Source organism: Arvicanthis niloticus, chromosome 8 (assembly GCF_011762505.2).
Source record: "Arvicanthis niloticus isolate mArvNil1 chromosome 8, mArvNil1.pat.X, whole genome shotgun sequence".
Classification (NCBI taxonomy): Eukaryota; Metazoa; Chordata; class Mammalia; order Rodentia; family Muridae; genus Arvicanthis; species Arvicanthis niloticus.
This window is the reverse complement of record NC_047665.1, coordinates 38,498,450-38,570,123: the sequence shown is the minus strand read 5'-3', so window position 1 is coordinate 38,570,123 and position 71,674 is coordinate 38,498,450. Positions and strand designations below refer to the sequence as shown.

Sequence of the window (71,674 nt, the reverse complement as noted above, 5' to 3'; positions counted from 1 at the left end):
GATCCTGGACAGATTTCTCTTCTGTTCCACAATTTGAAATAAGATTATCGACAGTTGGTTTTTGTTTTTGTTTTTTTCTGAAAGAATGAAGCAGCAGGCATGCTTTGCTAGCCATCAGGAACAAGGGACCAAGGACAGTGACCATTAGGGTACAGCTAGGGGAAGAAGAGGGAGAGAAGCTCTGGGTTGGGGTTTGGAGACACAGTCTGCAGATTTACCTCCACACCTCAGCTGAGGAATCTTCCAAACCTATACAAGTAAGGAAACAGCAGTGTCTGGACACACGGCTCATTTGCAGGCTTCTCTGCTTGCTGAAATGCTGGAAGACACATAGTCCTGTCCAGAGAAGGACACTGGGTCTGGAGATGAACAATTTGCTCTCTTCCCTCTCGAAGCTGTAATGGCGAGAACATACTCAGTTGTTCTTTTCCACAGGAGAATTTCCTCCTGCAGCCCGGGCCTAAATGTCAACTTGGTCTGGAAACACCCTGGCAGAGTACCACAGCGATAGAGCCCAGCTCTGGAGCAGGAGACTATAACCAGAAGCCCAGTCTAAACTCAAGGCTGTGGAGGTCAGGGAGGTTAGATATCTGGAGTGTTAACAGATGAGTTACTGTGCAGACTGGGCAGTGAGGGGGGAGTTAGGGCAGAGAAGAGCTCACTATTTGACACTCAACCTCTGCTTCCATATTCGGGCCTTGTCACTTCCCCACTCTGACACCCTGTGAAAAACACTCAATCTACCTGAGCCTACATTGCATCTGGAAAGAGCAGATGTGCACAAGACCTTTTGCTGCCAAAGTTCAACTGCACTACATGGAATAAACTCAACAAATCTTTTAGAGTACTTAAGGGCATATGTAACTAGAAATCACAGGATATTTTGTGAATTTAAAGGGACTGTGTCCACTTGTGTAGAGTATTAGTCCTGGTTTTCTGGAGTAACAGAACTTGTAGAATGAAACTATAGAGAAAGAAAGTGGATTTATTTTACAGGTTGTGGTCCAGTCAAAGAGTACAGTAGCTGAATCTACAAGGCTGGATGTCTCTGCTGGATTTCAGTGTATATCAGAACCCTGAAAAGTAGTCTCTGATGCCAGTGAAGAAATGGACTTGCTAGCAAAACAAGAGCAAGCAAGAAAAGACCAAAATCCCCTTCTTTTATATCCTTTATGTAGACCACAGCAAAAGGTGGATCTTCCCACCTGATCTGAATTAAACCTAAGATCTTCACCTAAGATCTGAATTAAACTAAATTAAATTAATTAAAGATCTGAGTCTTACGGACTCAAAGATCCAGATCAGAAGTCCACTTCAAATAATATAGCTAAACAAAAACTTCCCAGGTTTTCCTAGCCATTTGGGAGTTTTAGTTAATTTCAGACACAATCAACCTGACAACAAAGGCTAGCCATCACATGCAGATGCTGACAGAAGCAGGGATACAACAGAATGGTGTGGATGAAGAATGAGTTGAAGACTATTTACTTGCTCATTCAGTCAATGAACAGATAACCTCCTGTGTTATTTTGGACAGAGAAGAGCGAAAAGAAAAGACTCACAAGGGAAGAGTGCCATAGGAGTGAAACATGAGGTCAGGGAGGGCACAGGGCAGCTGCAAGTGAACCTGCTCCCTCAGCTCAGAGGGTCTGGTTTAGATGAATCCCAGAGGGATGTGGACGCCATCATTCTGGATGTGAAATGCTTCAGATGCAGCACTAGCTGCTAGGGAGCAAAATCCAAGTGAAGCTTTGTTCTCTAAAAGCTGCAAGTGGATACAGGGTGCTTGGAGACAAAGACGTTTCTAATGTGAAGTTGTGGATGGAAGAGGCAGTCTCAGTACAGCTGCAGGTCTGTCAAACTTCTGACCAGAAGAAGATCCTGAGGTCCAACCTCAGAGAGGCCAAGGAGACCTCCTTTTCCATCCAAGGTCTATTAGTTGCTTGTGTAGCAGGCTGACAGTGGGTAAAAAGAAAGGACTAAAGAGAACTTTAAAGCACATTTGAAACAACAACAAAAAATCATAACCACCGATGGTTAGTGATCACATTGAAATCAATTGCCAGTGTTTTGACCAGATGGGTAATGAGAAGATTTAGGCCACAATAGACACTGCAAGTAAACGTCTGCTCTTACTCCCTATCATGTGATGGAGGAAACAGGACCAGTCCCTTCTCAGCTTGGTATTCTGAATGTGCCTGGCTGCAATTAAGGCACAACAGAGGGTATGAATTCATTCGCTCTATTTATTTCTCTAACAAATTAATCCTAGCAATTTCCATTGTGCCATGATTGCTACTGTTGTAGTGTTTCAAAAGTAAATGAAATTCAGAAATGTTGAGAGCTGACTTGATCAACTGAGGCTTTCCCTTCTACCATAATGTATGGAGGAGAAACCTATCTCCTTCTCAAAACCACCTCAGCACCTCCATGTTCAATGACAAAAGTCATTCAGCAATCTGCCTTAACCATCAGATTACCAGGAGTAACCAATGGCCTTGGGAATAGCCTGTGATGTTTGAAGGTTTCCATGGGGCCCCTTAGGCCAATGTTTCAACAAGATGTAGCCCATTCCTGGCCCCGGAGGTGTCATTAGATATCTACTTATAGCATCCTCTCGTATTCTTGGTGACTCCATTTAGATTCCTTTCATATATCTTTTAGGAAGCTTCTACAGTAGTAAGTTTCTCTGTGGTTATTCCAATGGCTCTTGCTGTTAGTTGTCCCTCCCTATACTCCCTCCTTTACCCTTGTCTTCCACCCAGCTACCTATTTAATCCTCTTATTCTAGTTTCCTCTTTGTCCTGCCATAACAACTACATTCTGTTTCCCCTTCCTAGAGAGACCCTCTCTTTCACCTCTGTCCTTTACTAATACCTAAGCTCTGTGTTTTTTTTTTTCAAATTATAACTCACATATCAAAAGCTTAAAAGCAACACCCACCTATAAGAGAGAGATAACATACAGTATTACTCATTTGCATCTGGGTTATCTCACTCAGGATAATTTTTTCTACCTCCATTTATTTAGCTGCAAATTTCAGAATATCATTTCTCTTAACAGCTGGATAATAGTCCACTGTATAAATGGACCACATTTTCATTATTCATTCATCAGTCAGTAGATATCGAGGCTGTTTCTGATTTCTGAATATTATGAATAAAACAGCAGTGAACATGAATGAGCTAGTATCTCGATAGTAAAATGTAGAGTCCTTTCGATATATGCCTCTGAGTGGTACAGATGGGGCTTATTAGCCTGTTTCTTTGTTTGTTTGTTTGTTTGAGACAAGTTCTCTCCGTACAGTCCTGGTTATCCTAGAACTCACAATATAGACTACCAGACTCCTCTCAAACTCACAGAGGTCTGCCTGCGTCTGCCTCCCAAGTTCTGGGATTAAAGGCGTGCACCGTCACGCCAGTTTTAGGTGGATTTTGAGGCAAATCTATTTCTAGCTTCCTGAGGAAGCACCACACGAATTTCCATGGTGGCTTCACATTTGTACTCCTGCTAACCATAAGTAAGTGCTCCCCTTTCCCCACATCCTCATCCCATGTGCTGTCATTTGCTTTATTGATCTTGACCATTCTTATTCAAGTAAGATAAAATCTCAAAGTAGTTTTGATTTGTACTTCCCTGATGGCTAACAGTGTTAATTATTCTTAGTTTCTCACCATTTATATTTCATCTTTTGAGAGCTCTCTGCTTAGTACTGTAGCTATTTTTAATTTTGTCATTCTCTTAATGTTCAGTTTTTTAGTGCTTTATGTGCCTATGAGATTTATAATTTGTAAACAATTTTCCCCATCCTGTAGCCTACTGCTTTGCCAGAGGTCGATGTCCTTTACTGTACAGAGGTATTTAGCTTCATGAGGTTCCATTATACAAATCTTATTGCCTGTGCTATCAGTGTACTGTTCTGAAAGACCTTTCCCAAGCCAATGAATTTAAACCTATTCCCTACCCTGTCTTCTGTCAGATCCTGGGTATCTGGTCTTGTGTTGACATTTTTTATCCATTGGAAGTTTTTTGTTTGGTTAGTTTTGTTTGTTTTTGTTCAGGATGATAGATGTGGATCTATGTTTATTCTTGTATATGCAGCTGTCCAGTTTGCAAGCAATCAGGATGCAGATGCAGTCAGACTTCTGTCTCTTTTCCAGTTTGTTTTGCTTCTTTGTCAACAATCAGTTGTCCATAGGTATGTGAACTTATGCATGAGTCTTCAGTTTGATTCCATTGATCAACACATCTGGTTTTATGTAGACAGCATGCTATTTTTATTACCACAGGGCCATAATACAACTTGAAATCTGAGGCAGTGATATCTTCAACCGTTCTTTTTATCATTCAGGATTGCTTTAATATCCTGAGGGTTTTTTTAATTTCCATATGAACTTGAATTTTTTTCAATTTCTATGAAGAATTGTGTTGGAATTTTGATGGAGATTGTATTGAATCTGTACATTGCTTTTGGCAAGGTGCCCATTTTCACAATATCAATTCTAGCAATCCACTAGCATGGGAGGTTTTTCCATCCTCTAGTGTCTTCTTCAATTTCTTTCTTCAGTGTCTTAAAGATTTTATTGCTACATCCCAGGATGTTTTCTGAGGACACGGTGAAAGGAGCTGTTTCCCTGACTTCTTGCTCCATTGTATGTAGGAAGGCTACTAATTTTCATGTGTTAAGCTTGTATCATGAAACTTTGCTGAAAATTTTATCAGCTCTAGAAGTTTGCTGGTGCAGTCTTTAGGAACTTTTATGAATAAAATGTCATCTGCAAATAAAGATACTTTGACTCCTTCCTTTCCTGTTTGTATCCCCTTCGTTTTTTTTTTTTTTTTTTTTTTTTTTTATGTTCTTATAAGACTTTAAGTACTATATTCTATAGATTGGAAAAAATAAACATCCTTGCTTTGTTCCTGATATTAGTGTAAATGCTTTGAATTTCTCTCTGTCTTACTTTGGCTGTGTGCTAGCTGTAAATTGCTCCTGTGACACTGAGACACGTCCATTGCATTCTTACTCTCCAGGACTTTTGTGATAAAGAGGTGCTGAATGTTGTCAAAGGCCCTTTCTACGTCTAATGAGAGGATTGGATTTCTTGTCTTTTAGACTGTTTGTGAGTGGATTATGTTTATTGATTTACATATTTGAACCAACCCTGCAACTCTGGGATGAAGCCAATTTGATCATGGTAAAAAAAAAAAAAAAAACAAACAAAAAAAAAAAAAAAAACAAAAAAAAACAAAAACAAAAAAAAAAACCTTTTTGATATGTTCTTAGATTTATTTTGCAAGTATTTTATTTAAAATTTTTGTGTCTATGTTCATAAATGATAGTTATCTATAATTTTTTGGGTCTTTGCATAATTTTGGTATGAGATAATAGTAGCTTTGTAAAAAGAATTAGAAAGTGTTCCTTCAGTTACTATTTTGTGAAATAATTTGAGTTAGTATTATTCATTCTTCTTTGAAGGTTTGGTAGAATTCTGCGCTGAATCCATCTAGCTCAGGCCTTTTATGGGGCGGGAGGGAGACAGGACTTCTATTTTAATAGAGGTTATGGGATGGATATGGTTAAATTGTTTATTGATCTTAACTTTGATAGGTAGGTCTTACATAAAAAGTATGCATCCATTTTGTGTACATTTTTTCAATTTGGTGTAATATAGATTTTCAAATTATGTTCTCATGATTCTCAGTTTCCACACTGTCTGCTGTAATATTCCCTTCTTGTTTCTACTTTGGTTAACATGGATCTTCTCTTTGTATTTTATCTAACTTGACTAAAAGTTTGTGAATCAGGTTAATTTTCTTAAAGAAACAATTTATCTCATCGGTTCTTTTAATTGTTTTTATATGTTCGTGTGTGTGTTTGTTTGTTTCTATATCATTTATGTCCTGAGTTTGATTAATTTCTTACTGTCTATTCTTATTTGGGTGTTATTTCCTCTTGTTGTTCTAGAGCATTCAGGTGTATCACTAAGTTACTGCTGTGAGATCACTGTGTGTGTGTGTGTGTGTGTGTGTGTGTGTAAGAAATGCTTAGTGCTATGAACTTGCCTTTTAGAACCACCTTCCTTGTGTCCAGTATGTGTGTGTATGTTGTATTTTTATTTTTATTCAATTGTGAAAAGAGATTTCTTTCTTGGTTTCTGACCCATTTCTTGACCCATTTTTCATTTAATAGTGAGTCATTCAGTTTCCATGAGTCCATATACTTTTTTTTCCTCTTGACATTCAGCTTTAACCCACAGTGGTCAGAAAAGAAGCCGACTGTTATTTCAATTTTCTTTTATCTGTTGAGTCTTTCTTTCTGTCCTGGTATGTGGCCAGTTTTGGAGCAAGTCCTATAAGAGGATGAAAAAAAAGTATGTTCTTCAGTATTTAATTGGAGTGATCTGTAGATATCTGCTAGGTCCAATTGACTTATGATGTTATTTAACTGCAGTATTTCTGTGTTTAGTTTTTGTCTAGTGACCTACCTATTGAGGAAAGTGGAGAATGGAAGCCACCCACTATCACTGTGTGTTATATGTGATTTTAGCTGTAGTAGTATTTCTAATATGAACTTGGGTGCCCTTGTGTTTGGTGTATAACTGTTTACAATTGCAATATTCTCTTGATAGATTTTTCCTTTAAAGACTATGTAGTGTCCTTCCCTATTTCTTCTGGTCAGTTTTGATTAGAAGTCTATTTTGTCTGATATTAAAATAAGTTCACCTGCTTGCTTCTTGGGACCACTTACTTGGAATATCTTTTTCCATCTTTTTGCCATGAGATGCTGTCTATCCATGATGATGAGATTTATTTCTTACATTCAGTAGAAAGATGGATTCTGTTTTCTAATCTGTTAGTCTGTTATCAATGCTTTCTGATAATTATTGTGTGAGGTTTTCCCCCTCTCCTTTGGTTTACTGTTTGCCCTTTATTATTTGTTTCCTGTGTCTATTTGAATGTGGCTCATCTCATCAGAGTGAAGTTTTCCCTCTAATGTTTTCTGTAGAGCTGGATTGGTAGATAGGAATTATTTACATTTGTTTTGTTGTGGAATGTTGTTCTTTCCTCGTTAGTTGTGATTGACAGTTTTGCTGGGTATAGTAGTCTGGGCTGTTGGAGATGAAAGAGTTCTAGGATACCTGCCTAGGAAAGCTGTTAACAGGAAATGGAACCAGCCTATGAGAAAGAAGTGTGTTGAAGTCAACAAGGCTAAAAGGAATTGCAGATCTGAAGAACACTTTGACATCAAACATAGAGTTGCCCAGCTGGTTTTTCATCTTGTTTTGGTCCAGTATTTCTTCCCTGTGCTCCCTTTTAGAACAGTAATGTATATCCTGGGTCATTGTATGTAGGAATTACGTGATCTGCTTTTTCATTTTAATTTTACAGGGAATTATAATTAAGAGATTGCATGAATCTCAGAAGAGACTTTGAACTTTGGACTTTAAAGGAAGTTTGAGACTGCTATAGACTATAGGGACTTTTGAAGTTGAGCTTAATGAATTTCAGCATATGGCATGGCTACTAGCCTATAGTGGTGAGGGAGTAGGATGTGGTGGTTTGAACAGCAATGGCTCCCACAGACTATGGGTTTGAATGCTTGGTTCATAGGAAATGACACTATCAAGAGATGTGGCCTTGTTGGAGAAAGTGTGTCACCATCGGGATGGATTTGTATGCTCAAGCTATGCCCAGTAAGACACATTGTCTTCCTCCTATTGCATGTGAATCAAGATATAGAATTCTCCAGCATCATGTCTGCCTGCACAGTCATGCTTCTTTTCATGAAGATAACAGACTAAACGTCTGAAACTGTAAGTCAGCTTCAATTAGATGTTTTCCTTAATAAGAATTGCCGTAATCATGGTGTCTCTTTACAGCAATAAAACCTAAGACATTGAAGAAAAAAAAAAAGCATGGGGTGGGGGTGGGGTTTCTGTGTGTCATTGGTTAACACAAAGGAATCAAGATATTTGCATGCAGTTCCACAAATAGCCATAAGGAGGCAGCAGATGTCTCGAGATATTAGTAAATTATTTACATTAGTTTGTCAAAGTTAAATTAGACTTACATCTATATATCTTACATGGCTTACTTATCCTTTTCAATTAGGCTTACAAAATGCCATATCACCCATTATAGAAGAATTGATAAGTTTTCATGACCAATTTCATGACTAATAATTTTCTTACTAGCTCTCTAGTACTCTACATTATGATCTGTGGGTGCTGGGAATCAAAGTCAGGTCCTCTGGAAGATCAGCTAGAGCTTTAACAGAACAATTTCTTTAGAAAATGAGAAGAGAGCCACAGAGCCTGCCCCTCACATGGCCAGAGTAGTGGAATCAAGGTGTTCTGAAACATTCAGTGTCTTTTTGAGACACTCGTGCCTTCACATTTGCAGCAGGATTAATCCTAATAACCAAGATACAAAACCAAGCCACTGTCTATCAATGGACAGATGACAACACAGCAGACTCACATGGAACGTTAGCTACTCCGCCCTTTCTAAAGAGGCTCTGTCACTTGCAGTCACTGGAATGAAGAAGCTGGAGACATGGTGTTAAGTGAGGTAGATCAGCCACAGAGGGACAAATTCCACAGGACTTCACTTACAGTGTGCAATCTGACTGTTCACTTGGCAGTAATACAATAGAGTGTGGTCACCAACGGCTAGGGAGGGACAGCCACCTTAGTTACTTTGAGTTTTAGCTACCCCATGATAACATACATATACAAAGAATATCATCCTCCCCCGCCCCATCCCCCCTCCCCCCACCCCCCCGTCATTTACTAAGCAAGTTTTGAATGTCTTTGGAGAAGAGAAAGTAGGAAACCGCACAGTTATGGGGTGTTTCCGTGGTGTAGTGGTCATCACGCTCGCCTAACACGCGAGAGGTCCCCGGTTCGAAACCGGGCGGAAACAATGTTTTTCTCACTTTCTCTTGTGGTTTCAGATTCTCAGCTCATTCCCTACACTTTGGGGCAGTTAGGACAATCTCAGCTCCACGGCTTCAGCCTTCACTATCATGCTTTCCTGCTCAATAGCTATATCAGATACCTGTGTGAAGACCAGTGGAGACACTTAACATAAAAAAAAAAAAAAAAGTACAAAAGAAAAAAAACTCTTCTTTCATGTTGGGGGATTAGCTCAAATGGTAGAGCGCTCGCTTAGCATGTGAGAGGTAGTGGGATCGATGCCCACATCCTCCAGTTATTATGTTACAGAGAGGCTCATAATCTTACCTCATTTATTTAAATTGGGGAATAAAAATTAACCTTCTTAGTCTTAGGTTTTCCTCAGACACTCTAAGCATAAACTAGAGTTTTTTACATCCACATCACGTATTGGACAAACGTTTCTAAGCGTCTCCAATTTGTCCTTTCACTCGCCAGACATTAAGTCAGAACCTCTTCTGTGTAACTAGGTTTAGGCTTTCCCTCTGAAACCATTCTGTGCTGTTTGTTCTCTTTCCTGCCTCTCTGGAATCTTTCTTTTTCTCCATCTCTTTGCTCACTCAACCGTGCTATGGGAGGGTTGTTTTGTGCCTCACGGGAGCTTCCCATAGCACAGCACTGCCTGGAGTTCAGCATTTCATGGACGAAACTCCACTCGGCCTGAGTGGGATGTGGCTTCCTCCCCACTAGTCTCGGTTTTCCATTTCTAAACTCTGTTGAAAGTTGGAGGGCGGGGTGGGGAGAATCTTTCCTTAACAAGTTGCTGTGACTATTTGAGCTACCTTTCCAGTTTCTCTCAAAAGCTCTCAAGAGGTTATAAGGTTCTCCTTGAGGTGTCTCCGGGTGATCAGGCTCTTCCAACCTCATTCCTTGACTGAGTTGTACGTGCGCCGGATTCCCCTGAGGTGCACCGCTGCGTCTCAACACAGGAATTCTTACTCTTCTCCCTCCCAAGAGCTCTCTCCGTTCTGCGCGCCGCCCAAGTCACATTTATTCATCTAATCCTTCTTTGTAGCAGGATCTCGCCTCTCCACTATGATTTTTGTCTTTGCTTTGGTTGCTTTCCTTGCGTTGGTCTCCGTTAGTGTGGATCTGTAACTTCTGGATCACACTTGGACAAGGATACAGTGCACATCTTGAATACCAAAGTGATAGAAAGGGGTCCTGTGTATGTTTCCGTAGTGTAGTGGTTATCACGCTCGCCTCACACGCGAGAGGTCCCCGGTTCGAAACCGGGCGGAAACAGCACTCCCTACTTCTTTGTAGTTTTCAGATTTTTCAACAGAGCAAGCACCCATCTGAAAGGATGGGCACTCACTGTGCGGTGTCCCCCTCTGGGCCCCAGATTAGTCACAGAATACTCAAACACCTTTTCAAGCACAGACAAAGAAATCCATTCTTTGCAAGGCAAAGAAACAAGGCGGCTGAATCTGAAACAGGCAGAAACCGCAGCAAATAGCAAGTGCCAATTTTAATCTTAAAATGGATTCTGTTTTCTAATCTGTTAGTCTGTTATCAATGATTTCTGATAATTCTTGCGCCTTGAGTTTTTTTCCCCTATCCTTTGATTTACAGTTTGTCCTTTATTATTTGTTTCCTGTGTCTATTTGGATGTGGCTCATCTCATCAGAGTGAAATTTGTCCTGTAATGTTTTCTGTAGAGTTGAATTGGTAGACAGAAATTATTTATTTTTTTATGTGTGTGTGGAATGTTGTTCTTTCCTTGTTGGTTGTGACTGACAGTTTTGCTGGGTATAGTAGTCTGGGCTGGCATTTGTAGTCTCTCTAGCATTACATATCATCTGTCCAGGCCCAACTGGCTTTGACAGTGTCCACAGAGAAATCAGGTGATATTCTAAGGAGCATGCCTTTATTTTAAACATTGTTTCTTTATTCAACATATTTAAAGTTTTGAATAAATTATGAGTCTGGGGGATTTCTTTTCTGGTCCTGACTATTGGGTATACTGTGACCTACTTCTACTTGGACAGGCACCTCTTTCTTTAGATCTGAAAATTTTTTTCTATGATTTTGTTTAAAAAAAAAAAAAACTTTGTCAGCCTTTGATCAGATGTCCTGGATTTTTTTAACTAGATGTTTTTAGTATTAACATTTTCTTTGACTAAGCAATTTATTCTACCTTGTTTTAAAATTCTCTCTTGATTCTCTCGTAAACTGTTGATACGGCTTACCTTTTTTAATTTCCAGTTTTAGTTCAGTTTGGATTTTCTTTAGTGATTCTATTTCTACTTTCTTGTCTTAAAATGTTGTTCTTATCTCGTTGTCTTAGGGTTTCTATTGCTGTAAAGAGACACCATGGCCATGACAACTCTTATAAAGGAAAGTAGTTAGAGGTGGGTTGCAGTTCAGAGGTTTTGTTCATTATCAGGATGAGGGGAAGCATGGGAACACTCAGGCAGACGTGGTGCTGGAGGAGCTGAGAGTTCTACTTTTGGATCAGCAAGCAGCAGCAAGAAAAAAGTGTGGGGATTCAGCCTGGCTTGTGCTTCTGACACCTCAAAGCCCACCTTCAGTGACACATTTCCTCCAATAAGGCCACACCTACTCCAACAAGGACACACGTCCTACTCCTTTCAAATAATGCCACTCCTTATGAGCTTTTAGGGGTCGCTTCCATTCAAACTACCACATTCATTCAATTGTGTTTTTACACTTTACAGTTAGGCATTTTTCTTATCTTTTTAAAGGTGAATGTCCTTAAATTCATTCATAATTACTCTTTCAAAGTTCTTGTATTATGCTCTTTTGCATATATTGTATTTCTCAAGGTCTATTGCAATAGGGTTACTGGCTTCTCAGGAAGGCTTATTGTCTTGCCTGTTCATCTGGTAGAGAACTTAAAATACTTGAGGTGTTTCTTGGTGTAGATATGTGTTCCTGTCCTTATTGGGTGGGTATTCTGTTCTTTGGTTACTGTCACTCACTCTGGTTCTTTGGCAAGTGTGGTGGCTGTGGGGTTCCTGGTAGAGAGGGCTCCTATAGCTTGCTGGGTGACACAAAGGAATGGAGATGGGCTCTGAGGAAAGAATCGGAGGGGCAGTGGGAAGAGCTAGTGGACCCGGCTTGACCCGGTCCCCACTGGGTGGCGGCGGGGTGGGAGGAGGGGCTACGGCATGCAAGATGCTACAGGACTAAGGGTAGGTCTGGAGAGATCAGAATGGAGGGCAGGAAGGATAGTGAAATAGCCCAGCTTTGTCCCAACTCAGTGTGACTTCTGGAGGTTCATGGTAGAAAGCATTTCTGATCGATAACTGACACAAAGGAATGGAGTGAGCTTTGAGGAAGGCTCAGAGGGGGCTGTGGGAAAGAGCTAAGGGGATCCTAGAGCCCCACCAAGCGGCCAAGTCCCCAGGGATGAAGGTGGGGTAAGGAGGACAGGCTCCTGGGTTTCAGCTCAGTATGGTCACTGGGAATCCCTGGTAAAAAGGGTTTCTGTGTGTCATTGGCTGACACAAAGGAAGGCAAAGCTGAGTGGATCCACAGGAAAGTCTAGTGGTTCTTACGTGTATGGGTATTTACATGCAGTGTCCAGTAGAGGCCAGAAGAGGGCAATAGATGCCGTAGTACTGAAGCTGAACTGGTTTACGAGCTCCCCTGTGGTGCTAGAATTCAAAGTCAGGGCCTCTGAAAGAGCAGCTGGTGCTCTAGCTTAACGGTTTCTTTAGAAATTGAAAACAGAGCCACAGAGCCTTCCCTCCACTGGGCACGTGGCCACAGTAATGGAATTAAGGTGTTCTGAGACATTTGCTTGGTTACCATAACGGATCACTGTCTTCTGAGACACTCTCTCCTTCACATTCACTGAAGCATAACGCATTCACTGAAGGATAATTCCCAGAAGGATTAGTCCCAGTCTCTTCAGAATTCCTCCATCTACATCGCGCATACATTGATCTGTGCATTTAAACAATGCTTCTAAGCATTTACAAAAGTCTGAACCTTTTCTGTGAGACCATCTTAGAGCCCCCTCTTCCCCTTAAACTGAGCTGCTCTGCCCGCCATTCTGGAATGTTCCCCATACTCGTTCATCTTTTACACATTCCACCGCCATGGTAGGAGGTTTTTCTTCGCCTCACTGGCAGGGAGCTACCCTGCACCACTGCCGCCAGCATGGTGAGGACAAAAACCCCATTCGGCTTGAGTGGAACCTACCCCCTCCCTACTAGTCTCAATTTTCCATTTCTAAGCGCGGTGACAGATTGAGCATCTTCCCTTAACATGATGCTGTGACTATTTGAGGCACCTGCGGAGCGTCGCTCAAAAGCTCTTTGGCATCTACAGCGTTCTCCTCGAGGTGTCTCCAGTTGATCAGGCCCTTCCATCCTCCTTCTTTCTCTGTGTTTGACACGTTACAGATTTCCCTGAGAGGCACTGATGAGTCTCCACTCCTACAACAAGCTTCTCCGCTGAGCTCTTTTACTCGCGCCGTGGAAGACACAACTTTCAATCCTTCCCTGTACAGGATGTCGCCTCTCCACTGTGGCTTTTTAATCTTTGGTTTGGTTGCATTGCAATTCTCACTGTAAAGGCGTCCAGATAACATTGTAGCAAATTTATGGTGTCTTGGATGGTAAAGTGATAGAATGGCAGCTGTGGGGGGTTTCCGTAGTGTAGTGGTTATCACGCTCGCCTCACACGCGAGAGGTCCCCGGTTCGAAACCGGGCGGAAACAACATTACTTTTCTTCTCACTTCCTCTTGTGGTTTCAGATTCTCAGCTCACTCCTTACCCTTTTGGGGAGGTGAAACAATCTCAACTCCACGGTTTCAGCCTTCACTATCATGCTTTCCTGCACCCTAGTTATACCAGGTACCTCTCTGATGACCAGTGGACACTCTTAGCATAAAAGAAAGTACAAAAGAAAAAAACATCTTCTTGTGTGGTGGGGGATTAGCTCAAATGGTAGAGCGCTCGCTTAGCATGCGAGAGGTAGTGGGATCGATGCCCACATCCTCCATTTCTTTTCACAGCACGTCCCCAGTCTGACAATCTGCCTTTCCAATTTTGGAAATTGCAGGCTTTAAACAGCCTTATGCTCTTGCTCCCTTCGGCACACACTCACTTGCCAGTCTCTCAGACACATAGCATGTACTCCTTAGTCTGTGCGTTTCACAAAAGTTTGTGAGTGTCTATATGTGTTCTTTCACTCTATAGACACTGGCTCAGAACCTCTTCTGTGCCACCAGGTTTAGGACTTCTTCCTTAATTCTCCATATCGTGCTGCCCTGTGAGCACTTCAGTGCTTCTCTGCAATCTTCCTTTTCTTCCTCCACCTTTTGCTCACAGGTACCGCGTGAGTGGAGTGCTGCACCTCGAAGGCAGGGGGCGTCCCACACACCTCTACTACCACCATTATCATCAATGTGGACAAACCTCCACTTGGCCAGAGGGCTGTGGCCCCTCCCCACTCGTCTAAGTTTCTCATTTCTAAGCTCTGAGAAAAACTGAGAATCGCTTTGCTAAGACCATTTGAGCCATTTGCCTGGGTTCCCTCAAAAGCTCTCTGGCATCTACAACATTCTCCTGCAGGTGTCTCCAACTGTCTCAGCTCTTCCATTCCCCTTTCTTCCCTGAGTTTTGCACAGGTGCCACTCCCCTGCAATAACCCCTTTTGTCTTTACCTTCAGAAGGCAGTGTGGAATGTCTGCCCTGCCTCCTGCCAGAGGCTTTGACTGAGAATGCTCCCTGCTGACGTTCCTAGTGTGAAAAACAACCATTAAACCCACAAAGGACACCTCCACCAGGGCAGCTGGAAAAACCTGAGTGGAAACCCTTGGTTCCATGGCGCCTGAATAGACAATCTGACCCGGGACATCCTCTGTGAACTATCCAGATCCTGGACAGATTTTTCTTCTGTTCCGGAATTTGAAATAAGATTATCGACAGTTGGTTTTTTTGTTGTTGTTGTTGTTGATGATGATGATGATGATGATGATGATGATGATGATGTTTGTTTGTTTGTTTTGTTTTGTTTTTTTCTGAAAGAATGAAGCAGCAGGCATGCTTTGCTAGCCATCAGGAACAAGGGACCAAGGACAGTGACCATTAGGGTACAGCTAGCTATTTACTTTCTATAATGTGAAGGGGAAGCTCACTAAAAGGATCCCTGTAAATGCCACAACACAGACCTCTGCTGGGCTCCCTGGGAATGCTGGGAGGGACAAAGCCCAGGTTCACAAAACTGTCAGGAAAGATCTTGGCTGCAAGATGCTTTGGACCTCACTAAGCAGTTGGACATTGATGACGGGCTTGAAGTTCTGAACCCAACATTCCTCAGTTCAGTGTCTCTAGAATAACAGCAGGCAGAGACGAAGGGTCAGCCAGAGGTCAGGACTGCGTTTTTCTGGGAGCATTACCTAGCCTTCTAATCTACACAGCTTTGCAGGAAGTCAGCTGGTGAAGTCAGTGTGATTGGAGAGGAGGCGGGAACGTGACAAGAAGACCCAGGTACTCACTGCTGTTGCCCACGGCTTTCAGTTTCCAGATTGATTCTTTCTGGTTTTCTACGAAGTGTGCTTCCAGAACGCTAACCCACAAAATAAAAACGCAGCTAGATGGAATAGGGCAATAAAAAGGAAACACATTAAAAATAGTATGCCTTACTTACACAGTTATACAGAGTAGATAGATCTATACCGCCACATTCACTTCATCTTTTAGTTTGAAGGCAAAGCACAGTAGCTAAAAGTATTTACGTGGCCCGTACGGGGATCGAACCCGCGACCTTGGCGTTATTAGCACCACGCTCTAACCAACTGAGCTAACCGGCCAACTGGAAGAGATCTTCCTATCTACCCCTATAGATGTGTAACATACTTGTCAGTTGATAAATTTTCTTGAATTTCTTTACTTCGATTTTCAAGATTTTCTTGAAGCGAAAAAAATCACGAACCTCGTGTTGCTCTAACTAGAACGTCTCTATGAGCATAAAGAAAATTCTGTAAGAAAGCAACAAACATCTCGTTACAATGATTCCTGACCAGTTTGTGGAACCCAGAGTTGGTTACAGCACAACCTACTTGCTCAGTAATCACACAGACGGCAAGCCGCTCTCTAGCCACGACGGAGTTCGTCTGCCGCACAGTTCTCCTAGTTGCCCCTAAGTGACAATTTGATTTTTACTGAATTTTATCCAATTTTACCGAATTTCGGAATCCATTCACCAAAAACATTTGAATAACGCAGTGGGGTTATCCGTGCTCATTCCGTCCTCCTTCAATGAAGTAGTGAAGGAATGAAGAACTTGAGACTCTGAAATGAGTATTTTCAGGTCACCCAGGAAATACCTCGGGCACTTACTGTCTGAGCATATCCAGAGCCTCGGCGACAAAAGGGACAAACCCAAGGTGACTCACACGGGGTCGGACGGAGCCAGCGCTGACCACTCCAGGACCCGATGCCCGTTTTCCCTTTATCTACCAGGGCATAGTGATCCAGCTTGAAGTCTCCTCATCCTGTCGTCTAAGACAGAAGACCCTCGTCGTTAAGACAAAGAGCTTTGGTGACAACGAATATCTGTGACTCCGAAGTCGCTCGCAACCTCCAAGACTGTAACTGAGGAGGCCAACGCAGTGCATCGGCCTCCACCTCCCCAGACGTTTGTTCTTCGTTGAAAAGACGCTGTTCTTCCGTTCTTTGGTAAAAAAAAAAAAAAAAAAAAACACCGTTGGTCTCCAGGGACCTTCAGAGCTCCAGTTCCCTAACTGGTGACCTTGCTGTGACAACAACCACAAAAATAGACACGAACAAAGGAGGATTCGAAAAAAGCACGCCGCGTGAAGCGTGAGGCACAGTTCCTAGAAACGTCACAAGCCACTGCACCACTCTAAACTTAAAGCTGCTTTTTACCACCAGGCTGTCTCCGACGGCTGGTCCACAAGCTCTGCTGGGTCATTTCACCAAGGCCCTGTCAGGAATATTGATTTAGTAACTGTCCAGGGTTAGAAAACCCGTGAGCGCGCAGCTTACAAAACCTTCTCTGAGGTTAACCCAGGAAATTCTCGTAACTACAATCCCTTTGAATTGCGTCTCCGACTCGATTATCAAAACTACTGAGCCTCTGCCGAGTGTGCACAGAAGACTTCCGCACAGCGAGCTTGATTACATTTCAGCAGAATAGTTAATTTCTTTGGGAGATACGGGGAAATGGACATTTCATTCACTGACCTAGAATGAGAGGAAAGAGATCCTGCTCTTTATGTCTTTCCCTCTCCAGCTATGTCATAGGGAATTCACCAGAGAAGACTTCTCGGAAATGGATTTCAGCCAACAGAAAGCCGTCATTAGGCGGCAGGGACTACAATGAGTTTCAGGATCCAAGTGTAGCACCGAACCTTTCACATGGTGAGCTTTTAAGCACAAAAACCGTGTCCTTGGTTGACATACTTCAGTTCACAAAACCAGCCAGAAGCAGAACTACAGAGGCTCAAAAGCAACATTTTAGAGATCTTCCCAGAAGTATGGACTTTGATTGATTAGGTCTTTGTTTTTGTTTTAGCAGATGGTGCTGTCTACAGTTGAGATTGTGGCCTGAATGGTACTTTCATCATGGAGTCTGTTGTGCTACAGTCTGGGGGCCTGCTGAGGTCTGGAGCCCTGTTAGAGCCCTAGGCTTCCAATGGGCATTGTTCTCTGGTAAGTATCTTCAAGTGCCCTGGGGCGTATTCGCTGGTTAAAAAAGAAAACAAACGTCACACATACATACGTACGTATGTACATACATACATACATACATACATATATACATTTTATATTAAAATATAAATAAAAGCTGGGGGAGAGGAGGTGCATGCTGTTAATCCTGGCACTTGGTAGGAAGAGGCAAGCAAATTTCTGAGTTTGGGATCAGCCATGTCTAGAGAGGGAACTCCAGGACAGCCAGGGCTACAAAAAGAAACCCTGTCTCAAAAAAAAAAAAACAAAAAAACAAAAAAAAAAACAAATAAACAAACAAAAATTTAAAAATCTGTTTATATATACATATCAAGACCAGGGAACTACATTCCCTTCTTAAGTCTCCCATTGGGTATTTTGGTTTTGGTTTGGTGACAGTATTTCTTTGGCCTGTAACATGCTGAGTAGTCTAGACTAGTCCAGAAAGCTCCAAGCACCCTCCTGTCTCTGCCGCTCTAGAGTAAGGACTACAAACACAGCCACCACACCAGATTTTTTAAATTTTTTTTCTTTTGTTTTTATTTTGAAGCTCAAACTTGGATTTATAGAATGACTTGCACCTTCCTAAGTGAGAGTGTGTCTGATGAGCAGAGTTACAAGTCTGGCTCTCTGACCCACCCTCTTCTCAGATGATATCCTGCTCATCCTCCTTCTGGATACCTGGCCCACACTCAGGTAATCTGAAAGAATACTTTCCCTAAGCTCCCTGAGCAGAGCTTGTGGATATGAATAAGGCAAAAGGTTGTCACAGGCACACTTCATCAATGACACCCCTTGACTCAATTCCCAAGCCATTTCCCACCTTATATTCACAGGTTGAAGTCTGGCTTCCTGACAAAATACTTACTTTTTACTGAGTCCCTAAAGAATTCTAAACCTGAGTATGTAAATGTCATTTAGGTAATTACTCTTTTGAACACACACACACACATAGACACAAATTTTGTTTGCTTTTTTTGATATATATTTTGTATATCTATATGTACATGAGCAATATAATTTAATATGTGTGTAAATTATTTTGCTCATTTAAATTTTTATAGATGCTCTGTGTATTTGAGTTCACGTGAGTGCAAATGCCTAAGAAGATAAGAAGATATTGGGTTGCCCTGACTAGGTGCTGGGAACCAAACTCTGTTCCTTTGCAAGTATATACTCTTAACCACCTCTACAATGTAATTCAATTATAACATCATTCCCTGTTTAAAGAAACTGGGTGAGATTCTGGATTAATCACCAGACATGTGACTTAGCTCACTTATCTGGAGCACAGCCAGCGTGGTACAGAGGGTCTTGGATTCCTAAGGGCTGGCTGTCTTCAGGTCCCTGCCCTGCCCCTGCTCTTACCATCTGTGTCTTTCCCCATTCCATCTCATGCAATTGACTCAACTCCTCTCAAGTGTGGGATGTGACTCATAAAAGAAGACACACTCTATTACTTCCATGAGTCCATACAATCATTCTTTCCCATTCTTAGCAGACAGCCTCATAACCCAAAGTCCTCAAGCCTCACTCCCCAGGTACTTCCAGTTTTATGGAAGGCACTTGCTAATGTCTGTTCCCATCAGTCACTCAGAGGACAATGCTCTTCTACTCTTTCATAGTGACATTTCTTTCTTAGATAAGGGTTTTTCAGACCCCTGTCTCTGTCCACTCTTTTTATGAAACTGCACTCTTCTTAAAGATTTCTAAATTACCTGGCTCCAATTTCTTTCTTCTGCAAATCTTTTTTTATTTGTTTGTTTTATTTTATTCTGTTTTGATTGAGTCAGGTCTCTCTCAGTCTTGGCTGTCCTGGAGCTCACTATGTAGAGTAGACTGGCCTTGTCATGCCACAGATCTTAAACAAAATCCCCATCCTGTTGCCAGCTATGCTCAGAGAACATAACCATGCTTCGGTATTAAACCCGAGTCCTGCTTGGGTGAGAAACAGACGTGGAACCTCTCTGAGCTCTACACCTCCTCTACTCCTTTGGCACTTGAATACTGAGATAGACTGCAAGGAGGATGAAGCAGAGTATAAGGCTCAGTAAACACAAGAGAAGCGGAGGCAGGGTAGGGTGAAGAGATAAGTGCCTCTAGATCAGACAGCGTGGAGCTGCTGGTTTTCTTTGCTCTGGGTGGCCTTTCAGATCTATGCTAATAAAGGAACAGAAATTTCTAGAGAAAGAAGACTATAAAGTGTTGCCTGCAGGAACACATGAAACTTGTAGTGAGATATGTTGCAGGGGCAGGTGAGCAGGAAAGGAGTGAGAGGGGAAAATGATGAAGATACGTTGTACGCCTGTATGCTGCCTGGTTTGTGTCAATTTAACACAAGCTAGAGTCCTTGGAGAAGAAGGAGCCTCAGGTGAGAAATTTCTACATAAGATCTGATGTAGGCAAGCCTCTACGGGCATTTTCTTAATTAGTGATCAATAGGGGAGACCCCAGCCCACAGAGTGTGTTGGGGGAGGGAGGTCACCACTGTGCAGATGGTTTTGGGTTCTTTAAGAAAGCAGGCTGAGCAAACCATGGGAAGCAAGCTAGTAAGCAACGCTTCCCCATGGCCTCTGCATCAGCTCCTACCTTCAGGTTTCTGCCCTACTTGAGTTCCTGTCCTGACTTCCTTTGGTGATGAACAGTGCTGTGGAAGCATAAGTCAAACTAACGCTTTCTTCCAAAGTTGCTTTGGTCATGGTGTTTTATCACAGCAATGATAACCCTACCTAGAACAACATGTATGAAATTCTCAAAGAAAAAAAAATGAAAGCTGAGTCCTTAGTCCTGCTTTGAACTCAGAAATCCACCTGCTTCTGCCTCCCAAGTGCTGGGATTAAAAGCTTGCATCTCCACTGCCCAGTGTTGTCTTTGTTAATAATCACTGTGTGATTAGTTCTACGGAGCCTTGGTTTTATCAGTAAGATAGAAATAATGATATATAGGCTTATGAAAAATAGATTGAGAGAAATAATGTCAATAAAATCCTTAATAGGTTTGGTGGTCATAGAGATGGAAAAAAAGAAACAAAACAAACAAAAAACACAATATCAACATAATGTGCTAATATCAATATAATGTGCTAATATCAATATAATGTGCTAATATCAATATAATGTGCTAATATCAATATAATGTGCTAATATCAATATAATGTGCTAATATCAATATAATGTGCTAATATCAATATAATGTGCTAATATCAATTGTGGCATTTTGAGGAAAATTTTCAAAGAACATGATTGGATCTGAAAATTTGCATCAGCTGCCCTGCATACCTCTTCCAGGACTGGTGTGAGCTGTTTATATTTTTAAGTATTCTGTGATAGGCACTGTTCCAACAGGGTAGGGTTGACTCAGAGAGAAAAAAAAGATAGACAACAATGAAGTAACAAAGTAAGATCACAAGAAGTAGCAGAGACTAGATACTCTTGTTAAGACCTACATCTTGTTTTTGAGACTTGTGAGGCTCTTCAAAAGTACCTGTGTTGACTATCTTGGAAATATCCCGCCTCCAAACAAAACAAACACCTCAAAATGCAAGAGTTCCCAGTTGCAGTCAAGAGGCAGTACTAGGACAGAAGATAGTGAATACTTCCTGTAAAGTACCTGTGAGATAAAGGAAGAAATGGGACTTTGTAGCCTTCTTAGCGCAGTAGGCAGCGCGTCAGTCTCATAATCTGAAGGTCCTGAGTTCGAACCTCAGAGAAGGCAGTTTTTGCTAACAGGTCAACACATTCCTGAAATTAGCTTCACAACTTTAGGACTCTTACTGACCGAAAACTACCTTCCCAAATATTTATCTATTTTCTCTCTCTCTCTCTCTCTCTCTCTCTCTCTCTCTCTCTCTCTCTCTCTCTCTCTCCCTCCCTCCCTCCCTCCCTCCCTCCCTCCCTCCCTTCCTTCTTTTTTTGGTTTTTCGAGACAGGGTTTCTCTGTGTAGCTCTGGCTGTCCTGGAACTCACTTTGTAGACCAGCCCAAATATCTTTCTATGCTCATCTTTATTTGAGCTCAGAGCCATAGAGGACAGAGGCGTTTTGGAGGTTAGTGAATTGAATTGTCCCCTAATGGAACCACAGACCTGCTAGTGCTGCAGAGAAGCAAGATACGAATGCTTTGAAGGGCGGCGAGAATAGGGAAAATTCAGACTGCGAGGACATTGGCTTGAGGGTCAGGTGGAGCTATCTGGGGGTGAGTGGGGGGGGGGGGGGACTGCAAAGCTTCTGAGTTCCTAAGGAGGACATGACACCCAAGGAACCTGTAGGAGTGGTCCAAAAGAGATCTGACCCCGAGAAGCAGTCTTCAAGTAAGAGTTAGTTGCACTCCTTGCATTGCACTTCTATCTATTTCAATTGTAGCCTCGGAATTCCTCAAACTTCAGAGAAAAACAAAATGACTAGCCATGCTTCCACAACGACATCAGGGTAATCTGCTATGAAAAAACCGCTGATGGTCAAAAATGATAAAGGATAAAAAAAAAAAAAAAAAACACCTATGCCTTGAGGGACCGGAGCGCGGCGGGGGAGCGGGGAGGAGGAGGGGCGTGGCAGCAACCAGGTGTGGTGCTGCTGAGCTAATATTCCTCCTGCCCTTCGTCCACCCTCAGGAAAACAGTGTTTCTCTAAAAGTAGCTCCAACGAGCAGACAAAACAGGTGTTCTGTTAAATCTCTAACCTATAATTATAATTCCTGTCTTCCAGATGTCTCTGCTTTGAGGCCTGTTAGATTTTCTTATAATGCAGTCATCTGACCTGAAATTGGACACTTTTCAGGCTGCATTGTAATAAATATTACTTGACCTTCTTGGAATTTCTTGCAAAACAGAGTTTTCAAATTCTAACAACACATCAGTCTAGGAAGAAGGAAAATGAGAAAAACAAAATTTCCTCTTTTACACATTGTACAAGCCCCTTCCAAAGATCCTTCTGTCTGAAGTTTTGGAACCTGTGAGGAATTGCCATGCATGACTTTATAGGTATGTTAAGGTCACAGAATCAGGAAGAGAGTTTAATTTAGCTTTGGGTTCCACAGGGCTAAGAGGCCAAGATGGTGGGAGGCTGGAAGGCAAGCCTCTGCCATGGCTGCAAGAACAAGAAGCTGAGGAATCCCAACCGCAAGCAGCAAGCAGAGAATCTGCAAGCAGGGTGGGTCACTAAGTCTCAAAGCTGACCCTCTGAGAAGGACCACCTCTGCAAACAGCTCTGCCAACTGGAAACCAAGTCTTCAAAGTACCAGAGACTAAGGTGGGACATTCCTCACTCAAATCACCACAGAGACATTGCCTGGATTTACCCAGGCCAGCCCATATATAATCAAATGAGTCAGTAAGAATGAAGACCCTCTCCCTGATATTATCCAAAGTAATTCGCTGGCAGGTGATTTAGAGAGATGTGAGAAGGAACCAATCTTTCATTGCTGGATTTGAAGATGGTGGAAGAGGGCTATACCTAAGGAAGAGATGAAACTTGAAAGCTGGGAAGAGAAGGAGTCTCCTGATGGAACATGTACAGACAACACTCAGTTATAACTGAGACACTTAGGCAGAGTCTTGATCTATAGAACTGTGGGATGATAAAACCATCAACATCATTATAGTCATCACATTGTTTAACTCAGCATCTTTGAAGACATACATGCTAGCAACAATAATCCATTCTCTTTGGAGTATACAGAAGAGATCAGTTGTGTCTGTTTTGAGAATTGCTACTCCTCTCTTGTAAGGAAATGTTAGGACACAACTTCTTTCACAGGCATGGCTTCACACCAAGAGTCTGTTACAACCTTACTAGATGAGTAAATGTGCTCTCATTGTACCCAAGAGAATGAACATAATTGTTCACCTGACACTGTCCAGCTGGAGCTGCAGCTGAATGATGAGTTTCTATTCAGTTGTTTTCCAAACACAAGAGCCACCAACTGTCTTATACAAAGTGGCTCCCTGCTTTTCTCTTTGTTTTTTGTTCTTTCCATCCACTTCTTAAAGTTTCTAAGATTTTGAGGGCTTATTTTGTCTCAGATGAACAAAGCAGGGTTGACTGTGTGGCTGGAAATTTGAATTATTTTTTATTAGTTGAAAGGTAGTGTTCTTCAGCTGTAGGAGAGGAAGGACTCCAGTTACAATGAATTTTTTTTTTTAAATCAATACAGTAATAGCTCTCTACAAAAGTCTGAATTGCTCTATGAGAAACTTTTGCAGTAAGACTAGGAGACTCTATGTTCCTGTCTCTTGACAGAAAATCCTTGAAAACAAGCAGAAGGTATGGAAAAAAAAAAAAAAAAAAGCTGACTTTGCCTGTAGATAGTGTCAGGTGACCTGACAATTTTTATGAGAGACTCTGAAGGAGGAATTAGATGAAGCAGGGATGGTACTTGAAAAACTAATGGTGAAAACTTCTCAGATTTGACAATACTCATGAATATTCACATCCAAGAATTTCAACAAATTTCAAATAGGATTGCCTTAAAGAGCTACAAAGACTTACTACAATCAAACCCCAGATGGCAAGTACACAGAGAGAAATTTAAAAGCAGCAAAAGAGAAGCAATTACTTTTTTAGAAAAACAATGAGAAATTTCAATGAGATTAATAGCTAATTTCTCCTCAGAAATAATAAAGCAAGAAGCCAGAGAGAGGACTTATTTAAAAGTCTTAAAGGAGGGAAAATGTCAACCAAGAATAAATTCATCAAATGGATCAGTGAGATGGCTTAGCAAGACACTTGCTGTTAACGGTAACAACCTGAGTTTGATCCCTAGGACCTAGGTAGAAGGAGTTTAAAAAAAAAACAAACAAACAAAAAAAAAACACTTCTACAAATTGTCTTCTGATTTCCATATATGCAATGTGGCATGCTTGTGTACACACACACACACACACACACACACACACACACCATGTTAAAACCATTTAAAAAGAAGATATCTAGTAAAGCTTTCAGAGGAGCTTGGAGCTCACGGGGTACCAAGTGGTTGGGCCTCATATCCTTTCCTATTGTACTGGGGATCAGGGAGGTGTATGAGGGCTGAGATTAGTTAGTATGAAACCCACATGGAAGAGATGAAAGGGAAAAGAGGACCCAGCTGAGTGAAGCAGATCCATTATAAGGGTTTTTCATATTTATTTATTTATTTATTCATTCATTCATCTGTATTTTGTTTATTGTTTTGTTGTTGTTGTTGTTGTTGTTGTTGTTTCAAGATGAGTTTTCTCCGAGTAACCCTGATGTCCTGGAACTCCTTCTGTAGACCAAACTGGCCTGAAACTGAGGATATCTGCATGCCTCTGATAAGCATGCTCTGCTATGCCTCCCAAATGCTGGGATTAAAGGCCTGTGCCACTACACCAAGTTAGAGATTTTGCTTTTTTTTTTTTTTTTTTTTTTTTTTTTTTTTTGTCTTCCATACATGGTAATTTATAATTTTATTGATTAGTTTAAACCCATAGAATAAGATTCTGGCTGGGCAGTGGTGGCGCATGCCTTTAATCTTGGGAGGCAGAGGCAGGCAGATTTCTGAGTTCGAGGGCAGCCTGGTCTACAGAGTGAGTTCCAGGACAGCCAGGGACTTCTTTGTTTTGTTTTTTGTTTTTGTTTTGCTTTGTTTTTGCAAGACAGGGTTTCTCTGTCTAGCCGTGGCTGTCCTGGAACTCACTCTGTAGACCAGGCTGGCCTTGAACTCAGAAATCCGCCTGCCTCTGCCTCCCAAGTGCTGGGATTAAAGGCATCCTAGGATATATAGGTAGCACAAATTTGTTTTGAAGTTTAAAAAAATAGGACATAAATTTGGGTGTTTGTTTTAGGAAACATATTTTTTAAGGTAGTGTGGTGGTTTGAATGAGTACTGTTTCCCCTGGGCTCCAATATTCCACTTGGTCTTCAGTTGGTGTCACAGGAGGGAAGATTAGGAGGCTCAGTCTCATTGCAGGAAGAACATGAAGTAGGTCACTAGGAGTGGGCTTTCAGGTTAAAAAGTGTCATATACTGCCAGTGTGCTCTGTGCCAGTGTGTCATATACTGCTTCATGCTCACAGTTCAAGATGTGAGCTTTAAGTGTTCTGTTCTTCCTACCATGCCTGAGCTTGTCTCCATGTCTTCTCTATGTCATCATAGACTCTTATCCTTCTTGAATTGTAAGCCAAAATCAATCCTCTCTTCCTTAAATTGTCTTTGGCTAGAGTCAACAACAGCAACAGAAAAGTAATTAATGTAGAAGTTGGTATCAGAGCATTGGCTGTTGCTGTGCAGAACCTGATGTGGTGGTGGTGGTTTTAAAGAATGTGGAAGACTTTAGTACTGTGGAGTAGAAAAGCACCTGAGGGATGTGAGTTCTGAGCTTTCTGGTGCTGCTTTCGATGCACATTGTCTACTGCCATGCTATGTCAGCCATTATGGAGTCAAATAATAAGCCAAGTGTAATTCGAATGAGAAGGCCTCCCATGGGCTCATATATTTGAATTCTTAGACACCAGGGAATGAAACTGTCTGAGAATTAGGAGGTGTGGCATTGGAGTAGGTATGGCCTTACTGGGGGAAGTGTGTCACTAGGGGTAGCATTTGAGGTTTCAAAAGCCCAATGCCTCCCCTTCCTGCCCCCCCCCCCCCCGCCCAGCCCATCTCTCTCTACTTGTGGATCGGAATGTAAGTTCTCAGCTTGTTCTCCAGCACCATGTGTTCCACCATGCTCTCTGCCATGATAATGTACTAATGATGCTTGCAACCTGTAAGCAAGCTCCCAATTAAATGTGTTCCTTTATAAGAATTGCCTTGGTCATGATGTGTCTTCACAGCACTAGAACACAAGACATTAAGCTAAACTCTTTCTCCAATAAATTGCCTTAGTCATGTTGCTTTATCATAGCAACAGAAAAACCCATATCACAAAATGGGTTTTGTAGATGCTGTGAGTTCATATGTGCAGTTATCCTAATGTATCCAAAAGACAGTAATTCTTTGTTGTCATTCTCTTGCTCTGGGGGGGTTTGTTTTGCTTGTTCTTCTATTTTTTTTTAATACTCTTTTCTGCCCATTTCACAGTGATCTGTGAACCATGGGAGTGGAGTTATTCTCTTTAGGGCTGAGCATTCTGAAGTCTCTTATTTTCTGTACCTGTGCTTATTATACCATAAGAAGTATCTCAGGGCTGTGGGTCTTAGGTAGAGCAAGAGCTTGAGTTCGCCTCTCAGCATTCAACAACACAGTACAACACTAATATTGCTGATTCCTCTATGTATTTACTGTTCACACTCACCCTGAAAAAAAAATTCTACAGTATTTTTAAAAGTGTTTTTGCTTACTATGAATATTTATAATAGAAATAAGGTATTGTTTCCTTTGAGATTTAAAAAAAAATGCAATTGGAACTGAAGTGGAGACTCAAAAATTAAGAGTGCTTGTTGCTCTTGCAGAGGACTCTAGTTTGATTTCCAACGCCTACATCAGGTAGCTCATGTTCACCTGTAACTCCAGGAGATCTGACAGCTTCTTCTAGAATCTAGAGATCTTGCACTCACACATGCACATATCACCACATAGACATGCACACACATAGATACATAATTAGAAATTAAAGAACTTTTTAAAAAATGAAAGATAAACTTAATTTATAAAAACTCATTTTAAAAAAAGGCTGGGCATGGAGGTGTACTTTGGAGGCAGAGGCAAGTGGATCTCTGTGAGTTCAAGACCAGTCTGGTCTACAAAGCAAATTCCAGGACAGTCAGTGTTGTTATGGTTACAGAGACATTTCTTTTTCTTTGTATTTTGGAAAAGAGCAGTAACCAATCAATACTTATGCTCAGTCAGTCAATATTGTGTATTTTCCTATAATGCATACAATATGCTTTTATATGATACTTGCAAGTATTTTTACTTTGGGCGCCTTTTATTTTTTATTTTTATTTATTTATTTATTTTTACCATTTAAGAAATTATAACTTCATCTTGATATTAATTATACAGATTTCTACCAATAGGTTATGGCTATGCAATAAGTCCTAGCTAATCCTCCCTGTTCCAACAAAACCATTACTTTTCCCTAGACAGACCAATATTAACCACCTTAGTCCCCAAGCCCAGGGAATAGGGGCGCTGACTCTTCTTTAACTTCTTCAAGCTGATTACAGGCGTTGAGATATTAGAAGAGGGGTGGGAGGAAGAGTAAATTGATAAGCCTCTGATGCTGTGTCTTCACTGCATCCAGATGGAATTCCAGGACATCGGAGGTTTGGGCAGGTCTGCTCAGTATGCTTGATGAGTAGATACACCAAGGTTGTGTATTCTGCAATATACAATTCTCAGAACAAGTTTTAGTATCAAGAAAAAAAATTTTTTTTCCTAGAGGGCTGACATTTTTTTAAAGATGTTGGTTCTAACAACTTTTCTTTTTTTTTTCCCCTTTTTAAAATTGGTTGTAATATTTACATTTCAAATTTAACCCCTTATCCCATTCCCCACCACCACCCAGGGACCCCTTATCCCATCCCCCCTCCTTGTGCTTCTATGAGGGTGTGATTTTTTCCAGTTTCTATGATGCTGTTTCCATTAACATAAATTGCCTCTAAAATTTCTAAATCCTTCCCTTTGTGTTATTAAATCTCCTATTTTTTTCTTTCTTTTCTTTTTTTTTTCTCTTTTCTTCTCATCTCTCTCTCTGTTTTTAAAAATTGGGTATTTTATTTACCTTTCAGATTTTATCCCCTTACCCCACTTCCTCCCACCACCCAGAAACCTCCTATCCCATCCCCCCTCCTTATGCTTCTATGAGGCAATGCCCGCACCTACCCCCCCACTACTCCCTCCCCACCCTCACATCCCCCCCACACTCTGTGTTCGTTTTTTATGGGATCAAGAAACTCCTCTCCCACCTATGCCCCACAAGGCCATCCTCCCCTACATATACTGCTGGAGTCATGGGTCCCTCCCTATGTGTTTTTGGGTGCCTTTTAAATGTTGACTCATTTATTCTCCATATCATACCTACTTCATGATATATTATTTCTATTTTTTCTTGTGCTAATTTAGTGACTTTGAAGCCTAGCTCTAAATTGCATGGTACTGAATTCTTAAGCTCCAGTTCGGACATCTTACATCAGTTATGTACAAGTCCTTAAGTACTTCAAAGGTATATATTTTTTAGAATTTTTCACACATACACAAAAACTAATGGCTAACCAAAGGTCATAAAGACTACTCTATCCACCAGAATTTATGAAGGATGTGGTTTCTGTGTGCAAGCTGATAATTAATGACAAGATGGAGAGTAACCTTTACAATAAACAGAGAACAATTTTAGTTGCTTGGAGATCGGCTTATGACTTAGTGGCTACACCACTGACCTTGCTGGTTTGCTTGTGGTGACTACAGATGCAAAACATCACAGATTTAAGAATTGAACTGAAATCAGAATGACTTCGAAAGAAGGCAATGAAATTTCATATAAGCAATGGAAAGTACATAAACTTTGCTGACTCTCTGGCTACTGAGACTAGCATTAAGGAATTTTGTGAGAGAAAACGAAGGGGAGAATAAATCCCTTTTAGAATTATTGATTTTCTGGCATTGGTGGCACATGCCTTTAATCCCAGCACTAGGGAGGCAGAGGCAGGTGGATATTTGAGTTCGAGGCCAGCCTGGTCTACAGAGTGAGTTCCAGGACAGCCAGGGCTATACAGAATTACTGATTTTATAAATACATAAATTTTATAAATACTTTAGCACTGTAATGTTCCTTAGTATCCCAGCACTCAGATCTCAACTCACTAGTATACATTCCAACCTCTGTACACATAGATTGACAGCTGCTTTCTCTATTATCCCACATAGAAGGGCTGCATTTCATTTATGTTTGGGTTGTTGGTTAGTTGCTAGTGTTCATTATTAATAGTTTATTTCTAAAAATTGCTGTACTATCTTTCAACAGCTATATCCCCTTAGCTTTTGTATAGGTCTTGTTTATTAAACACCCTAAAATATTGAGACGATACTGTCAGGAACAGCCTTGCTTATACGCTGAAGGCCTAAAATCAGCCATATGCCTAAGTTAGTCATATATGCCTGCTAACATATATGTTAGCAGTCTTGGTCTCTGTGGAAAAACACTGACCCTAGCACAAACAGTTATAGATCTTGTAAACAGGCAGCCTTAGTGAAAAACTACCAGCCTGGATAAGAACATGTAGTCATAGACCTTGTGGATAGGTAGCCTTGCTGGAGAGTACCAGCTTAGATAAGAAACAAGTGAATCATAGACAGAGTCATAGTGACCTGTTCCCTGCTTCTTCACCCAGCAGATACCCTGTTCTGGAAGATATCTGTACTCCCCCTGAGAACACCTACACTCCTGTGTCATCCTCTTCCCCACATCCTGCCTCTATGTGTATATAACCCCTGTGTGAAAAAATTAAAATGGCAGTTTGATCAGACTATAGACAAGCCACTGTTCTTTGCATCCCGTCTTCCAGTTCTCTCTTCCAGGTCTCCTGATCCCAGTTCAATGCCCCATGGGACTGGGACATGATGCCAATATGAGGTTTACTTATGAAATGCCTACCTTGAGGAAGACCCTGGGTTTAAACATCTGCACTGCAGTAATAACAGCACATTATTTAAAAATTCACATTATTGACATTTTGTAGTGAGGGGCAAGCACTTTATCCCAGATCTCTTAGCTATATTTTTAATTGCTTCCATTTAGAGTTGTGCTGCTTAGTCAATTCATTCTGCTAGAACAAAATATCACATGCCAGGCTGTTTGTAAACAAAGTGAATTTATTTCCCATTTCTTCAGACTGGGAAGTCCAAATGAAGGCACCATCAGATCTTCAGATTCATTGTCTGAAGGTCTGCTTTCTGCTATGGCAATGCCATCTACTTCCTATATCCTCACATGATGGAATAAAGAAGCTAGGTCTCTGGGCTCTCAATTCTATATGTACTGATCCCACTCATGAAGACAAAGCAGCCACAGTCTGACCACCTCTCATAGATTCCTGGTTAGGGATTTACCTTGGTAAGAATTTCAAGCAATGAATGCTTTATAGTTACAACCAGTCTATAGTTAAAGGCCAGAGCCAGAGCAGTGGCTTATGCCTGTAATGTCAGCACCGGCTGAAGCAGAGTGGTGCCCTAGGTGACTACTACATGGAAGCAATGAATGAAGAACACCTCTGGAAGTGGAGCACTCCGGAAAAGTCAAAGTGTTGGCAGCAGTGAGTAACTTTCAGGAGTAAAAGACATAGGGAAACGTAGATACGGGAGCTCAGAAAAAGTAAGGAAGCTCAGAAAAAGTAAAGGATCTAGAAAAAAACAAAAACTATAGAAAAAATTTTAAAACAATAGAGAAGAGACAGAAAAATGGGATAAGGAAATAGTTGCTTGCTTTTTGTACATATGCTGAGAGATAAACTTAGAACATGAGGAGCTAAGGTACACCAGTAGTAGTTGCTTAAGTTTTAGATTTTATTCAGGAACTATGTCCTTGGTTCCCTGAAGAAGGGATCATAAATTTAAAAACCTGGATAAAGGCAAGACAAAAATTGCACGATCATTATGATATCCTTGGGCCTGAGAAAATCCCTGTGAACACTTTTTGGCTTGTGAGCTTTAATTAAAGACAGCTTGGACCCTAGACATGAGAAAAAAAAAAAGGTCCAAGTAGTGTTAGGTCTTCTAGTAGTGATTACTGATAAACTCAGATTAAACAAAGATAGTGCTACCGAACTTACTGCCTTTCTTCTTTATGAGGATACTAAAAAGGCTATAACAACACTGAAAGAGGAGTGTCTTGATCCTGAGGAAGAAGAAAACTTAGAGGAGGAACCTGCAGAATATCATAATGAGAAATGGCCTTTTACAGGCTTTTGCAATAACTCGCAGACACAAGGATAAGGATGGACAGAGGAGCAATTCTAACAACCCATACAAGGTTGTACCCATTTAACGGAAAAAAAAAATTTAGGGAAGTTATAGCCTGAAGGAAAGGAGGATGATGAGGATATTATCATGCCTAGTATTATAGCAGGCCTACATCCACCAGCGAAAAGACAAGATCCTCTAGTGACATTGATGTACCCTAAGATGGGGGATAGGGGTGGGCTGGCTCTTGCCCTCAATCAAAAATATTATGTCTACATTGCAGGCAGGATTGCAGTGTTCCAGGGAGAGGATATACAAGGATTTCATTTACAGTACCACCACAGGGCAATCTTGTTAGAGTTCATCAATCTACACTTTTTAAACAATTTAAGGATTTAGAAGCTGCATGTGCTATGGCTGCTGCCTTGAAGGGAAAAACTATTAAACAAATTTTGTTTCAGCAACAAAAACTTTGAAATTTTCATAGGCATCCTGGACCTCCAGGCAGTTGTTTTAGATGTGGACGGATGGAATATCAAATAAGGCAATATCCAGAGAGAGTTACAGTGTAAAGTCTAATATTGAACATATAAAAGATGCAGGCTTATGTCTCCATTTAAAAGAAGAAAACATTGGGCTAAAGAATGCAAATCTAAGATAGAGAATCTGGGTAACATTCTCCTTTCAGGAAACAAGGGAAGAGGCCAGCCCCAGGTCCTAGAACAATACTAAGGGGTAACAGAGTCTATCCCACAACAAGAAAATCCATTTGAGATTTCTGTCAAACCATCCCAGGAAGCACAGGATTGGACATTGGTTCCTCCACCTACATAGTATTGACCCCTGAAATGGGTAAGCAAGCATTGCCTCCTGGTGTCTATGGTCCTATCCCTCAGAAAGCAGGTTTGTTGCTAGGTAGAAACAGTATCACCATGAAACAGATCATAGTAGCCTTAGGGGTGATTGACACAGATTATGGAGGAGAAATAAAAATTATGATCTCCCTTCTAGGGACCATATAAGTGCTACAATCAGGACAGAGGATAGCTCAATTACTCTTATTATCCATAATAGAGACACATAATAGGAGTAAAATAAAACACAGAAGGCATGTTGGTTTTGGATCCTCTGATGCCTATTGGGTACAAAGCATTTCTTCTCAATAACCAGACCTTATTTTAAAAATTAATGGGAATTTTTTCTTTCTGATCCTTTAGATTCTGGTGCTGATGTATCTGTCATTGCTGCCAAACAATGGCCTGGTACCTGGCCTAAGCAGGCCACTGTGACTCAACTACAAGGGATAGGGCAGAGTCAAAGCCCTGAACAAAGCAGTGATCTCCTTAATTGGGAGAATTTAGAGGGGCACAAGTGTCCATTTCAGCCATATATTGTGGCAGGACTGCCTCTAAATTTATAGCAAAAGTATATTCTGAAGGAAATGGGTGTTATGTTATTTATTCCTAATGATGTAGTCATGCAACAAATGTTCATCCAGGGCTTTTAACCAACAGGATGTCTAGGAGTACAGGGTCAGGGCAGAAAGGACACTATTATACCTGGAATTTGGAGATTCCGAAGCAGGTTGGGGTATTTTCAGTAGAGGCCACTGACCAACCTATACACCATGCTGATAAGATTACCTGATTCAATGATTTGCCTATATGGGTGGATCAGTGACCTCTTAATACAGAAAAAACAGTACTGCAGAACAGTTAGTGCAGAAGCAACTTAGAAACTGTCATACTGAACCCTCCAATTCTCCTTGGAACTCTCATACATTTGAGATTAAAAAGAAATATGGGAAGTGGAAACTATTGCAAAATCTAAGAAAGGTCAAAAAAACTATGAAATTAATTGGCACTTTACAACCCGGATTACCTATTCCCTCTGCTATTCCCTCTAATGCTTATTAAGATTATACTAGATTTAAAGGACTGCTTTTATACCATTCCCCTTCATCCCCAAGATTGCAAGTGATTTGCCTTTAGTGTTTCATCTACCAACTTTAAAGAACCTGTGAGAAGATACCATTGGAAAGTTTTAACACAGGGCATAACTAACAGTCTCACTTTATGCCAAAAGTTTGTAGCTTAAGCAATTCCCATTGTTAGATGTTTATATCCACATGTTATATAGTTCTTTATATGGATGATATATTGTTAGCTAACAAAAATGAAAGTTCTTTGCTGCAAGCCTATGCCCAATTACAACAGGTATTAAAGGAAAAAGGGTTAATTATTGCTTCGGAGAACACTCAATGTGAGGTCATCCCATAGGTATTTAGGATACCAATTATATCCCAAAACTATTTTAACCTCAAAAAATACAGCTGAAGAAGGATAAATTAAAAAGATTAAATGAATGATTGGTCTATGGTATTTGCCAGTTTTCCAGGAAAACTGATAATCATTATCCTTGCCATAAATTGTTACAAATAACTAGTCTTCATGAGTTTGTATTTGTCCATAATTTTAGCACTACTCCTATAAAATACGCTGACTGTGATCTTGATGAGTGCCCTGAGAATGGTGATGGAGAAGCTATGTTGGACATATGTTCCTGACCCACCTTTGCTAAATGCTGTATGGTCAAGGCCAGAAGTACTTGTGACTGCTAATAATACTCAGCTGTTAAGATTCTGTTGGTCTGGGAGTGAAAAGTATTTCAAATCAGTGAATTACATTGCTATGGGTCAGGGCCTATTTGTTTTACTAGGAATAGTATCAATCCTGGATATGTTTCTGTGCACCCCCAGACTTGGAGGAAGAATATCTCTAAGACTATAGTGCAAATCATTAAGATGGGAATGCATATATGCCAGACTGGACAAGCTGCCTTGCCTTGGACTTTTAGACCTTGTGGGACAGAGAACATGGATACTGTGGAATCTGCCTTCAAAAAATTTAATCAAATGGAGTTATTATAATGACCCTCCTCTTTCCTTTAATGTGACTAGTTATTCTGACTCAATCATGAACTGGTCTAGAAATCAATTCAATGTTGAACAAGGAAATAACAGTGGGCATTTGGAGAACTGGTTCTGGACATTTGAAGAGACATATTTGGAAATTAACAGCTGCCTTGTATGATGTTATGTTTATTGTGGATAAAATTGAAATGGTTTATTGGGTTAAGGTAAATGTGACATGCTGTATTACCCCACCTAATCTTTGTTATTGGCTCTGATAATGAGTTTGATGTTTCTTGTTTTAATTGTCTTTTGTCCAACTGTGTTTCTGCACTGAATGATGGTCTATCTGTGATGGTAATACATCAATCAGCTTTTATTATAATTCCTGTAAATTTATCTGAACCTTGGTATTCTGAAAAAGGCTTACAAATATTGGAAGAATTAGATCTTGCTCTGGCAAGGAGCAAGCATACAGTTGGGCTGATCATTGCCAGTATTATTGCACTCATAACACTTATATAAACAGTGCTACTACTTCCACATAAGCTTTAGTACAAGAGGTACAAACAGCTTGTTTTGTCAATCATCTTCCTGAAAATGTAACCAATGCCCTGAGCATACAAGAGGATTTAGACAGCTATAACAAAGAATTGACACATTATATGATATAGTGAAGATCATGAGAGGTGAGGTACAAGGAATAAAAGTCAGAAGCCATTTGAAATGTCATGCTCAATATGTAGGGATTTATATAACTTCAAAAATGGACAATGAGAATCAGCATAATTGGACCAGAATAAAAAGGCACCTTCAAGGTAGATGGCATAATACTAATACTGCTTTAGCCCTTCACAAGGAGGTTGTGAATTTAAGAAATGCAACGCCTTTGTCTTCTGATGCTGCTAGCATTGCAAATGATATTCTGAAAAACATTACAGGCTGTTTTTCTTTCATGGACTTCATTAACACCTCTCTTATTGGGACTAGCAGGACTTGGCTTTATGATCCTTTTTATGGCATGTCTATTACCTGTTCTTTTGGGAGAAATCATCAGAGCTTGTACAGAAATCAAAGAAGTGTTACAAAAGTTCAAGCTCCAGCGTTTTCACTAGCAGAAGTTAGTAGTCAATGACAGGTAAGATTGTCTTGAAAACCTTCTCAACCTAAGACAAGCCATAAATACAAGATTATTTTTGTACCAATGATGTATACATTGCTGTGGTTTTGGATGGTAACATAAGACAGGCACAAATTTCTGTTCCATGACTGACAAAGTGCACAGCTCTTACATATAAAAAAAAAAGATGGGTAAGATTCCCTCAGAGGTGGATCAATGTAAGACAGGGCATGAATGCTAGGATTCATGTGCCAATGATGGGTATGGCTCACACTTCTTTTTTTGGGGGGGGGGTTTGTTTGTTTTGTTTTTTCAAGACAGGGTTTCTCTGTGTAGTCCTGGCTGTCCTGGAACTCACTCTGTAGACCAAGCTGGCCTCGAACTCAGAAATTTGCCTGTCTCTGCCTCCCAAGTGCTGGGATTAAAGGCATGTGCCACCACTGCCCCAGCAAGGCTCACACTTCTTGAGGGGATACCCTAAGACAGGTATAGTCTTCTACACCAGTAACTTGAGACAGCTTTGGCTTGTATAGATAGAAACGGGGGACATGTGGGGAGCCCATCCAGAGTTAACTTTGGCTGACTTCTTGCTTGTGATTAATCATGAATGAGTCTGCTGACATCTGTCTTTGTTTTTAATTAAGAAGTGTTATATCCAGCCGAGTTCCTCTGCTTATGTGTACATCCTTGAGAGACTGTTCAAGCCTGAATAAAATGGCCTTAGTCAAACATAGATATTGTGTACCATAAGCTTGCCTCATAAGCATTTGTAGTCATTGTTTAACTTCCTAGAGCTGGTTATGCTTTCTGTTGCTTCCCTTTAAAACTTACTGAGAAAATACACTTGATGCTGACATGGTATTGACCAGCATCCTCCCATATCTGTCTCTTGCATCTTCTTTCTGCCTTTCCTATAATCATTCTCACTTTCCCAGTTGTGGTTCTCGAGTTGACTGTACTGGCAGGCTCCCCCACAACAGGATTGGGTTTGAGGTCAAGTTGGGCTATGCAGTGAAACCCTGTCTTTAGAGAAGTGATTAGGTAAGAAAACAAGTGAATGATTTTGACCTCAGTACTGAAATGTTTATTTATGAATACAAAATGTTGTGTTATAGCTGTGAATGTTTTCACATGCAGTAATGACCAGCATGGCAAGATATGTCTATGGGTACAATAGTGGCACAAATGTTATAGGAGTTACCAACTGTTTTCTTATTGGTTTTAAGGCCTATCCACAAGCAAAACAAAAAAAAACAAAACAAAAAAACAAAAACAAAAAAACAAACAAACAAAAAACCAAAACAAAACAAAAAACTGGCTTGAATCACTTAATCTGGTTGAGAACCCATGGTTAAGGATTTTGGGCCCCACTGGTGACTACTAGTATTATTATGCTACATGAACTCAGTATCAAACGGACTTCTAAATTCACATATATGTATTAATATAGCTCAGATGGGCTGTATTATATATTAATATAGCATTTGGGAGGCAGAAGCAGACAGATCTCTCTGAATTCAAGGCCAGCCTTGTCTATAGAACTAATTCCAGGACATCCAGGGCTACATACAAAGAAACCCTGTCTTGAACCCACCCCTAGTTTACCAAAAAAGATTAGCTCTGAGAGCTCATAAGAGAAACTTGTGTGAAGAAACTCACAAGTAGTCAAAGCAGAGAAAAAGCAACTGTGGAATGGTTGGCTGTCTAAATGGGGTTATCTTATCAGACCCCTTCCCCAAATCACAGTAATTATTGGGGAAAAGGATATTATAAGAGGCAAAGATCAATGAATATCAGAGTGAAAGAATGTCTTCTAGATATGACAGAACTTCTGCACTTATAAACTCAGAGCCACAGTGGTTCACTGCTTAAGACCTGCTCAAAATCAAGCCAGTTAATAGTCTAGAACAGATAGGAAGTGGGCTGTGTGCTCTCATTCTTAACTAAAGAAATATGGATACTTTGAATTCTGGGGAAGGATATAGTCAGTTCTCATTAAAGGTTTGGCTCCTTGTAGAGTAACCATACTTCAGTAGATGGCCCCTCATCCAGAAGGATATGGACAACCCAAACTAGAGACAATGGTTTATTAAATTTAAAAGTTTTAAATTTAATGTGTTCCCATATGCAATGGAAAAACAGAAGTATTTGCAGATTGCCTATAATTAAATGGAAGCCAGTGACCTCTTGGTCTTCTGTATCCTGGCAGGGTTTATGTTGACAGTATTAACAATAAATGCAATATTATAGGTAATTGGTATTATTTCCTCATCTACTTTCAAGTTACATATAGAAATATGAATATATTCTTTTGAACATCAATGGTTCTATCTCAACCCCTTGATAACCAACATTCTCCTATTTATTAAAATGAGTTTTGCTACATTTGATAGCTCATGTAAGTACTCCTATGTAGTATTTGCCCTTCTATAACTTGCTTGCTTCACTTACTATATTCCCCAGGCCTTTCCATATTGTCATAGAAGATGGATTTTCTTCTTTGTTAAGGCTCAGTGAATAGTCTATTGCATAGACATGTCACATTTTCTCCATTCATCCAGCAGTGTACATCTAGGTTGTTTGCATATCACGGATATCAAAATGTTGCAAGAAACCATGTCAATATGAGATCCTGATTACAATTCTAAACTTTTAACGTTTCATTTACTAGTTTACATTTCTGTGTATGTACATCTTCCTGCTTGTTTCTATGTGCATCATGTGTATGCAGGACCAACAGAAGTTCAAACAGAGCATCAAATGCCCTGGAACTTAAGTTAGGGATGGTTGTGAGTCACCTGACTTAAATGCTTGAAACCTCTCTAAAAGCAGCAAGTGCTTCTAACTGCTGATCCATCTCTCCAAATCTCCTGATTTCAATTCTTTTGGAAATTAATTTCACTTCCTAAAATGATTCCAATCCTCTCTCTTCTAGAAATTTCACAAGGGCATATGTGCATGTGCTCATAGAGGCCAGAAGAGGGTGTCAGATTCTCTGAAACTGAATTTATAGATAGTTGTGAACCAATGATGATGCTCCCCCAAATCGTTTTGAATCAAGAAGAGTCTTGGGGAATTGGAGAAATGACTCAATGGTTAAATGCACCAGCAGCTCTTTGAAAGGATCCTGCCTGGTTCAGTTCCCAGCACCCACACTGGGCAGCTCACAGCTTTCCTCTAACTCCAATTTCAGGGAATCTGGTACTGTGTTCTGGCCTTCCAGGGAACTTGGACACATTTGGTCCACACCTAGTGGTGCATGTCTAGACAAGCAGACACAAAGATAAAAATTAGTTTTGATGGGCAGTGGTGGCACATGCCTTTAACCCCAACACTTGGAAGGCAGAGGCAGGAGTATTTCTAAGTTCAAGACTAGCCTGGTCTACAAAGTGAGATCTAGGACATACAGGGATACACAGAGAGACCTTACCTAGAACAACAAAGCAAACAAAGTCTTGGGTATGATGATGTGTGTCTGTAACCCCACAATCGAGAAGCTGAGGCATGAAGACTCCAAGTGTGTGGCCAGCCTGGTTTACACATGAGATCTTGCTGAAAAAGCAAAATGGAAGTTGTTTTCTGTGTAGTCCTGGCTGTTCTGGAACTTACTCTGTAGACCAGACATCTGCCTGCCTCTGCCAAAGTGCAAAATGCTGAGTGCTAGGGCTAAAGAAATGTACCACCATGTCTGGCTAATTATGAGTTTTGAAAGGAAGCATTTCTTGGATTGGATAAGAACAACAATTCATAAAGATATAAATGTCTTACTTAATTTTAATTCTATCACTAAGAACTCAAGGGTTGCCAGTTCTAAGTGCTTTGGGGTTAGAAGCTCAGTAGAATGTACCTTTTCCCATATGTCACTACATTCCATGTTGGATTTCTGCTTGGTTGGCTTAGTTTGCCATTTAACATTCAGTCCCACAACCTGTTGATGAGCACACAGGTAGGTGAGTCTCCTCTTGAGTAAGGATTCTGGGGACAAACATGGAAGAGTAAATTGAGGGAAGAAAGTTGTAATTAAATTATTGACTGAGCTCTTGAAAGGACATAGCCAAGTTCCCACAAATAGTGAATAAAGCTACCACTCAAATTTCAGATTCTAAGCACTAAGTGGGGAGTTTTTTTTAGAATGGCCAATTCTAAATACTGTACACACATAAAGAAAATTAGCTGTAGAGACATACCCACACCAAGACATAGAAAGTGATGTGAGGGGACTCTATTAGTTATATTTACTGTAATTTAAACATGGAAATGATTGATGACGGTGGAATATAATATACCAACAAAAACCTTAGGGAAAAAAACAGGGAGTTAGGGGAAAATTCTGCATCTATGTAAGACTAGTAAATTTAAGACAAATTACAGAAATATGAAATGCCCATTTTGCAATTGCCAAATACAGTTAGGCAAGGATAATCTAAGATGATAAAATCTTCAACCCATCATTAATGTAACAACATTTATCATGTACTACAAAACCAAAAGACTACCTTTGTTTAAAGATGTTAAAAAAAAAAGCTTAGATATCATATGCCTCCCAAGATGACCCAGTAGAAAATGCACAGTACCATCCTTAGACATGACAATGTGTAATAAGAATCCCAGTTGTTATGACACTCATGTCCAAGTATTTGGTGGCAAGTATTTGGTGGTAAAAGAAAGTGGAAATTTTTGTTTTGTTTTTGAGATTCAGCTGTTACATGATGTTTTTCTGGAAACTGTCTTTTGAGAAGATAGTATGCTGAAGCAGACATGTAAAAGGATGTTTTGCTGAGAACAGATGTGGTGGTGGTTTTTGTTTTGAAGCTGCCTGGAAAAAGGGCCTGTATGTTTTGCTGAAATGGACACTTGAGAGGACATGTGATGCTTGGATGTCTAAAAGTAGTAAAGAAATTCATGGTCATCCTTGGCTACAGAGAGTTTGAGGCCAGCCTGGGCTGAAACTCTGGCTTAAGATAAAAAGAGAATCCATATTATCCTATGTTGCTAAACACAGGAAAATGAGGGCTGGTGGGGTGGAGGCAACTGAGATACAGGGCTGGAGACTACACGTTGCACTTGTGTTCAAAGGCAGCTAACAGCCGTATTTAGAGTAATATATTTTAGAAATGAAGACAGTGAATACTTTAAGCTTGTGAACTCTGGGGAAGGGTAAACTGTAGAACAATCTTTTTTTCAACAGGAAATTAAAAGCCGTCTAGACACATTATAAAGATAGGAAAAACCTCAAAGAATCAGCTGAGACCATGAAAGAAAATTCTAGAGGTTACTGAAGACAATGTAGTTGGATAAGAGGAAGGAGGGTTTGACATGTTCAAATAGTCAAGGCACTAATTTCCTTGGGAGACGACATGATAGGTGTGTGTTCTCAAGTAGCCAGGTCTGTGACTGCAAGATGATATTTCCCAGTAGAAGAGATAACAAGAATTGATGAGTATGTATACAATGCCATGTAGGTTAGGGCATCAGCACAGACAGAGAGCAGCTATTTTATACAATTCCCTCAGCAGTCCTTAAGAACTGCTGCAGGTTAACCTTAGGTAATTCCTAAGGCCTTCCTGCCTTTGAGCCAACTGCCATGCTTCTCAAAGAAGTTTTTATTCCCTTTACTTATAAGACTAAGGTGCCCATTTAGAAGAGTTGATGGGTTCAAGAGTCCTGTACTAAAAGGCTTCTCATTTTCAGATAATAAAGCAATTTGTCAATTATCAAACCATGAATCCTGAGAATAAGACTTCCTAGTAATTCAAAACAGGTGTCTAAGAGTACAAAATAGGTTCCAAATAACTACTCTAAGAGTCTTGACTTCCTGTTAGATTTCAATCTTCAATTTGATGTTACCAGTCACTACCAACAATCCCTCTTTTATGCTGATTAAGGCTCTCATGTAGACCAGGATGACAAACTCCTAATCTTCCCATGTATATCTACTTTCCAAGTAATGTACTGTGGGGCAGTAGAACGTAAGTAAACTTGGTAAGGTTGAGTGGGTTGGACGCCCCAGAACCTCACCCTGGAGCTTCAACTGCTTCCAACTATGGCCCTTGTCATGTGTCCACACTCCCTACTTAGGAACATGACCTTTGGTATATATATCTTGTATATCAGAACACAGTTCTCCACTCTAATGAAGTACCTAGAGACCCCAAGGGTTTAGCCAATATGCTTCACTTTGCATAGTCCTCCCTGCAAAGGATATTTAATCTCTGGTCCACCCTGAGATGGCATGCACCCATTTTCCACAATGAACAATCAATAGTTTGAAACCAAGGACTGTCTCTTTCATCAAGAACTGGCCCCGGGCTTTTCATTGCAGGCCTAAGGACCCCTGACCCTCTTTTCCTGACTACTCTGTTTCCAGTGGAAACTGGACATCCATCTGGGAATCAAGGAACCTTAATTTTGACCTCCCCTATCTTAGGCTGCATTTTCCCACCCTAAGCAGTGTATCAGCACTTTCCAAGAGCCCATCATCTGACTGGTCACAGGGTAAATGCAGTCTAGTGTCTCTTGTTTCACATGGAGTGAATGGGCTTTGAGGTTTCAAAAAACTCTGCTGTTCCTTGTCTCTATCATGGACTCCATGCCTCTGAAACTATAAGCCAAATTAAACTCTTTAGTAAGTTGCCTTGGCCATAGTGTGCTATCATAGCAATCTAAAATTCAGTCAGTCAGAACTTGGTACCAGGGCCACTGCTGTGACAAACCCAACCAAAAGGGGTTGTTTTTTGAGGAATGTAGCAGACTTGGGAATTTTGGACTTGAGAAGTAGTTGAATTCTATAAGCAGAGCCTAATGAGCCATCATACTTAACAGGTTGGAAGACAGTCGTACTGAGAGCTATGTCAAGAGGTTTCAGAGATGAAAACAATTAGCAATTGGGTTAGAGATATTTCTTGTAATATTTTGGCAAAGAATGTGCTGTCTTTTGCCCTTGTCAATGGTTGTGGCTACCACCTACACATTGCATCATCAAGTACTCCAAGGTAAAGGTAGAAGATATGTTAATTTCTCATAGTATAGTGGAGACAAAAATGGAATATTTCAGAACAAATCTTTATTTAAGAATTAAAGGCAAACAAAAACAATAAGCATAGAGGAGTACATTGATGGAACATAATTTATCTCATTTGGTCTGAAATCTTGAAAAAGTTACTCTGACTACTTACCTGAGGTAGATTTGCCTTGGCACTGCTTCAAGGGAACCTCCATCCATCCCAGAAGTTACCTTCCAGCTTTGGTTACAGGCTCCCATGTGGTCCTCTCCAACCTCAGGTTATGTTATGTAGTATCAACACATTCTTAGCAGTTAAAAAGCCTCAGGCCTGTTTTACATCCTCAAAATTCTGTTTGATGAATAGCCCACTGTTAATTTAATTTCAGACTATAGACAATTACCAGTGAGGCAGCCTGAAGGAAGCCTACTATTGTTTTAAGCTTTGTCTCTTTCCTTACGGTCTATTATAATGACCTTTCTTTTTTTTTTTTTTTTTTTTTAAACTGCCATTGTCACACAACCAGTATTATGTTAAGTATCACAATTTTCAAACTTTTACTAGTGATAGGCATGATTTTCCCCACAGAGAAAAATATACACCTCATGTATTTATCACAATGGATAATTTTTCATAGTACTAAAATTATTTATAAAATTACTGGAACATGTTAGATCAAAAAATCTGACACAGAGACAGGTGGTGGTAGTGTATGCCTTTAATCCCAGCACTAGGGAGTCAGAGGCAGGAGAATCTCTGTATGTTTGAGGCCAGGCTAGTCTACATAGCTAGTTTCAGGACAGCCATGGCTACACAGAGAAAAACAGTCTCAGAAAACCAAACCAAACCAACTAAACAAAAATGAACAAAACAATTGACACAATCAGTTTTCTAAAAGGAAAAAATACTTGAACCAGATTCTTTACTGAGCTAAATTCACTGGCCTTAAGATTATGATTATCAAACAATTATCAGGTTGAGAGCTTACAGTCACATGTAAGGTAGCACCAAACCAATTTCGGGACTCCAAACACTAATACCTCCTGGAATTCAGGGATTCACTAAACAGATTACAATAAAACCAGGACTGTAATTAGCAATAAAATAATTCTATACAGTCTCAAATATGCAGGAACTTGATATATTTATATTAAGTTTTTTAAGTCAAAGAAAGCAAAGGAGTGACCATTAGACAGATGCTTGGGTCATGAGCTATCCAAAGAATTTGAAAGACAATCAGTTACCCTACTGGACTGGAAACACATATTTATCCTTAAACTTCAGGTCAATCTGCTGACTGCTTTTCTAACATTTAGAATCCTGCATTCCAAACCAAGAATATACCTTATATTGTGTTGACTGCAATCCTTTCCCTGGGATTAAACTGTATTTTTCTTGCCTTGATAGAACTGAAATGAAAAAAATGTCATTATGAAGCTTAATTTGCTGAAAGTATCAGGATAATAGACTGAAGAAGAAAATTAGCTTTGGAGTCAGGACCCTCAAAATTAGTGTCCTGTTTCTCTATTAAAATGCTTCATTGCATCTCTCCTCTACTTTCTCTGGCTTACAACCTGCCCCCTATTCCTTCTGCTCTAAGCTACCTGTTACAGTATCTATCACTAAAAGAGATGAAGCTAGTCACAAAAACCTGAATACTATAATATCATCATAACCAGTATCCTAAAATTTGTTATTTCAACTTGAAAGTAAGTGAATCTATAAATATGAAATTTCAACAACCCCAGTGATAACTCAAAAAGAAATTTTAGGGTCAATTTTGGACATCTTAGGACAATTCTGAGGGCAGATGTCAACACTAAGCAAAGAACTGAATATTCTTTTTGTTGAGGTTGATCATACCAAAGGGAAACTAAGAATTTTAACCCAAACTAAGTACTCCATAGCTTTTTAGCAACACACCATTCCCATTCTAGCCAAAGAGATTTTAAGAAACAAACAAGAAAACCAAACAGGAAGCAAAAATCAAAGCACTGCTTTCTTCCAACAATAAGCCACGCCCTACTTATACAAAAGATTACACTTCTTTCCTTTATTGGATTTATGAAAATTTTAAAGAGAAACTAAATCATTAAGTGGTTGAGACAAAAGAGAAGCATCTTTACCTGAGTTACCCTCCAGATCCACGCTGACCTGCCCCAGCTCCTCCAGAAAAGCTTTTGGGTTGCTAAGACATTATTTCCATACAACTCTAGTTTTTTCATTTTTTTTTTTCACAATGTGTTTCAACTATGAAAACAGCTCTTTGCATACACAGCATATATACAGATTCTCACACAATTAGATCTCTTACTGGAACAACTCCTCGGCAGAACTCGTTTTCTGGGGCCCAACTTGGTAAGAGCTTCTTTCTAGCTCCTCAGACACAATGCATTTATGGGTTTTCACTAATATGAGTTCCCTGATGTGTCCCAAGAGCTAAAAATTCTTCATTCAGATACTTATTGTTCCTCTGATTTTTGTCTAGGAGGATGAAAACCCAAGTATGACTCTCCAACATGTTTTTGCCACATTAAAATATCCATTTACCCCAGTATCACTTCTCTGAGGGGTTAAGAAAGTCAGAGTTCTGTTAGAAGCTTTCTCTTGTAACGTCTGGGGCTTCTCCCCAGGTGAATTTTCTGATATCCACTAAGGTGTACATACTGTCTGAAATACTGCCAATACAAAACATTTATATGGTCGTTCTCTGGTGTGAATTGTCTTGTAAAAATTAGGACTTAACACTGCTGGAGAGCTCTCATACTGCATTGTAAGGCTTCCTACCTGTATGAATCTTGAGGAAGGTTTTCCAAAACCCAGAGGATTTGTGGAGTTCTGCACAAGTGTGGCTAATAAAGGTGACCTGACAGGGCCACTCTCTGCATTAAAGCTTTCCTTACAGTCCCAAGACTATAGACTCTTTCTCTGGACTCCAATGAAGTCTGAGATCTAAGAGAAATCTTGAATTTACCTAGGAGTTTTTCTTTTATTGAATTCTGATATGTAAATATATTTTTAAGGTTATGTGACTTCTTGTCAAGACATCCGTGAGGTTTCTGATGTGTGAGAGCTGAGATCAAGTCCTTTTTCACTCATATCACAGATGTATTCATCATCAGTATGCACTGTCTGATGCTGAAGAAGGGCTGAGCTATGATGAAAGCTTTTATCACATACACTATATTTATAATGGAGCTCCTCTGTTTGAGTCCTCATTTTCTGCTGGGCAACGAAGTCCATACCTAGGAGAAAGTCACTCTCACACATAGACCATTGATGTGGTTTTTCTTCCATATGAATTCTCTGATGTACAATAAAGTCTGAGCTACAGTTGAAACCTTTCTCATATTCAAGGCATTTGAAAGTATGAGTGTGAGTTGCCTGGTGCCTAATTAGGTTGGCACTCCGAGTAAAACTTCTCATACACTCCAAGCATTTATATGGTTTCTCACCTGTATGGACTCTCTGGTGTACAATAAGGTCTGATTTCTGGCCAAAGCACTTCTCACAGGCACCACACTTATACGGCTTCTCCCCAGTATGAACTCTTTTATGCACAATGAAGGCAGACCGGTGTCGGTAACTTTTCTCACACTTATTGCATTTGTAGGGCCTTTCACCGGTATGAGTCCTTTGGTGGCTAATAAGATCTGATTTCCCACTAAAAGCTTTTTCACATTCCAGACACTTAAATGGTTTCTCACCTGTGTGAGTTCTTCGGTGCCTTATGAGATTTGTACTTCGACTGAAGCATTTATCACACTCATTACACAGATAAGGTTTTTCACCTGTATGGCTTCGCTGGTGGACAAGCAGATCAGAGCTCTGACCAAAATTCTTGCCACAGATATCACAGGTATAAAACTTTTTACCTGCATGTGTTCTCTGGTGTCCTGAAAGGGCTAAGTGGTGCCAAAAGCTCTTCTCACATTTGCTACACTTATAAGGTTTCTCATAATTATGGATCCTCTGGTGGGAAAAAAGATCTGAACTTTGGATGAAGGTTTTCTCACACATATCACATCTATAAGGTTTCTCCCCAGTGTATGTTCTCTCACACATTCGTGCTAAGTTTTCACAGAAGTTTTGTTCACGTTCAAGGCACTGATATATTTGATTATCTATTTGAGTAATTTCATGCACATGAATATAAATCTTTTTCCCCTTCTGAGGGCATACATGGTATATTTTCCTTTTTTGAGTTCTCTGGTTACATTTCTCTTCTGAAGTGTACATCTTCTATGGTTCCCTCCTAAGTGGTTTTCCATCAGTCTTCTTGATCCCTGTTTTCACAGTCATTTTTCTGGTAACTTCAAAAATATATCTGTTTTAAGCCTTTCATTCATTAGCAGTTTGTGTTTAAAAATTTCCAGCATCATATATATTAGTTTCTTACTTGGTACCTCCAAACCTATGAGACAAAGTAGAAATATTATTTATATTTTTCTATCACTAAAAAGTCTTGATGCCAAAATTACTGTGGTAAAACTGAGAGAAACTGGGGCTAGTGAAATGGCTACTAAACCTGATGACAGGAGTCCTATTCCCACAACCTGTCTACATGACACAAGTTGAGAAATGAATGTCCTCCAATATCCACACTGGTGTCATGTAGCACCTACCTACCCCTACATGCACAGAATAAATGCAAAGAAGGGAGGGAGAGAACTAGAAAAGAGAGAGGAAGAATAAACTACAAATTTTACATAGAACCCTTATCCAGAGTACCTGGGAACAGAATTTTTTGGATCTAAGATTTTAAAATACCTACATATACATAAAGAGTTGCTCTGGGGATGGAATGCATGTCTCAACAAAACACTCATTTACGTTACATACTCACCTTACACACAGGACCTGAACACAAATTCACAGGGTTTTTTTTTTTTTTTTTTTTTTAATTTTTTATGTGAATTGGGGCGTTTGCCTGCATATGTCTGTGTGAGGGTGTCAGATGCCCTAGAACTGAAGTTACAGACAATTGTAAACTGTCTGGGTTTTTGTAAACTATGTGGGTGCTGGGAATTGAACCTGGGTTCTCTGGAAGAGTAGACAGTGTGTTTAACCCCTGAGCCATCTCTCCAGCCCCCCCATAAAGTATTTTTAAATTAAAAACAAATTCTTGTTATTGTGCCTGTGCCACAGCGCATGACTGGAGTCAGAGAACAACTCTGAGGAGTTTGTTCTTTTCTTCCACCTTTATGGGCACCCTAAGGGTCAAATTCCATGGCAAGCATTTTTACACACTGAACCATCTTAACCAGCCCCCACATATTTTAAATAATTTTGTGAATAAAACAAAGTTTGTTATTTGAAACTTTCATAGCATCAGTTTGGCACTTAAAATATTTCAAATTTAGGAGCACTTCGTATTTTAAAATTTAGGATTGAGGTATGCTGCTATTACAAACATGACAAACATTAAACATGATAAACTACCAACAGAAACTCAATTCTTTTATGAACTGGCAATTTGAAAACCAGGGCTCTGGGCCAGCGTGATGGCTCAGTGAGAAGCAGCAAGCCCTTTGGCCTGACCTTGATCCCCTGGGATTACATGAGGAAAGAAGAAAACTGATTCCCACAGGTTTCCTTCTGACCTCCAAGTGTATACATTTGCACACATAAGTAAATAAACAAAAGGCTACCCTGGGCTGCTCTTTTCAATTCCTTTAGCTGGGAAATCAGGACATGTCTGATAAGTAGTACACTTGTTTAGGAAGTGAACAAACTGAAGATGAGTGTCCTCCCAGGCCTAAGTCCTGTGTAACCTTTTCCATAAAGCATCACTGACTTATTTAGTGATGTAAATATAACTTTTCTCTTTATTTTACGAGAATCAAAGTGAACAACAGATGAGACTGAAGCACACCCATCAGTGTAAAGCCAAACAGCACCCCTCTCTGTTTCCCTGCCAGCACCTAACAAACTGCCTGCAGGTGTGCTGAAGCACAGCTTGCTTCCTACTCTCACCAAGGATGCCAAGCTGCTGCTGCTGCTCAATCCACAAACTTTCATCTGTGTTGGGGCTCTCTGTTTTCTTCACAACTGCATCCTGACAGCCATTCTGCCATCACTCTCTGCATCATGGATTTATTTCTTTCTACAGAACCATTCCAGTTAGTAAAGAGGCTATCCTCTCTCTTCTTAAAACAAACAAACTAAACTAAACTAAACTAAACTAAACTAAACCAAAAAGCAAAACCAACAAGCAAGTTCTCTCAACCATCTCAGCCTCAAACTACTCTTCCCATTTTGTTCTCCTTTATAGTAGAACTCACCAAAAGAAAACCCATCTGTTAACTGTCTCTGGTTTTTGTCTTCTAGAGTTTCTGGAACATACATATTCCAACTAAGACATTTACCCTTAACTTGTACTCAGATTCCTTTAGAAACCTACAAACATCAAGGACACCTGACCCCTAGCTCCCAGCTTCAGTCATTACTGTTCCCCTACTCTGATCACCATAGTCTTTGCCATGGTTCAAGCAAGCAGAACTATTTCCATTTCAGGATCTTCATGTCCTTTGTCTCTCCCTCCCTCCCTTGCCTAAAGACTTCTCTAGACTGTCTTCAAAGCTTCTCTCTTACCTCATGTAAATCTTTGCTCAACTGTTACACATTCTCATTGGGGCCTTTTCTGACCACCTTAATCATCATCCCAACTCATATAACACCCTTTCCATCTTCCTATTTGATTTTTTTCTCTTCTGAATATGAGCCTAATAAACAAGAATCCCCACACACGTTTCCATTACTATTATTCAATTTGTTCAGTGCTATTTAACACCTAGAACAATACCTGGTACATGTCAAGTTCTCAAATTTACAACAGATCTTATTTGGCATCTACAGACTCCTGTATAACCTATAAATCATTTGTTGTTCACTTTGAGTCTATTTTTTCTAGGAAGTGTGTTCACAATTTATCATAAAGGCTAAATATTCAAGAAACAGATATTGGCCTAGAGCCTACATATAAAACTGTAAATGAAAAGATATCAAAACTCACAAAAAAATGGCATGTTAGCAAATGGAAAAAGCTCACAAATACAGCACACTAAAAAATAAAATGGAGCAGAACTTGGAGAAAACACCCCAAAAGGATCTTGGAAGCATACCAGATCATGTTTACTTCTGCTAATGAAATAATAAGTGACTTCTTATTTCATCAATTTACTAACTCCAGTTTTCTAATTTTTATTCAGCAATTTTTATTATTTCCTTAAGAAAAGCAAAGACATTGCTCTTGCTTATTGCAGTGAGTGATAAATTTAATCAATAGAAAAAAAAATACCTATAAACAAATGCCAAAACTCATTTGGAAAAGCTTTAAAATTTAGCTTCGAAGGATATGAGAGCTGAATACAAGGCAAACATGTGCAGGAAATATACTTTTGTGCTGCAGATGGACAGAGTGAGACACGGATGAGCTAGAAGGCTAGCAAGTATAAGGAGGGGCAAACAGTCCCTGAGAAATGTGAACTAAATAGCACAGACATAGTTGTGCTAAACAGTGATTGTGTCCAGATTTTCAACATTCTGCATGGTAGCTGCCATCATTCAGATATCTCCTGGCATCACAGAGAAACTCCTCATACTCTAAGCCCTTTTTCTCTGTTCATCTGATAGTATCCTAGAAGTGCAAATACACCGATCAAGTGAATCCTTGTTAGACAATAAAATACCTCATCACATAAGCAGATACTTTTCTATGTTTTTCTAACCAAGATGGTGAATCAAAGTTCACTTTGTCTATTCATGCTTGGTGGGTGTCAGATGCTAACAGACTGCCTGGTGGGAGGAATCCACATCATACACTCATTTGCTTGTCTATTTACCAAAGGTCTTTTAGAAAAGTTATCAGAAAAATCATTAACAACATCTTAAGCAAAGAGCATGCTTTGTCCCTGTCACAATCAATCCTCTAATCCTAAAGCATCAGAGAATATTATTCCCACTTTCTTTTATGAGGCTGAGTTTAGAGAAACGAGAGCCTAGAACCTGTCTAGAATCTAATCTTGCCTTACAAAGCAAGCAAGCAAAGGCCTTCTTTACAGTGACAGAAAGCTCTCAATTAATCCAAAAATTTGAAAGATCATCCTGCATTTTTTTGTTTTCTACCTCACAATCAAGGTGTCAAGAATTTGTTGACTTCATTTAAAAATTCATAAATTCATATCTAACCATTTTCATCAATTTCTGCTGCTACCAATCTGGTTCAAACCACTTTTACTTCTGTGGATTATTATAATTATTTCTTAGGGGATTCTCCTGTTATAGGCCTAACTGCACGCCATTCTTAATCCCCACCATCTCAAAATGTGATATATTTAGCCATATGATCTTTTAAAGAATGACTAATTGAGGCCATATGAATGGCTCTGATTCGACTGGAGTAAAGTTCCTCTAACGAGAGTTAGGATACCCTGAGCTGGCAAAGGAGCAAACACATCCTGACAGAGACTCTTGAGGACAGTGAGAAAGCAGCTGGTGTAAAGCAAGGCGACGTCCAGACAAACTGATACTGGATTTCTAGTCTTCAGAGTGTGAAAAAAAAAAGCAAAATCTGGTTGTTTGAAACACTCAGAAGATAGTATGTCTTTTATAGCAGTTCTAACAAGCCATCTGTGTATTGCTACCCTCTCTACTCGGCAGCCAGTCTAATCCTGTTAAAACAGAAAGCTAGATTACATAATTCTGTTCTTTCAATATTTTTTCTTCCACTCAAATCTTTACAATAGCCCAAGAGTTCCAACTGGAGCTGCCCTGCCACTCTCTGCCACCACCGCCTGACTTCTTCCTCAGTCTTCTTACAGGGTCTGATCCAGCCACAATGGCTTCCCAAGTTGTTTCTCTTCTACACATTCTCTACTTGGGATATGTGACCTTTACTTCTTCCGACTTTGGCGTACTTACTCCCAGTATGGCAATGGCTCTCTCTTAATACCCAATACCTATATTTTCAGTTACCACTTTTTTTTTTTTTTTTTTTGGTTTTTCAAGACAGGGTTTCTCCGTGTAGCCCTGGCTGTCCTGGCACTCAGTCTGTAGACCAGGCTGGCCTCGAACTCAGAAATCCACCTGCCTCTGCCTCCCAAGTGCTGGGATTAAAGGCGTGAGCCACCACCGCCAGCTCAGTTACCACTTTTTAATCAAACTGTTTCTGGCCACTCTATTTAATATTGCGAATCTCCAATGACAAAGCTATATATCACTTTTCCTGTCTTATCGTTTCCCAGAGCACTTATCACACTCTAATACACTCTATAATATTCACTTAGCTTATAAGCTATTGTATTAGCTTATTGTATACAGTTAAATATAGGAAAGATGCTTTTAGTGTTCTTTCCCCAGTGGATTAGTTCTCAGTATATAGACAGTGTTTAAGAAGCACTTTCTGTCATAAATAAATTTTCAAAGGAATTCTGTTTCCTTGGGCTAGAGATGGCTCAGCAGTTAACACTGGCAGCTCTTCCTGAGTCCCAAGTTTAATTCCCAACACCCATGTGACAGCTCACAACCTTTTGTACCTCAGTTCCAGGGCATCAACACTCTCTTCTGGCTTCCATGGGCACTGGGCCTACATGATGGGCAAACCTTCATGCAACACCAATAATATAATAATTTAAAATAGAATTAAAAAAAAAAAATCTATTTTCCCGCATACTCTGGTGAGGTGCAGTCTGAAAAGAAGAAGGTCAATTTTATAAGACTGAAGAAAATGTAGCTTACCAATAATGTAGACAGATGAAAAGCAGCATTCACTTTATGGTCTTGAGAAAATAGAAATTAAAAAAAAACAGCATTCTGTAAAACACAAATACAAAAAAAAAAAAAAAAAACCTTTACACTGGATCATTTATACATAATGAACTTAGCAGTGAATAAACATTTTCCTTGAAAACAGCAGAGGGTGCAGAAATAGCTCAGCTCTATTACAGGCATCTGCTGCTCTTCCAGAGGACCCAGGATCAGGTTCAATTTCTATCACTCACATGCTGTCTCACAACCACCTATCTGAACTTTAGTTCAAAAGTAAAGTACCCAATACCCTTGTGCAGAGGCCCCAGACATGCACATGGCACACAAACACATCCGCAGGCAAAACACTCGTATACATAAAGTAAAACTTCAAAACATCTTTAAAAAAAAAAAAAAAAAGCAAACGAATTTTCTTTTGGAATCTCAATGACTCAACTCTAGAAAGGATAACCATTAAGTGTATAAATACTGGAAAAAAAACAGTTAAAAGAATTAAATAATTAAATAAACATAAACTTCTTAGATCAAATACTGAGAAATAAGAAAATAATGAACATAAACTTGAAAAATAACAATCTAAAGAACAGAACAAAGTACTTTTAAAAAATATTTTTTATTTTATGTGTGTGAATGTTTTGTTCACCTTTACGTTTGCATATATGTATGTGCAACAGAGCATGCCTGGTCAAAGAGGGCAGAGAAGAATCCCCTGGAACCGTAAGCCACCATATAGGTATTTGAAATAGAACCCAAGTCTTCTACAAGAGCAACAAGTGCTCTACACTACTGGGTCATCTCTCTAGCTCTTATAAATTTAGTCATAAATCAAGATACTGGTACTTTTCCTGGCCTTGGGGCAAAGGCTTTTAATCCCAGCTACTTGGGAGAAAAAAGAAAGAGGATCATAAAAGTTCAAAGCTTGATAGGGGATTAATGGGGGTAGGGGAGGAATGGGGAAAGGGGATAACATCTGAAATATAAATAAATAAAATATCAAATTAAAAAAAAAAAAAAAAAAGTTCAAGGCTTGTCTGAGCCACCAGACAGGTTTAAAGCCAGTCAGGGCAACTTGTTGAAATTCTGTCTCAGCTGGGCGGTGGTGGCGCACGCCTTTAATCCCAGCACTTGGGAGGCAGAGGCAGGAGGATTTCTGAGTTCAAGAAATCCTCCTTCTGAGTTCAAGACCCTCCAGGACTTGTTCAAAAAAAAAAAAAAAAAAAGATGTCAGAATTAAAGAGGGCTGTGGTTAAAATCACTAGCAGGGGCTGGTCAGCACCAGGCGCTGATAAAGCAGCCAGTCTCACTCCCTTGCATTCTTGCGGATGGTCAGAGGCACGGAGTTCAGTTGGCCCAACTGAGGAGCCCTCTCTAGCTTGTATCAAACAGACATAAAACTAGCCTACCTATTTTTTCTTTCTCTCTCTGTCTCTTTATGTTACATGAGGTGCATGAGGAGTCCAGAAGAGGGTCCCCCTGTACTGAATTATAGGCAGTGGTGAGCCACCTGACAAGAATGCTTGAAACTATACTCAGGTCCTCTTGGAAGAGCAGGAAGCACTCTTAACTGCTGAGCCATCTCTCTAGCCCAAACAGTAAAGTATGACTTATATTTTATGTGTATGAGACAGATGTATATGCACTATCTTCTTACTTTTTTTTTTTCTAATAAGAACCAGGGCAATTAGTAATTTTAATTATGATTTTAGAGGTAAGAATCCAAGATGGTGTCAGGAATATCTCTGAGCTAAGTAAGAATTCTTCCTCTGTTCCATGAAATCCTGCTGCAATAGTTTGAGGCCTCTCCAGACCTTGACTGGCTAGTTTTGGTTTTTCAAGACAAACCCTGGCTGTCCTGGAGTAGACCACTGGCCTGGGCTGGGATTAAAGGCAACCACCGGCTCTATCCAGGGGCCCTTGGCCCCATCTGTGGGCCTGTTGGTGCTGTGAAAGTCTATGCTCTTTAGGCATAGCAGCTACAGATAGGCTGCAGGCTCTTATACTGCTTTCAGAAATGGCCCAGAGTACTGTCTCCCAAACTGCTGCCCCATCCAGCTCCAGTTAACCACTCGCTGGAATTTGTTCTGTATTGGGACCATGCTGTCTGAGTTTTGTTGTTGGTGGTTTTTTTTTATGTTTTTTTTTTTTTGTTTTGTTTTTTTGTTTGTTTGTTTTCGGTTTTTTGTTTGGTTTGGTTTTTCGGTCGAGTCAGGGTGGGCTGGCAGGGAGTATGTAGCTGGCTGGGCTGAGAAAAAGCTCTGAATGGCCCTGCCAGTGCTAACTCCTCCAGAACTCATAGGCCTGGGCGTCGAGACAGGGTTTCTCTGTGTAGCCCTGGCTGTCCTGGAACTCACTCTGTAGACCAGGCTGGCCTCGAACTCAGAAATCCACCTGCCTCTGCCTCCCAAGTGCTGGGATTACAGGCTTGCGCCACCACTGTCCGGCTAGAATACATCTGTTAAACAATTAAAAAAAAGTAAACAAGTCTCAGACTGAAAAAGGAGTGTCATCATCCTTGGGTCTCCACTGTGCATCTAGCACAAACACATCCTCCAAATCCTTACTCCATGTTACTGTCTCTAAAATGCTTCCTTTACCCTCCTAGCAAGGGAGGACTTCTGGTTTTTCATGAGCAACATCAGGCTGCATTTCATAAGCAAAGAGCAGACAAAAGTTCAAATAGACAGGTTGAGCAACAGAACTTCGGAGTTCAAGAATCTTCTCGGTTAAAGGAGATATGGGATAATCAAACAGTAAATACTTAAAAGTATTGTCTTAAAAACCATACTTGCTGTACAGCCTCAGATCAGGGATTGCCTCAATTTTCATTGATTACATGGATTATGGACATTTAATCCTCCCAAGAACACTGTAAAATCAGATACTACCACAATCTTACTGATAGAAAACCTGTTGCTATGGCAATTACCTAATTACCCAAGAACTCACAGACAGTTAAGTAACAGAGCCAAGGTTTAAATATCCATCCTAGAGCCTGCCTGAGCACTGAGCACACTGCCTTCTTTGTATGGCAAACCAAAAGAGGGACAATCGTTGCAAACCAAGTGTGAATATACATGCTTGTTAGAAAAGTAGGTGTTCTGAAGGGTTATCAAAGGGCCACTATGTTAGCCACCAGAAAGACCCCTTTCCTTTTCCCAAGTATATTTTACCTTCTTTCTTGTCCCATCCCTACTCCAAAATTCACATTCATGTAGAAACAAATATATGCCACTTACCTTAACAAGAACCCAACGACTTATTCTTTCGGATCCACAAGGTCTCTTAATCCAGAACTACTCATAATATTTAATTCTTCCCTCTGCTAGAGAAAAAAAGCAACAATGTTGAACATGACTGCAAACTTACTTTTTTTTTTTAACAGCAGGCCAATTAAATGTCCCATGCACTCTCCAATCCAGACATCAGCTTCTTTCTGACCTGCTCTACACAAAATAACAAGAATTCTTCTAGCTGAAAGATTTTAAGTTCAGAACAAAGCCCTAGGCCTTGTTTTTCTCCTGATACTTGTTTTTGTATCACTTAATTTTTGCTGTTAAGATGGGGAGACTCTTATGTAGCTTAGGCTGGCTTCAAACTCGCTAGGCAGCTAAGGCTAGCTCTGAATTCCCTATCCTCCTGCCTCTGCCTCCCAAACTCTCAGGTGACTGATGGCGCATAATTATTTCAACTTCTAAGATCATAGATTCATTCCTCGCACACTAAAAACTGCAGGAATATGATACATGAATGCAAAGTTACATAGGACCGAGGCTGCTAAAAATAAATGATTATGGAATGCTTTAAGCAAACAAACAGATTCTGCAGATTTGGGGGCACCTCAACTAATCTCCGCCCTTAAGGCTGGGGGAGGGTCTTCTCAGCACCCATGGTTCTCTAGACATTCAGGAAGGCTACAGACTGCATTCGAGCCTGGCTCCATTACTACCTCCAGGACAGTCTTACAGGCTCTCCTCCCAACTTTTCGTTGACGACGACGACAACAAGGGCGCCGCGCCTGGCACGGACCCTCTCACCGCCAAGGACCGCGAGGACCCGCTGCACGCTTACTCCGACGCCTGGAGCGGCACTTCCGGTGACTGGACCCTCAAGGCGGAGCTTCCGGGGCCGCACACTCCGCGGCGGTCGGTTCAGTCCCACCGTCCCTTAGGGAAGGAGGGTGGGGCCGAGATGCCGAGAGGTAAGCAAGCCAACCGCAGGATACTAACCTGGAGAAGCGGTGCACCCACGCCACAAGGCCAACGCAAGCAGCTCTCACCAGCTGGGACGGGGAGGCGTAGCCACGCCCCGAGGCACGTAACCATCCCTCATAGGGCTTCACCTGGGAACCGGGCCAATAGACACTGAACCTCCGGAAATGGGCGGTGCCTAAACGCGCCTGCGCCCTGGCTCTTTCGCGTCTGCAAACTACCTTTTCAACTCCTGGAATTTAGGACCAGGCCTAAGCTCTGGTACCCTGCGCCCTGTACTGCGACTCTGGACTTACTCTTTTCTTTCTCCACGGCTGTTCAAATCAGGAGTCAGGAGTAGCGTCTCAAGAGTAGATGCTGCGGATCCAGTCTTAAATAGCTTGAAAATCAGAAGAAGTGGAGAATTCCAAAGGCGCTGTGGAGCTGTCACGCTAGCAAAAGAGAAGAGAGCCGTCGCGTGGCCTTATTGCGTGGAGAAAGCTGCGGGGAAACCGTGTTGAAAGGATTTCTGTCCTTTCTGATTGCGATTCTAGCCTGGAGAGCAGATTCAGAAAAAACAACCAAAAAAAAAAAAAAAAAAAAAGTCAGAAGTCAGTATCATCCTTAGTTGGGAAAAAAAAAAAAAAAAAAAAAAAAAAAAAAAGAAAAAGAAAAATGTATGTAGGCCAGAGAGATGGCTCCTGTCGGGAGTGAGGACCGGAGAGTGCTTATTGCTCAAACCTGGCGACCAGAATTTGATCTCTGGAACCAATGTCAAAAGCGGAAAGAGACAACTGACCGCAAAAATTGTCTGCTGACAGGCATGCACAATAATAAATAAGTATATAATATACACATATATGCATACATACACATATATGCATATAATAAAAACCCTCACAGAGAAGATGAATACTAGAATTCTCTGGTCTGGTAAAGAACTTGGATTGGGTGTTAAATTCTAGAGTTAGGGACTGAGGATGACAGTTACATGTTTTGGATTAACTAATTTCTGTTTTCAGAATTTGCAGAGTTGCTGCAGCTTATTTTAAATAAAAAATTTAAGGCAAGAAAAACCCCACCAATGTCATTCTAATATTTAAGGGTTTTTTTTTCCTTAGATTTATTTTATATGTATGAGTATTTTATCCGCATATATGTGCACGTGATGTGTGTGTGTGCTCTCGGAGGATGTCACATCCCCTGGAACTGGAATAATGCATGGTTTATGAGCTACCATGTGGGTGCTGGCTGGGAAATGAACATAGACAAGGTCGTCTGCAAGAGCAAGTGGTCTTAAATACTGAGCCATCTCTCTAGCCTAATTTTAATATTTAAATAACTTTTTATTAGCTGTTTTTAGTGTAAGCTGTACCAAACACAACTCTAATCATGTTGTGGAATGAGCTGTGTATGACTATATTAGGAAGATATGTACACATGTAATTTCAGAAGAGAGGTTTGTGCTACCCCCTTCAACAATAAGACTGCTGAGACAATGGACTCCAAGGATTGGAATTGTGGCAGGAGTCATCTGCTAGGTAAAAGAAAAGGACTAGGGCCAGAGGGAAAGTTATTGCAGGATTTCACACAGTTCTGACTATGATGAGCAGGGCTACTTATGGAGACCAGGACTTCTTACTTATGCACATCTTGTGATCTTTAAAAACAAATCTGAATCTCATGTTAGTGGTTGAAACTCTTTACTCATTCCTCTTCCCAGTGTGACCATATTGAGTAAATCATCTCACGGCTTTTTTTCTTGCTTGTCTTTTTGACATATTGAAGATAGGTAGCTGAGCCTAGCTTACTAGAGCTACCAAGGTCCATGCATAGACTTTTAACAGCTACTGTAAACAGGGAGATTAACTAGCAAACTTACACATTTCATAACAAGAAGCTAATTTGAATGAATTAAATGATACCAGAGTTGATTATTGGAGCTGCCATACTTATGGCTACCTCGGAGTATTGTGGGGAAGTACTGGAGTGAACATTAAGAAGGTATGATAAGTACTGAGCCTCTTTAGTCAGTTACCATAAAAATATTGGCCCAAGCAGAGTGCATTCAGTCTCTGAACGTTTATTGCTACTCTCTAATTCAGGTATGTGTCTCTCTCTCTTGTGAATCAAATGTAAGCTCTCAGCTACTGCCCTGGTACCATGCCTGCCTGCCTGCCACCATGCTTCCCACCATGATGATCACAGACCAACATTTTGAAACTGTAAGCAATCCCCTAATTATAAGTTGCCTTGGTAATGGTGTTTCCTCATAGCAATAGAACAGTAACCTGGAACGATGTAAATGTAGATTTAAGGATGTTTTGCTATGTGCCTGTTGTTTCTTGTTGCAGCCTGAGCTGTCCCACGCCTGGGGGCCAAAATGTCCTGTTCTGTCAATGTTTGAACCCACACTGTCAAAAGCCTTGGGGACTAACTTGTTAGCCTGCACTGCCCCAAGCTGCTCAGGTCTGCGGGTCAGGGTTCAGCAAGAGAGAGAGTGAGGATGAACATGAGGAATGGAGACCAGACAGAGTGTGATTCAATCCTGTTTATTCTTCAGTCTCTCTTCCTAGTCCAAGTCCCAAGTCTTGAGTTCCTAGTTCCTACTCTCTTATTCCTAGTCCTTAGTGCCTCTAAGTTCCAAGTTTCCAGTTCCAAATTCTAGTTTCGAGTCTCATCCAAGTTCAAGTGTCTAATATTTTTTTCTGTCGGCCTCTCGCCTTTTATACGTCTCACTTCTAAGCCACGCCTTTAAGCCATGCCTTTAAGTCTTATCTCTAAATTAAACCTTTAAGTTACACCTTTAAGTCTCAGCTCTAAATCACACCTTTAAGTCTCACACACCCAAGGGAAAATCCTGGGTATCTAAAACAAGATGTTATCAGAGTGTGCTCAGCTGTTGTAGGCTGTTGTAAACAACTCTCTTGTCAGGGTATATGGTTCAAGATAGCTGCAAGGATGATAGCCGCCTTATGTCAGCTCCCCACACTACCCCTTCCTCAAAACCCTCATAAGAAGTTGGCCTCCCCTCAAGTCTTTTTCCAAAATAATGTTGAAGTGGAGTGGCACAGATGGCTCAGCAGTTAAGAACATTTACTGTCCTTGCAGAGGACCTGAGTTCAATTCCCAGTACCCATGTTGGGTGGCTTAAAACCACCTTAAATTCCAGCTCCAAGGGATTCAACAATCTTTGATTGTAGCTGCACTCACATTTATAGATGCACACCATTTTTTTTTAAATTGAAAAAAATGGGAGAAGGGGAATTAAAACAATTTAAAAATAAATACCTGGTGGGGAAAAGTGTTCTAATGGAGAAATGAGTAAAGGCTGAAGGAGGACAGTGGAGAGATGCTCTGAGTCTAGCTTGTCCTAGCTCGTCATAGCTTCATTCCTTCTCACCAGGACGTTCCTCTCCTGAGGGGTTCAGGTCACTGAATCAAGCTTCTGTGTTGTCTTCAATCTGTGTCATGCCCAGCCTCCCTCTCTCCCTGTACACTACATCTCAGATTTCTTTTGCAAAAGAACACTTAACATCTAGGACATCTTTTTAAAAATAACCTCTGTTTCTTCCCTGTTACAGTTGGAGAATACTCTGGAGCAGATTACAAACCTTTGAGCAATTGTTACTGATACAAGTCTTATAATATGGGCTCATGTACCACAAGGGGGAAAAAAGAGAGTCTCAAAAACCTGGTGCTTCTTAAATTCTCCCGCTCACAGAAGCCATAATCTACCTTTTCCCTTCACTTCCAGTATCATGACCACTGCTCTCTTCTTCCAGCTTGTTGTGCCAGCTAGCATTCTTTTATCTACAGTTCCTTCAAGGCCAGCCTGGTCTACAGAGTGAGTTCCAGGATAGCCAGGACTACACAGAGAAACCCTGTCTCGAAAAAACAAAACAAAACAAAACAAAAAACCAAAAAACAAACAAACAAACAAACAAGAAAAAACAATATCTACAGTTCCTTGGTCCTTTCTCCTTTTCCTTAAAAGTTGTTATATTTCCATCTGGAAGATCTAATGGGACAAGGGATATGGCACATCTGTATCTTCTTATTCTAAAGAGTTTCTCCTTTGATCTAGTGATGAGGGTTTTGACTCGAGGTACACAAGCTAGGGATTGTGATCTAGAGCCCAGCCCAGAGACATGAGAGAGGATAGCACAAGTAAGTGAACTAATGTGACAAGAGAGGTTGATTCCGGGCTCTTCCTGGAGTCAAATGCTTTCTATAAGTTAAGAATGTAGTGACTTACAAAAAAATAAACACAACTTCAGGGCTAAGAGCAGGTAGTAATAACAATGTATACCACTGTAGATATAATTAGTGTCACCAAGTCATAGACTCATGCTAGTTAAAATGAGATAGTTTTATTACACACACACACACACCCCTTAAAATGATTAAAGGAAAAAAAGACAAATGAAATATAATTTCCAACAAAGAACATTCACCAATGCTACAAAAGTGCTACAGAAAAACGGGATTTCTGAAATGGTGCGCTGCAGCCTTAAAGCCGGCACCTGAAATACTTCCACCAGTATATTAAAACATGCCTTGCATTATGAAGGTCTTTGTTCTATTATTATAAAAACTACATGAAACTGTTTCCAGATCAGGACTTGGAACTAAGGGTAAGCTAATCTGTGTTTCTTGGCCAGTCACTCAAATTTGGTTCCAGAATAAACTATCTTACCCCCTTTTAAGCAAGAGCTGAATTTTTGGATGGACATATGCATTGTCAGACCAACTTGCCAAGACATGCCACCAAAGACTGTTCACGGGAATTCAGGTTGTGCCACCACATCTAACAGCCAAAGTAAGATAGACCAGATAGAACAAAACAAATCAGAAAAGTAACAGAAGAAGAAGAAGAAGAAGAAGAAGAAGAAGAAGAAGAAGAAGAAGAAGAAGAAGAGGAGGAGGAGGAGGAGGAGGAGGAGGAGGAGGAGGAGGAGGAGGAGGAGGAGGAGGAGGAGGAGGAGGAGGAGGAGGAGAAGAAGAAGAAAGAAGAAGAAGAAAGAAGGAGAAGGAGAAAGGAAGAAGGAAGGAGAAGAAAGAAGAAGGAGGAGAGAAGGAGAGAGAAGAGAAGAAGAGAGAAAAGAAGGAGAGAGAAGGAAAGAGAAGGAGAGAGAAGGAGAGAGAAGGAGAAAAGGGAGAAGGAGAAAAAGGAGAAGGAGAAAAGTCTAAAAGTCTGATCAAGTACTCAAATTTATTTCAGGCAGCAGGTTATAAAAACATAGCAAAACGGGAAGTTTAGGCAAGGATCATTGCTTCAGGCTATCCCACTATCATACCCTCATTGCCTAATACCATCCGACTTCGGCTTCTGGGAAATATCAGAGATTCTTTAAGTTCCTGGGGGCTGAGACCACAAACATCCTTTCTTAACCATGTATTTTAACTGACTAGGTTTTCCCAGAAAGCAGATAATTTCATGGGTTTGGCTCCTGGCATCTCCTCCCTTTCAACAATAGTTAATGAGGCCAGCCAGCAAAGGTGGACATTAGGAGATCTCATCAACAGATGAGTGGACATTAACCAGAGGTGGGAAGTATTGATCTGATTCTCCCAGTATCATTTGTAACGGTGTCTTTTTGGTGATGAGAGGGTTATTTGTCTCATGGGTTGCATAGGATTTCTGGGGTCCTAGTTGACCACTTTCGGAGACACAAGAAGTCAACACCAACCTCTATACAATCAGATTTGCTTCTTGGGGGACTCAGAAGTGAACTATAAGGCACTCCCCCTGCAGTGCTTAGCCTCGCACCCCTGTCAGGTACCCACATTGTGTTCATGCCATGCCGAACCAACGTGCATAGATCTGAGTTCTATGCAGCTCCTAAAGGAGCTATGTTATCGAAAGGCTCAGCCAGGCCTCTATCAGCCAGATCAAGTCTATGATAATGCACTTGTAGAGGTTTAGATACCAAGGAGTCAATTTGTTGTTTTATTAAGCCCATAAGTCTATTAAAGAGAAAAAGTCCAAATGATAACAATACTAGCAGACCAACTACTGGTCCAAGAAAAGGGAGAAGGTAAGGCATTATCCCAATCCAAGTGCTCCATATGGGGTTATTAAAAAGCTCTTGAGGCCTCTTTTCCAATTTCTCCTGATGTTTTTGGATCCGGCCTCAAATGATTCCAGATTTGTTTGTGTAAAAGCAGCACTTTTTCCTGTCAAACTAAGCAGACACCTCTTTCGTCTGCTGTTAATAAATCAAGGCCATATCTATTTTGTAGGACCACTTCTTCTAGAGAGTCTACCTGATCTTGTAGGTCTCTGACAGACTGATAAACCATGTTGACATCTTTTATCAATTGTTATTATGTGTTCATAGTCATTCCAATGCCAGCAGAGCCAGTGGCAAGTGCCCCAGAGATTCCAAGCCCAATTAAGAGGGGAATAAATTGAATAGCTCTTTTATGCCTAGGAAAAAGTGTATCAAAGCTGGGCAAAGGGACAGGTTGATTCATCTGTAAAGGGAAGAAGAGGAGAATTCTCAGGGAGATCTCTCTTCCCTGGATCTCAATTGTTATCCATTTTATCTACAACTGGGTCTTGCTTTGTGGAGGTGTCTATTTGTTTCACTCATCTTTCTGGCAGCCATCTGGCTGCACCTTCTTTGGTATCAAACAGACATATTGATCTCAGTCCCATATGAGAACTGGATCCAGGCCATTCCATTTAAAGGTAAAAGGGTCCTTCCACATAACTGTGACATAATTTTTATCAGTCTCAGGGTGCCAGAGGCAATCAGCAGCAGATTTGCCATGAGTGTCCAGATTTAGAAAATTGAGAACAAATAAGGCATGATGGAGAATATATTTAGGGGACCCCTTCTGGAGTATAACTCTCCCTTCTTTAACTTACGTAAACTGTTTTTGATAGTCTGGTGGACACGTTCAACAATGCCCTGTCCTTAAGGATTATAAGGAATGCCAGTAATATGTCTGATTTTAACTAGTGGCAAAACTCTTGAAAATTTTTCCCAGTGCAAGACTATTATCAGTCTTAATACTTTTAGGCTTACCTATGACGGAGAGACAATTTAAAACATGGGCTATAACATTTTTTGGAAGCCTCTCCAGTATGTAAAATTGTTGGGATCCGACTCCTAGCAGAAAGCGGCTATCATCTTTGCAAATATCTCGAACCATATACCCTGACAAGAGATTTATTTTTCAACAGCCTACAACAGCTGAGCACACTCTGATAAACATCTTGTTTAATCCCACATATCTTGTTTTGCTGTTTAGTGCCCCCAGCTGCAAGGCGCATGTGGTATCCACACCTACAAGGCACGTGGCAAAACATATAAATACACACTCATAAAGAGAATAATCTAAATGACATATCCATCAGGCTAAGAACTCTTTAGAACATCAATCAAAACATTAATATTTCTGTGGGAAAGCCAGGCTTCAGCCTTTAGGTCCTTGGTGGGAAATGGCTTGGGAATTCAGTCAAGAGTTTCCGTTGACTAAGCATGCACGTCACCATACTCTGTTTTATTCACATTCACAAGCTGTGCTTAGGGAGCATAGGAAGAGTGTTCTTCTACCAGATTTCCCGAGAGTAGGCCAAGCATTCAGAAGGAGGACTAGCAGGAAATCAGCCTGAGGGAAGGGGAGTGGAGGGCTCAGCCTAGTAGTTCCTTTTGGAAGACCACTCTTGGTCACAAGTCCAAGTTTGATCCCCAAAATTAAAAATAAAATTATAAAAGACCAAGCATGGTAGGCTATACTTGTAATACTCTCTAGAGGCACAGCCAGGGGCTCCCTGGCCAGCTCATCTAGCCTATTCAGAAAGTCACGGGCCAAAGAGATACTACTATCCCAAAACAAAAACAAAACTAACAAACCCACACCACCAATTGGGCTGGCTAGTCTCTTAAATGTGCACACATGTATACAATATAATAGAAATACATTTATATCATTTTATCTTGAGTTTAAAATTGTGAAATTATGTTATGTGTGTGTTCATGCACATGAACACAAATGCCTAAGGAGGCCAGAAGAGGACATCACATTCCTTGGAGTAGAGTCCCAGGTGTTTGTTTGTGAGCTTCCTGACTGGTTGCTGGGAACCAACTCTTTTCCTCTTCATGAGAAGTGTGTGCTCTGAACCATCTCTACAACATGGCTGTACAATTATAACATCTGTCTCTTTATGAGTGGTGTGTGCGTGCACGCTTAACTTTTGCTTGCTTTTTTAATCTAGCAAAAAAAAAAAAAAAAAAATGATACAGCCCCATCACAAGGCACTGAGCTAACAAAAGGCAAATCCCTTAAAGGTAGTTACCAAATATCAGGGCAATGGAAGCCTAGAACTGGGGAGAGCAGGACATAAACAGGGAAATACTGGATCCATCCCTTCCCTCTCATTCTAGATCAGTGACTGCTCTATCCTTTGAACCTGTCACTCCACAGGATTCAGCTTTTCCAATAGGTGTTTATTTACCACAAATTTACTATTTTGTGATCTGAAGCTGAAATCCAGAGAATCACCTGTGCCAGATCAGCATGGTCTGATCTGCATATTGCATGGTCACATCATCTTTCATCTGGCATGTGTGTCTTCTCTGTTTGGGGTTGGGGTCTTTGCTAATCCCTCTTTTCAATTTTAAATCAACACATAGAGCCATTGCCTTTCCATTCAGAAATGACTCGGCTGAAGAAACCAGTTGCCTTAATTTCTTTCACACTGCTCAGCACCATAACCCTGGTCACAAACAGGTCAGCGGCTCTGGAGGAGTTTGTGGATTCTCCCACGCCCAGAGATTTACAATAGGACTTCACTCTCTGGAGTCTGGAGCCCTGAGGTCTAAACCTGAGGTGTCCACAGTCTCTCCCAGATAGGAACCAGGTGTTCTGCTTTGGGGAGAGATTTATCAAGTATTTTAGTAGTAATGAGACAGCTCAACAGAACTCCAGCAAGTATTTTGGACGATCAACTTACTACAGATTTGAAGGTAGTCAGACAAAACTGGTTTTTGTCACCTAACACATAACAATGGTACCGGAATATCAATTCATAATTTCTCACCCACGGGGACCAGAGTCAACATTTTGTGGAACTCTGCGCCCATCTCCCAAAGAAATTAACTAACATATTAAAACGTCCCATTTAAACTCCCTGTGCCCTAGAGCCACACCCAGGCAGATCTCAGTAGTTTTGAAAGGCTGGTAGATGACTTTTTCCTGGGTTAACTTCAGAGAGGTTTGTAAAGGCCTTGTCAGCTGAGCGCGCACAGGTTTTCTAACTTTGGAAAATTACTGGATCAATATCGAGGACAGAGCGTTGTTGGAATGAAGACCCAGCAGAGCGCTTGGACTGGCAGTCGGAGAGCTTGTCCCCAAGGGTCCTGACAGTCTGTCGTTAAAAGAAGTTTGAATTTAGAGTGGTACAATGGCTTGGGACGTTTCTCAGAGCTGTGCCTCACGCCTCACACGTCGCACTTTTTAAAATTCTCCTTTGTTCGTGTCTACTTTTGTGGTTGTTGCCACAGTATAGCCACCAGTTAGGGGACTGGAGCTCTGAGAGTCCCTAGAGAACAGGACCAACGGTATCTTTTCAGCAAAAGGTCCCCCGAAAAACAAGGACTGGGAGGTGGAGGCTGATGCACTGGGTTGGCCTCCTCCGTTACAGACTAGGAGATTGCGGGCGACTTCGGAGTCACAGATATTGGTTATCACCAAGGTAAGCATTTTCTGGGTGACCCGAAAATACTCATTTCAGAATCTCAAGTTGTCGACTCCTTCGCGACTTCATTAAAAAAGGACAAAATGACACCGGCGCCCATCCCAGAATTCCGGCGCCAAGGATGTGAAAGCTCGTTCTTGCCTCCTAGGGTTCTTGCTGAGACAGCCTTCAAACGCCGAGGAGCAGCGCTGGCGTCCCCAAAACTTCTGGAATGGCTACTGATTTAGTGACGAGGGTAAATCCTAGTTCAAGCTGAGCAGAGCTTGGCATCACTGCGATCCAGGACAAGCGTGTATGCTCCGAGAGGACTCGTCCCTGCGACGGACTAAGGCGCGCTGGCCCTGCACTCTTCTCAACACGTAGCGACTCCACAGCGATAGGGTCGGGAGAGAGCACGTCCCGCCGGTCCGGAAAATCGCACCCGGTCTGGGAACATATACCGGGCCTCTCCGCCACTGGTCCGGAATACCCTCCTCTAGAAAGCAGCTCAGGAGAGAGGCGCGATCTGGGGGAGGCCTGGCACCCACTGCGTTATCTAAATGGTTTTGGCGAATGTATTCTGAAATTGTTTAAAATTGGAAAGACTTCAAATAGTACTTGTGAGTAAGAGGGAGAAGTGGGCTGCAGAACTCCGTGTTGGCCAGAGTTTGTGCGTCGACTGAGCGAGTCTCTGTGGGTCCCACAGACCAAGCTGAGCAATGAGTGAGCGCAGGGTGACATTTGTTGCTGTGGTACAGAATTTTTTTCTGTTCATAGAAACTTTCTACTTAGAATAAGGCAAGGCTTGTAAATTTTTTTACATCTTAAAGAAAATCTTAAAATTTGGGGAAACAAAACCCTTTCTCATTTGGCAACTTTATCATTAAATATCTGCAGAGGCCATAGAGAGGATGTTTGGTGTGTGGCCGGTTAGCTCAGTTGGTTAGAGCGTGGTGCTAATAACGCCAAGGTCGCGGGTTCGATCCCCGTACGGGCCATATGTGTGCTATTTTTAGCAACTATGTTTTGCCTCCAAAATAAAAAATGAGGCGAATTTGTAAGGCAAACCACCTTGATTGTGTTTCCTTTTGATTGCCCTATACTGCTTTCTTATTTTGTTCTGCCCTTTTATTTCTGCCTGCTGTTATTCTAGAGACACTGAACTGAGGAATGTCGGGTTCAGAACTCCAAGCCCGTCATCAATGTCCAACTGCTTAGTGAGGTCCAAAGTGCTGCGGATTGAATTAGGGCTTTATACGCTAGCCAAGCACCATGCCACTAAGCCACAGCCCATTACTTGGGTACATTTAAAAGTCTATACAGTGAATGTGAGAAGTGTGCAGGCAAAAAGACGTGTGTTGTGCTCCCAAAAGTCACACAAATCTGTAGGAGGCATGATTTGTCCTCTCTGAGCAAGGATTGTGATGCTCCAAAACTAGGACAGCAGTGAAGGGCGGAGTACGGCCAATAAATACACATGCGGGGAGATTCCGAAAGGTTGAATTCAATGAAGCTGAGCAATGGAAGTGAGGTGTCCTAAGAGATGGGAATTTCGACTCCACTCATCTGAGGTGAATAAAACAGTGAGCCAAAGGCTTCTCAGACCCAAACATCTTCAGAAGTAGAATGGTCAGAACAAGTTTTAAGGGATGTTTCTAAGACTACAGTTTATGAAATTCTAGCTTTCAGGAAACAGAAAATAAAAATAGTCACAGCCTTCTACAACAGTGAAACAATTAAGGTTGCACACAACAGGGTCCATTTAATTGCTGACTCTATTCTCAACACTCAGGCCTTCTCTACTGGCTTCACTCGGCCTCCTGATCCTGGGTGCGTACCTAGGGATAGAGTAATGGGAATTTGTTTCTCCCTGCTGTGACATTATGTAATGGGAAAAAAATGGTTCTGGAGGATCTGCCGTTGCCTGTCCTCGGCTCTGCTGTGTCCCTTGTACTGACATGCATTCAGTCTCATTTTTTTGCTTTTTTTTTTTTTTTTTAAGTGTCAATTGGTTTCTTTGAAATTGTTTACTCTTGAAACATTGCAAGCAGAACAGCAATTGCACAATGTAATTCAGGATTCATTTGTTAGCTGAGTAAAGAGTGGATGGCTTCACATTTGGTTTTGTGCCTTAATTGCAGCCAGGCACCTTCAGTGCACCATGCTGAGAAGGTGTCTGCCCTGCTTCCTCCAGCACATGATATAGTACTAGCAGATATTGATTCAAAGTGTCCAGTGTGACCTGCAATCCTTCCTACACATCTCACCTAACAACCAGGATCAGTTCCTGATTTCACTGTGATCAGTACCTATGTGTCTGTATGTGTACCCACTGTCAGCCTGCTACACAAGCAACTAATCAACCCTGGGTGGAAAAGGAAGCCTCTTTGCCCTCTCTGAGGTTGAACCTTAGGACCTTCTGGTCAGGAGTGTGACAGACTTGCTATTGCACTGAGACTGCCTCTCCCATCCACAACTTCACATTAGAAATGTCTTTGTCTCCAAGCACCCTGTATCCACTTGCAGCTTTTAAAGAACAAAGCCTCACTTGGATTTTGCTCCCTAGCAGCTAGTGCTGCATCTGAAGCATTTCACATCCAGAATGATGGCATCCACATCCCTCTGGGATTCATCTAAACCAGACCCTCTGAGCTGAGGGAGCAGGTTCACTTGCAACTGCCCTGTGCGCTCCCTGACCTCATGTTTCACTCCTCTGGCATTCTCTTCTCTCAGGAATCTTACCTCACTGCTCTCCTTAGAAGAGAAGTAACAAGGAGGTTCTTCATTCCCTGACTGAATGAGTAAATGAGCAAGTAGATAGTGTTCAAGCTCGTTCTGCTGGACATTCTGTATCCTCTGCTTCAGTCTGTGTCTAGGTGACTAGAGACATTCCCTCTTTCAATAATTCCACAAACAATCTGAGCTTTTCAGTTCCATATGCCCTTTAACTAATCGAAATGATCTGTTGAGTTTATTCCATGTAGCTCAGCTGAATTTGACAGCAAAAGGACTTGTTGCGAATCTGCCCTTTCCAGAGGCAATGAAAGCTCAGGTAGATTGTTTTTCACAACATCTCAGAGTGGGGAAGTGACAAGGCCTGAATTGGGAAGCAGAGATTGAGTATCAAATAATGAGCTCTTTCTCTGCCTCAACTCCCCTGTCTCTGCCTGCTCTGCACATAACTCACTCGTTAACACACCAGATACCTAATCTCTCAACTTCCACAGCCTTGATTTAGACTGGGCTCCTGGTAATAGTCTCCTGCCCCAAGAGCTAGGCTCTATTGCTGTGGGACACTCCAGGGCAGTTCCAGACCAGGAAGGCATTTAAACCCCGGCTGCAGTAGGGCCAGGCAAGCACACCCGCTGCTTCCTCTTTCAGGAGGGAACTACTGTCCACCATCTTGTTTCAGCTTCCACAACAGAAGATGCTAATCCGGGAATCGGATATTCCATGGGGAATGTCCTGTGTTAGAATGTCCACTCATGACACCTCAACTCAAGAGGGTCCACTCATGACGTTTCAGCCAGAGAGGTGGAAGTGCCCTTGGTGGGTTTAATGGTTGTTTTCTAATCTGTCTAGGAATGTCACAAGGGAGCATTTTCAGTTAGAGCCTCTGGCAGGAGGCAGGGCAGAGTGTAGGGCATACTATGCTGCCTTCTGAAGGTAAAGACAAAAAGGAAGGTGGGTAGAGCAGGGTACTCGGAACCATCTCGAGGAGAACACTTTAGACACTGGAGAGCTTTTGAGAGAGCCCGGGCAGGTTCCTTAAATGGTCACAGCAAAGTGATTCTCTGTTTTTGCACAGAGCTTAGAAATGGGAAACTGAGACTTGTGGGAAAAGAACCAAGTCCCACACAGGCCCAATGATGTTGGTGGTGGCAGTGCAGGGCTGTGGGAAGCTCCCTTCCTGTGGGGCTCAGAACAACCTCTCACCAAAGCAGTAGAGTTGGCAAAAGATGGGCAAGGAAGGTTCCAGAGAAGTTATAGCAGGCACAATATGGAGGTTTAAGGGTGAAGTTCTACACCTGCACAGAAACAGTTCTTACTCAACTTTGTAAATGCTTACATGCATTTGCTAGATGAACACTGAAAGCTGAATGGAACTCAAACGTTTATACTTTTAAGTGTGACAGTAAAGAGTAAGATCAACTTAGTTGAAACCAGACATCTCTTCCACAGGATCCAACAGAAAACTTAAGAGTGCCATTTATAAGAGAATGACTTAAAAGCTGTGGAGGATGTGGGCATCGATCCCACTACCTCTCGCATGCTAAGCGAGCGCTCTACCATTTGAGCTAATCCCCCTACATGGGAGACAGTTCTTGTACTTTCTTTTATGGCTACTAATTTCTACTGTCATTCAAATTATTTGATATAGCTAGGGTCCAGGAATACATGATGGTAAAGGCTAAGAACACAGCCAAAATCCATGTCTCCCGATTGTAGGGAATGAGATGAAAGTCTGAACACACAAGAAAGTGAGAAAAACCAACCATGTTTCCGCCCGGTTTCGAACCGGGGACCTCTCGCGTGTTAGGCGAGCGTGATGACCACTACACTACGGAAACACCTTGAGACATTACGTTTTCCTAATTTCTACACACGTACCATGCACTCAAAACATGATTGATAAACGGTGTAATGTTGATTTTTTTTTTTTTTTTTGTACGTATCACAGGGTAGCTAAATCAAAGTAACTAAAGTAACTGTCCCTCTCCCCCCAGCCCTTGGTGACACCACTTTACTCTGCCACTGCCGAGTGAGCACTCAGATTGCACACGGTAAGTAAAAAGTCCTGTGGAATTGTCCCTCTGTGGCTGGTTTACCTCAACAGCATGTCCTCACCTTCGATATTCAAGTGACTGCAAGTGACAGGCTTTTTAGAAAAGGCGGAGTAGCTAATGCTCCATGTTTGTCTGCTCTGTTTTCATCTGTCCATTGATGGAGAGTAGCTTGATCCTGTATCTTACTTACTGGAATAATCCTGCTATGAATGCAAACGTGTGGGTGTCTCCGAAGACACTGATCCATTTCTATGAATGTTCAGAAGACAGTGAATGTCTCAGAACACTTTGATTACGATACTGTGGCCATGTGCCCAGTGGAAGGCAGCCTCTGTGGTTCTACTTTCAATTTCTAAAGAAACCGTCATGCTAGAGCACCAGCTGCTCTTTCAGAGGACCTGACTTTGAATTCTAGCACCACAGGGGAGCTCGTAAACCAGTTCAGCTCCAGTACTACGGCATCTATTGCCCTCTTCTGGCCTCTTCTGGACACTGCATGTAAATACCCATACACGTAAGAACTACTAGACTTTCCTGTGGATCCACTCAGCTTTGCCTTCCTTTGTGTCAGCCAATGACACACAGAAACCCTTTTTACCAGGGATTCCCAGTGACCACACTGAGCTGAAACCCAGGAGCCTGTCCTCCTTACCCCACCTTCATCCCTGGGGACTTGGCCGCTTGGTGGGGCTCTAGGATCCCCTTAGCTCTTTCCCACAGCCCCCTCT

The 71,674-nt window shown here is 41.0% G+C and overlaps 1 protein-coding gene and 9 non-coding genes across 10 annotated transcripts; 6 read left to right on the top strand and 4 right to left on the bottom strand.

Moving 5' to 3' along the window:
• The first annotated feature begins 8,852 nt into the window (after positions 1–8,852).
• Positions 8,853–8,925, top strand: Trnav-aac (transfer RNA valine (anticodon AAC)). Its single transcript has one exon. It is a non-coding gene; the product is annotated as a tRNA-Val (tRNA).
• Positions 8,926–10,129: 1,204 nt separating this feature from the next.
• Trnav-cac (transfer RNA valine (anticodon CAC)) lies at positions 10,130–10,202 on the top strand. The gene has a single exon. It is a non-coding gene; the product is annotated as a tRNA-Val (tRNA).
• A 3,375-nt stretch (positions 10,203–13,577) lies between these two features.
• On the top strand, positions 13,578–13,650 carry Trnav-cac (transfer RNA valine (anticodon CAC)). The gene has a single exon. It is a non-coding gene; the product is annotated as a tRNA-Val (tRNA).
• Positions 13,651–13,862: 212 nt separating this feature from the next.
• Positions 13,863–13,935, top strand: Trnaa-agc (transfer RNA alanine (anticodon AGC)). Its single transcript has one exon. It is a non-coding gene; the product is annotated as a tRNA-Ala (tRNA).
• A 1,739-nt stretch (positions 13,936–15,674) lies between these two features.
• Trnai-aau (transfer RNA isoleucine (anticodon AAU)) lies at positions 15,675–15,748 on the bottom strand. The gene has a single exon. It is a non-coding gene; the product is annotated as a tRNA-Ile (tRNA).
• Positions 15,749–21,271: 5,523 nt separating this feature from the next.
• Positions 21,272–21,344, top strand: Trnam-cau (transfer RNA methionine (anticodon CAU)). The gene has a single exon. It is a non-coding gene; the product is annotated as a tRNA-Met (tRNA).
• Positions 21,345–42,553: 21,209 nt separating this feature from the next.
• Positions 42,554–56,373, bottom strand: LOC117714196 (zinc finger protein 322-like). Its single transcript, XM_034510878.2, has 4 exons — positions 56,228–56,373; positions 55,518–55,603; positions 52,252–52,326; positions 42,554–46,927 (listed from the first exon to the last, which is right to left on the bottom strand). Exon 4 carries the CDS (start codon positions 46,750–46,752, stop codon positions 45,553–45,555), a length of 1,200 nt encoding a protein of 399 aa, XP_034366769.1. The 5' UTR covers positions 46,753–46,927; positions 52,252–52,326; positions 55,518–55,603; positions 56,228–56,373; the 3' UTR covers positions 42,554–45,552.
• Positions 56,374–67,083: 10,710 nt separating this feature from the next.
• On the top strand, positions 67,084–67,157 carry Trnai-aau (transfer RNA isoleucine (anticodon AAU)). Its single transcript has one exon. It is a non-coding gene; the product is annotated as a tRNA-Ile (tRNA).
• Positions 67,158–70,394: 3,237 nt separating this feature from the next.
• Positions 70,395–70,467, bottom strand: Trnaa-agc (transfer RNA alanine (anticodon AGC)). The gene has a single exon. It is a non-coding gene; the product is annotated as a tRNA-Ala (tRNA).
• Positions 70,468–70,657: 190 nt separating this feature from the next.
• Trnav-aac (transfer RNA valine (anticodon AAC)) lies at positions 70,658–70,730 on the bottom strand. The gene has a single exon. It is a non-coding gene; the product is annotated as a tRNA-Val (tRNA).
• Positions 70,731–71,674: the final 944 nt, after the last annotated feature.

Excerpts from the sequence above, each read along its gene's own strand:
- LOC117714196 (XM_034510878.2), bottom strand. The coding sequence starts at position 46,752 with ATGTACACTTCAGAAGAGAAATGTAACCAGAGAACTCAAAAAAGGAAA.